This window comes from Parus major, chromosome 1 (genome assembly GCF_001522545.3).
Source record: "Parus major isolate Abel chromosome 1, Parus_major1.1, whole genome shotgun sequence".
Classification (NCBI taxonomy): domain Eukaryota; kingdom Metazoa; phylum Chordata; class Aves; order Passeriformes; family Paridae; genus Parus; species Parus major.
The window spans coordinates 92,905,257-92,974,767 of NC_031768.1; the positions used below are offsets into that span (position 1 = coordinate 92,905,257).

The 69,511-nt window shown below is 45.4% G+C and overlaps 4 protein-coding genes across 8 annotated transcripts; 1 reads left to right on the forward strand and 3 right to left on the reverse strand.

Moving 5' to 3' along the window:
• Nucleotides 1–23,428: 23,428 nt before the first annotated feature.
• LOC107208716 (protein spire homolog 1-like) lies at nt 23,429–41,420 on the reverse strand. Of its 4 annotated transcripts, none has more exons than XM_015637420.3 (16): nt 41,138–41,420; nt 39,220–39,251; nt 38,637–38,801; nt 37,760–37,885; nt 37,413–37,478; nt 34,386–34,547; nt 32,181–32,249; nt 31,581–31,707; nt 31,012–31,136; nt 29,733–29,808; nt 29,033–29,184; nt 27,809–27,940; nt 26,430–26,494; nt 25,556–25,583; nt 25,005–25,147; nt 23,429–23,841 (listed from the first exon to the last, which is right to left on the reverse strand). In XM_015637420.3, the coding sequence occupies exons 1-16, from the start codon at nt 41,403–41,405 to the stop codon at nt 23,670–23,672; spliced, it is 1,908 nt and encodes a 635-aa protein (XP_015492906.1). In that variant the 5' UTR covers nt 41,406–41,420; the 3' UTR covers nt 23,429–23,669. The 4 variants fall into 4 exon arrangements, with proteins under 4 accessions (XP_015492906.1, XP_015492890.1, XP_015492917.1 ...); XM_015637404.3 differs by having other exon boundaries at nt 29,733–29,838; XM_015637431.3 differs by lacking the exon at nt 41,138–41,420 and adding an exon at nt 40,085–40,399.
• Nucleotides 39,262–47,480, forward strand: NEPRO (nucleolus and neural progenitor protein). The gene is made up of 11 exons (XM_015637479.3): nt 39,262–39,363; nt 40,496–40,574; nt 41,432–41,692; nt 42,018–42,172; nt 42,961–43,037; nt 43,145–43,276; nt 43,620–43,697; nt 44,558–44,919; nt 45,577–45,638; nt 46,061–46,311; nt 46,773–47,480. Exons 2-11 carry the CDS (start codon nt 40,559–40,561, stop codon nt 47,167–47,169), a joined length of 1,791 nt encoding a protein of 596 aa, XP_015492965.1. The 5' UTR covers nt 39,262–39,363; nt 40,496–40,558; the 3' UTR covers nt 47,170–47,480.
• A 364-nt stretch (nt 47,481–47,844) lies between these two features.
• TAF13 (TATA-box binding protein associated factor 13) lies at nt 47,845–50,251 on the reverse strand. The gene is made up of 4 exons (XM_015637523.3): nt 50,144–50,251; nt 49,854–49,932; nt 49,303–49,400; nt 47,845–48,494 (listed from the first exon to the last, which is right to left on the reverse strand). Exons 1-4 carry the CDS (start codon nt 50,168–50,170, stop codon nt 48,324–48,326), a joined length of 375 nt encoding a protein of 124 aa, XP_015493009.1. The 5' UTR covers nt 50,171–50,251; the 3' UTR covers nt 47,845–48,323.
• Nucleotides 50,252–51,248: 997 nt separating this feature from the next.
• Nucleotides 51,249–56,480, reverse strand: GTPBP8 (GTP binding protein 8 (putative)). Of its 2 annotated transcripts, none has more exons than XM_015637504.2 (7): nt 56,165–56,480; nt 55,758–55,856; nt 55,147–55,277; nt 54,699–54,798; nt 54,166–54,284; nt 53,608–53,731; nt 51,249–53,029 (listed from the first exon to the last, which is right to left on the reverse strand). In XM_015637504.2, the coding sequence occupies exons 1-6, from the start codon at nt 56,456–56,458 to the stop codon at nt 53,647–53,649; spliced, it is 828 nt and encodes a 275-aa protein (XP_015492990.1). In that variant the 5' UTR covers nt 56,459–56,480; the 3' UTR covers nt 51,249–53,029; nt 53,608–53,646. The 2 variants fall into 2 exon arrangements, with proteins under 2 accessions (XP_015492990.1, XP_015492980.1); XM_015637494.2 differs by having other exon boundaries at nt 51,249–53,032.
• Nucleotides 56,481–69,511: the final 13,031 nt, after the last annotated feature.

Sequence of the window (69,511 nt, forward strand, 5' to 3'; positions counted from 1 at the left end):
CGGCAGTCTTGCACAAACAGCCCATCTCAAGAGATTTCTGCTTCCTGGAGAGATGAAATCTTTCAGAAACAGTGTAAGAAGAGATTTCAAATCCCTAGGAAAAAATCCTCCCCTCAGCTCCCACCCACATCTTGGCATTGATGTGGAACCATGGACCCTTGCCTAATTCAAAATCAGATTTATACAACAAGCTCTGGGCTCTTACAGTGGAAATCAGAAACCTTCACTTGCAGTGGGAATGGACATCCTTGAAGGCCAGCAGAAGATGTTGGGAGAGCTGTGCGTGGCTTAAAATGGGTGTGAGCTCTTCTTTTTGTGCTGTGGGGGCTGGAGAGGGAACAAGGCAGCAAAATAACTTGTTACAAAAGGCAGATGTGGTAAATAGTTCACAGGAGAGGCTGACAGCATTCCCAGGCCACTGGAGGAATAAGCTGTCCAAGGAATGGCTTCTAAATGAAACAGCCTCCGTGCAGTTTCTGCATCAGGACAAAGGATAGGTTTATTTTGGATGTGCTAGTAAAACTGCTGTCTGCGAGCCATAAGGTCATACAGCTAAGGTCTGGCTGCTGTCTGGTGAGGAAGCATTCCTCTGGGCCTCCTCTGTCAGCATGCAAGTGCAGGCCTTGTAAAAAAAGAATAATACATTCCCCATTCCCCTACAGAGCAGTATGGCAATGAGTGAACTCAGCACAAGGAGTTTGAGCCTACTTGTGCTGCTGCTGAAAGGGTTATTCACAGACAGAGCGCTCAGCATCAAAATGCTCTGTATCCTGAGCAAGGCATCGGTGATGGCCAAGGATCTGTCAGATGATGGCACATGAGAAATGCACTGATCATGTCTTATATGGTTTCCTTGTGCGCAGCAAGGCAGAAGAAACCCTGTAATGGTGATGGCATCCGATGGCTGCCCTGTTGATAAACCATCAAAACATGAGAGCATCCAAAAAAACGGAGTGCATCTGAAAAGGTGAATTCTCTTTTCCATCTTCTGACATGATTCTGGTATGGTATGACATGGTTACTGCTGATGGTATGTTACATATTTTACAGACAGCCTGAGAAGGCACTGGCTTCCATAGCCATTAAATCCACAACTCGTGACTTTTGCTTTGCTCCTACAACCATGTACAATGATCACACATAGCTCATTTAAAACAAACCGTGCTAGAAAGGAAAAGTTCAAGGGATTTATGTTTGGCAGATGAGTGTTGAGCCACATTGACTTCTGGGCCATGGATCTCAAGGTGCCAAGCAAAAAGCAGTAATAATGAGAAAGGCTGAGCTGGAAACACCAAGGGATGTCTCATAAATAATGGAAATGCATTAGCAGCACCGAGGTGGGAGGTGGGCTGGAGATGATGATGAAGGGGGGATGGTGAAGAGTGGCCAACGAGGAGAGTGGATCTCACACAGCGCTTCCTGGGAGGCCACTTGGGTCATGGGCGTTCTCATCAGGCTGACAAAGAATGTCAGGGCGTGAAAAAGTTAAAGTAGTCACTTTAATTAACACCTCTTCACTGGGTGTGACAAGAAGCTACCTCCCCTCTCCAGGCCTCCTTTGCCATGCGCCCTATCGAGCCCTCATACCTGAGGTGCCGAAAACAGCCTCTGGTGAGAGGTGCTTGTCACCAGGTCTAAGTGCATCACTGACAGAGTCAAGAGATTCAGCTCAGCACCTCGAGGTGTGAGCAGGTAACAAACCGGCAGGGTTTTCTGCTGCAGTCAGTGTTGGGGAAGCAGTCAGGAAAAGGTGAAAGCAATCTGGGATAAAATCCTCCCAGAAATGCTGGCTGTCTTCCATCTTGCATGCTAATGCTGAAACATGAGTTCCTCAGGCAGGGATGAAAAGAAAACCTCATATCACACAGGACCCTTGGGACTGGGACGGGGGGAGTAGGAGGACTTTAGGCAAGAAAAAAGATCTTTCTCCTCCTTTACATTCCCATTAGCACTGAGCACCACACCGGAAGAAAAAGGTTTGATGTCACAACACCAAAGTGCTCTCCCTAGTTCTCCTGAAGGAGATAGAGGCCTACAGGAAAGATCCCACCAGTCAGCACCCCAGTGAGATGGAGAATTCCACTGGTCCTGCTTGGGCAGGTAAAAGAGACTTTTACCATTTGCTTTAGTTTGCAGAATGGGAGAACCTGCACCAAGTAAACGAGTTAAATCTTCCTGAAAGGTGAATGTTAATCCAGGTTTTGATGAAAAGTTTTGTGGTCTGCATTGGACTAGTCTGTTGTGGTGCTCTCTCCTGAGACACCCTATGGATTTACTTCCCAGTTTCATCAGATGGGCAGTAGGGGCCTGATTTGCCCTCAGCTTAAGACTTGTAGCTCTGATTAAAATACACAGCTGTGAGAGATGAATCCTGTGTTTCAGAAATGCCCAGTTTAATGGGAAAGGCTGCCCAGACAGCTTCACCTGATCTAAAGCATTTGAGGAGTGTCCTCACCTGGGAGAGGGTTCTGGGATGATGAGCCAGAGTTAAAAGAGCAGAGTTCAGACCCTGCCAGATTCTCTTCTGGGTGACCTTTTGGAAATTCCTTGGCCAAGGACAGTGTTTCATATTCCCCAGCTGTTGTAGCCAGTGCTGGTTATACCCAACCGGCTGCAGTCTCAGCTGGTCATAACCCCAGGGAGTTGGGAGTGTGGTAGAATAGCAGTGTTTCAGCATCTCAGACACTACATGTTGCAGACTGGGGCACTCCAGCAACCGAGTGGAGATGCATGTAGGCGCTGGAAATGCCATCCTGCATGAGCTCTGGGCGTAGCTTACAAACAAACAAACAAAAGCTCTCCTTTCCGTTGCTGACACAAAGAACTTTTTATTGCAAAACTAGGCAGGAAGATAGCTTTTGCACTTTGTGAGCTCAAGGCTCCTTTCAAAACCTTTCCCACTTTTATGCTATCTACCACAAGAAGTTAAAATCTGAAAAATCAATGTTGCAAACTAACAATCTTTTCTTCTTTTTTTTTTTTTTTTTTTCTTTTTCTCTCCATATAGACTTCTGTGGCTTAACACCCTTTGATCCAAGAGATGAATCTGTTCCTCCAAGGCTGCTGGTACACAATGTGCTGGCCAGTTTGCAGTCTCTCTCCCACCCTCTGACTAGTGAGGGTCAGCCTCAATTGCTCTGACCCATTTGACGTGCCATGACTTTCTCTGCAGCAGACACAGCAGAAGATTTTCTTTCATTGGTCCTTTGGCACCTAAGGAGCAGCCCCTCCATGGGCACATGCATCTGTCAGGTCTCCCCCAAATCTCTGCTCCTGTCAGTCCATGCATGGCTGTGTCTGCATCTTGAAGGCATCAGGCATCCCGGGCTGGCAGGCAGCCCCTCCTGGTGCCGGTGAGGGTTGCAGGAACAGGTGTGGATGCCGAAGGATATTTAATGCCACATGGCTTAATCTGGAAAGGTTTGAAGTCTGGACAACCCACCCTACGGTGTGCAATTTAAAAAGGCACGATCTCCTGGGTTCTTCCAAGGAGTGATTTGATCTACAGGCACCTCAAGGGAGAGAGAGTCCTGATATCAAAGGGCTCTTTAATCTGGCAGAAAAGGGCATTTATGAGAACCAGCTGCCAGCAGTTGAGGCCAGACGAATTCAGACTGAAAATCAAGGTGCACGTTTTCAACTGTGAAAGTAATTAATCTGTAGGGCACATTGCCTAGAAGGCCAGCAGTGGCTCGGTCACTGGCAGGCCTGAAATCAGGAGCAGATGTTTTCCTGGAAGAGATGACATCACCTAGCCAGGGACGGCAGGCTCAGGGATGGAACCGTGCGGGGCCAAGCTGGAAAGTCACAGTTGCTGCCACTGCCACCAGCCTCACATCCCCTGCTCCATGAAGGAATGTGTTTTTATTATATACATATACACATGTATATGTGTAGCTTCACACGTACAGCCCCAGTTGGCATAGACCAGCCTGCCTCCAGCCAAAGGTCTGCTCTGTACACTCTATTTATTTACCCATTTCAATCTTATAGAGCTGCACAACCGCCTGGCCTGAGCTCAGGGGCCAAAGTCTCCACTGGGAGATTCAACTGGGCAATAGGACTGGGGGAAGGGGAGAGCAGCTGGGCTCCTGCTCACCTGGTGGGAGGGGTGCCTGCCATTGCCTGCCTTCCCCCCCAGCCCATGAAGGTTCTTTTCTTCAGGCCAGTGCTGCCTCACAGTGCCTTGAGTGTTGCTTAGAGCCTCCATTGAAAATCAGTGGATTGGGCAAAATCCCATATTCACCCTTCCTTCCCTGGCCCCAGCCCTCCTTGGCTGAACTGCAGCCCAGATGTCACAAGAAAACAAACAAACAAAAAAACAACCTAAAAACCACAGACACGCGTTAAAAAAAAAACCCACAAAAACCCAAATAAACAAACAAAAACAGGAGAAAAAGGAAAAAAGAAGAACATAAAAAAGCAAACCCCAAGTCTCCCTGCTGCCAACAATGACAACAAACAGGCCCTGGGCCCTATGGTTGATGGCATCAGCAGAGGGACCCTACTTGTCTGGCTGACTCCCTTGCTGCCAGCCCCCTTCCTGCCCAAGCTCCTGGTGTTGCTACATCTGTGCTCCTCTTTCTCCCCCTCCTCCTCCATTTTTTCCCAGGTTAACAAGTGTTCTCTGTTACAGCTGTGGTCTGACATTCCATTGTGCTTTTTGCCTTTTGTATGGCAGCAAGGGCTGTTTGCTTGGGGCAGAGGGAACATGGGTGCAATTTAGCCTTGCACAGGTTGGTGCCTCTCTGTGTTGGCAGTGGAACACAAGGAATGGCTGCAGCTTGTGCTCCAGGACTGAGCAACACAATGTTGATGGGCTGGGGAGAGGAGGAGGGGAGGGGGTGAGTCAAAAGGGCCTCCTGAATCGATGGGGAATAATATGAAAGGGAAGCTCTGGCAGGCATGGGACGACCCAGATGGACAAAGTGCAGTGAGGCAGCTTAGTTAATGGGCTGCATTAAAATTAAACAGAGACAGTGTTCATTTTCCAAGCAGCACAGTGACCGCAGAAGGGTTTCGTGGCCCCTGTGGGAAGGTGGTGTGAAACAAAACCAGGGAAAACCTTTCCCTCCCGCCCCATCCTCAGCAGGTGTAAACTGGGACAGCCCTGCCGTCCTCCCCCTGCCTGGGTTAACACAAGCCAGCTCCCACCATCCCTACCACCAGCCTGCATTTCCATAAAAGGGATGATGATCTTGTCAATGTTGCTGTAAATCTGGATTTTTTGTACGTGGTTGCAGCTCTCAGAGAGGTGACAGCCGCTTACCAGCTGGTCACCAGCACAAGGAAGGACCAGAGCAGTCTGCAAGACCAAGTCAGGCTTTAAAGAGGAGGATGATAATAAAATGCATCCCTCCCCACTCCCACCCCTGTCAGGAGGAGGATTTATACTCCTCCTTACAAAGGACTAAAAGTAGTAATTTAGGTTCTGCTTCAGCAAAGCACCTGCTTAATTGCTTGGTTACTCCATGGCGGCTGGAGCTACTGGAGCACATGGCTAAGAACATGCTTAGAGGTGCCGCTGGGTAGGAATAAACTTAATTATATGCTTAAACTTAAAGAGATGTTTAAACACCTTGCTAAATCATGGCCTTGCACCTGAGGAAAGTGAAAGGGAAGAGCTGACAAAGCAGAAGAGAAGAGCAACTTTTGGAACAATGAACCATTTTAGGTTCTCCATTCTGCAGTTAATGAAGATGAATGAAAATCCTTGTTACTTGCTGACTGAAAATTAAATGATCAGCCACTGAGAAAGAGACGTGTGGTGATGTATTACACAACTGAATACCTTTAACTGGCAAGAAATATGTACATTTTCCTGTATCTTTCTTCCTGTTTCTTCCTTATATTGACTAGGATATGAAGCATAAGTCTTTGTTCAGAAAGGCACAGTAATGTTTGATTTCCATTCGGCGTACCTCAAAACCATTAACCAAGATGTCAGTGCAGATCAGGGCCCCCTGAGCAAATTTACTACTCTTCATATAAAAAGCAACCAGGCCATTTAACCAAGTTAAATGGTTTGGGACTGGTAGCCCCAAACCCTCATGGGATGTACTGTAGGAAAACTCCCAAAACAGCCTGTCTTTGGCACTGCAAGCTGTAATTGCTCAGCCCCTTGTGGTGTTCCCACTTGAAAGAAGCCAAAGAAGGCAGCAGCAATGCCCATAACCTGTCCTGCAAGGTGTATCAGCACCAGGAAGGTGGGTCGAGCTCCCTCCTCTGTGCGTGGCTGAGCTGTTGTGACTGTCACCGAGAGGCACTAGTCAGGATGCAGCTCTTGTCATGGGAATATTTGCTCCCATAAGAGCAAAACTCTCTCCCAAAGAAAGTCTGGAAGACACAAATATGACTTTTCTGCACTCCTCTTGAATTGCCATTGTTTGGACATGATTTAGGAGACATGTTGATTGCCCACAATGATGGACTCACAGAAAATAACTATGCAAGGAACATAAATTACTGGGAATTTTTTTACCTTTAGGAAAAGTAACTCTCTCAGTTCAGTTTCACAGTTCTTTATTTCAGAGGCAAATAATTCTCTACAAATGAGCAGAAAGAGATCCCAAATTTGCATAGCATGCAGGCATCTGGGATGAAAGTGAAGGGCTTTCCTCAAGCTTCCCAGGGAGGACTGTCATGGCAGCCCTTTCTGAGGACATCCATTTCATAAACAATACATTTTTGAGAAATGTTAATTACTTTGGAAATGCAGTCCAGAAAAGAAGAAGGATGAGCTATAAACATTGTCCTCCCTCAGTTCATGGACCAAGGCTTCAGATGTGCCTTTTTCACTGACACATAAAGCCCCTGAGTGATCTGCTTTAACAGATGTCTTTAGATATCAAAGAAATGTCATATCTAAATCAAAAGTATTAACAGCCCCAAAGAATGTTTTTGCACATGAATTAACAAATATCTGTCTCTCCCTCCCTCTCTTAGGGTTGGATAGATCTGTGTTACCAAGATAACACCAAACTATACTCGTATACCTGCAGCAACATACAGGCATGATCCCAGCTGGACCAATACCATGTTGAGTCTCTGGAACAGCTGAGCTGCAGGAAATCTTCCATACATGCTTAGTGAGCCCACAAGCTGAGGATAAGTTATGGTTGGCTGAGTGGATGATTTGGTGGAAGAAATAACATGGGATATGCCAGAAGCTGGAGGGTCTCAAGAGGTGGCAGGAGACAATCAAAGCCAGATAGTGACAGCATGCTCATGGCTTTGGGACAAAAGGTTAACTCTGCACTTAACCAATTCCGCCTATAAAATACTGTGTAAATAAATAGTAGCTGCATGCAATGTCTTATATTTGCTGCTCTTCACAGAATTGTGGAATCACAGAATGGTTTGAGTTGGAAGGGATTTTAAAGCTCCTTCAGTTCCACCACCCTACCATGGGCCAGGATACCTTCCACTAGACCAAGCTGCTCCAAGCCTCATCCAACCTGGCTTTGAACACCTCCAAATGAAGGCCACGAGGATGGTGAAAGGTCTGGAGGGAAGCCTTTGAGGAGCAGCTGAGGTCACTTTGTTTTTTCGACCTGGAGGAGACTGAGGGGAGACTTCATAGCAGGTACAACCTCCTGGTGAGGGGAGGAGGGGCAGGCACTGATCTCTTCATTCCTGTGACCAGTGACAGGACTCAAGGAAACAAGATGCAGCTGAGTCAGGAGATGTTTCGGCTGGGTATCAGGAAAAGGTTTTTCATCCAGGGGGTAGCTGGATACTGGAACAGGCTCCCCAGGGAAGTGGTCACAGCACCAAGCTTGACAGAGTTCAAGAAGTGTTTGGACAATGCCCTCAGGCACAGGGTGTGATTCTTGGTGTGTCCTATGCAGGGCAGGAGTTGGACTTGATGGTCCTTGTGGGTCCCTTCTAACTCAGCACATTCTATGGTTTTATGTGGCAAGAGTTGCCTCACACCCTTGACTCCCTCAGGCTTAAACTTGGACACTCTTGGGAAGTTGGAAGTTAAAGCTAAGGGAAGAACGTTAAGGGTGTGGCAGTGCAAACAAACTCACTGACAGGGCTGAACACCTCTGCACAGCTCCCTGGCATGGCTCCTGCTAAAATGTCAGAGCAACAAGTACCTGCAGCTGGAAGGCAGCATGCCACCTGTTGCTCTCCTTTCATTTTAGTGCCTGTGGGCTTGCTGTCTCTTTGTCCCTCCAGATCATACCAAAACAAAGTCCTCCTCTTCAGTACTTCAGGGCCTTCAAGTCTGCCCATGTCCCAGGCCCTCACTAGCCCTGCATCTGTCCCCGTGCCCCCCAACACCCCCCCTCCCATCCGTCGCCCACATCCTGAGCATGAAAGCCAGCCGGATTAATCCGGCACAGAGCACATTGTGTGTGAGTCATGACAGGCTCACTAAGGCGTGCAGTGCTGATAAAAGGCAGCTCTGATGGGCTCTGTCAGGGATCCCGGAGAAACAGCGTGGAAAAAATCTGCTAACCCACATCCCAGCCTGGCAGCCGGGGCCTGGAGACAGCCAGGCACCGAAGGGAGCGCGGGGAAGGGGTCCTGATCCAGGCTCAGCCTCTGGGGAAGCCCCTGGTCCCAGACATGAGCTGGTGCTTCCTGAACCTCTTGGGTCATCCAAGAGTTTGTGGGACCAGAGGAGGTCTGGTGCAAGCCCTCAGGTCCTGAGGCTGGACCTTGGGATAACCTCCCTCTCACCAGTTGGCCAGGATATTTCAAGCATTTATGAAACTATATAAAGGGCAGTCTGCCTGATCCTTCTGTGGATCTTTCTGCCTGAAACTTCCCTCTGGATCATCTCAGTTCAGTTTCTCACAACTGTGGACCACAAGGTAGCTTTTTTTTCCTCAATCCTTTGCGCTTAGCAGTGCTGCTCCCAGAGGACCAGCAGGAGAGACCACGGCCCAGCAATTCCCAGTGGCCTCTGGTGTGCTGCAAAACTGCCTCATAAACCACCAGGAACCTGTGGTGTGTGAAATCCTGCTACAAGCAGGTGTGTAGCTCACTGTAACACTGTCCCAAAAGGTTAACGACTGTGTTTGCTGCAAAAAGGGTTCGTACCCAAGCCCCAGGCGATTCAACAGCTTGCCTGACCACAGAACTGGAGATAATAGGGACCACAGCGTCAGGGATATTGCAGAGAAATCAGGATAACATTTATGTGCACCACTGAGCTGGGAGGAGTTGCAGCCATGGGGTCTGTGTGGAGGGGAAGGCAGCAGCAGCAGATTTCAAAACAATCTAGATAAATTAGAGAATTGGTCTCAAATCAGCAGGATGGAAATCACACAAGAGCGAGTGCAAAATACCACAGTGAGGTGTTGGAACTCAAATGCAAAATGGGGACTAATTGGATAAAGAGCACTGCTGCAGGAAAGGCTCCCAGGATTGCAGACAAAAAATTAGTCAACACTGTCATGCTGTTTCAAAACAGGCAAGTCTCTTGATGGGACCTATTAATGAGAGATTCACAGGGCAGGCATAGGAGAAAATGACTGTGCTGCAGTTGGCCCTGAGGATGCTGGGCACAGCACTCTCCAAACTGGGTAAACAAACTGGGGAGCCCTCTGAGGTGCAGGAGCAAGCTCCACAAAAGCTTTGGAAAACATAATTTATGAGGGCAGGTTGAAAGAATTGGGTTTGTTTAGTCTGGAGAAGAGAAAACTAAGAGGGGAGAATTAAGAGCCCTTCAATGCATAAGGGCTTGTCCTAACGACTGCAAAGTCCAAGGAAGGAGCATGAGGAGAACTGGGGCTGGTTTGCAGCAAATTATTTAGTCCAACAAAACAATAATAGGGGAACTTTGGAGCAGATGAGGGACACTGCAGGTTCTCATTTATGGATGCAATGTAAGTGGAGCTGGAGATGCACTTGTCAGGAAGGGTTCAGGTATAACACATCTTGCTTCAGAAGATGAGGGCATCTACGACACCATAACCAAGCACTCGGTGCTGCACTCCTTCCCTGTCCTGCTCCCTAAGTGAACCTGCAGCTTTAATTACAGCCCCTTTCTGACCTCCAGCGAGACAAGGGAATAGGATTACTCCAAGGACAAAGCTGTAAAGTGATCATCCACATCCCTTGCCTCCCCACTCCATTTGCCATGCATGTACCAAATAAATTGTTATACCCATCCCAAGGACCTTACTGTCTAAATAGATGGGACAGAGGAAAATTACTGCTCAGTAAGAGATGTGGGGGTTACAGAGGAGTGTATCAGCAACAGCTGAGAGAAAGGGACCTGTTTAACCTGGGGGAAAAAAGGGAATCCTGGATCTGGGGGAATTTACTTGCAGTATTCAGTTAGCTAAAGGATATTAAAGAGAAGACAAAGCCAGGCTGCTCTTGGAGGGGGGCAGTGAAAGAACAAGAAAAAGCAGGCACAGGTTGCAATTAGAGAAATATTCATTGAAGCTAAGGAAAAAAAATCTTGTCTGGAAGGATATTTCATCATCAGAACAGGTTTCACAGTGAGATTGTGAAATCTCTATCCTTAGGGATCTTCAAAATTGAACTGGACAGAGTACTGGACAACACAACCTAAACAACACAAACTGTTGAAAACAGCCTTGCTGTGAGTGTGGGCTAAAGTTGGAGTTTGCCAAAGTCCTGTCTCACCTGAGGTGTTCTATGACAGGTATGCTGTACCACAGAAGCTACTATGCACCTGAGCCCTGCCACTGGTGCTTCATACAGCATCCTCTCTGCCACACTGGACCCTCTTCATACAGGCATTTCTGCCCCTTTCCTCCATGAGCCTTTCTTTGGTCTTTGTGTTCTGCAAAGCTGAATCCCCACGGTTCACATCAGGCCCTAAGACAACGTAAAGCCCGATGTAATAACAACATTTCTTGACAATGATTCACAACAATAGCTACCACCCAAGTTCTTGGCTTGTTGTGTAGCCCAATATCTAATGGCGTTCAGTTCAACCCAACATTATCTGCACCTCCACCCCCTCCCACTCCAGTTCCAGAGCCTGGCCAGCAGTGAGCCCATGCTGTTCCTATTTGCAAACCTTAAGCACTCTGGCTGCTGCTTGGAATGAGGAGGGAGCACTTGGAGATGAACTTTTAGCACTGAAAATTCTAGGGATGGCTGAAGTCCTTGCTTGTCTGTCACTGATTTATTGATGCTTCCCTAATTGTGGAATGCCAACCATACATGGAGATCTGCAGAAAGAAAGGACTTGGATTGAAGGAAAGAGAGGTCATTGCAGGCAAATCAGACGCAGGCACCAAGAAATTGTTTTGTTTTGTTTTGTTTTCTGTGCTGCTGCAATGAATGTAATAAATGTGCATCTGCTGAGCTGTTTCTACTGACAGAGTTTTTCCTTGTTTCAGATTTGGCCTTAACTCTTATTACTAATCCTGATTTGCAGCGATCTGCCCAGCAAGAGTATGCGTGCATACGTATCAGAGAGGGAGAGGCAGTGCTTATTCCCAAAACAGATATTTTGTTCAACCTCTGCCAGCCAGTTTTTGGATAGAAGAATTTTTTTCCTTCATTCTCACAGTGTAAGCATGAATTTGAAAATGATCCATAGAAATAAGATTTAATGAGCCTGCTGACATAGTAATACACCAAAATGACAAACAAATAGATAAAAAAATCACAGAGACTTTCTCTAGACTTTCTTCTCTACAAATGTGGGCTCTTTTTTTATTTGGAGTTCATCTATAGCAATCACTAGAGAACATTTGTTAATTTCATAGACTGCAATCTGTAACAGTTCTTTGTGTACCACTCTAGCACACATCTTTTGTGCCTTTTCCCTCTCTTGAGATGAAGCAGAGCTCAGGTTCAGCAGCCGGCATCTGTCACTGATTACAGCAGCTTAAGGTTTTACCTCTGAGGAGCAGAGGGGGAGCACACTGGGGTCCCCGTGTGTAACTGCACACTGCTCTGCTCTGGCACTTCACTCCATATGCTGTCACTCCTCCCTTCCAGATTTGCTCTTCCAGACCTCCTCAAATCAGCCTTCTCCCCCATTAGCCCTCTTCATACATCATGCCCACAAGACAGATCCTGTTGATCTGTCCCATCCCAGTACCAGAGCTGAACAGATCTGACTTGATGGCACACCAGAGAAAATGCAGTTTGCTTTATACTTTGGGTTAATCAGACTAACCCAGCACTTTGAATCTAGCCTGCTGTGGCATGGCCAAATGCAGAACCCATATTAGGCTCTACAGCAGACAGGCTGTCGTTGGATTGAGGTCTCTGAGTCACGCTATTGAAGCCACACTCGTGGCGAAGCATTTTATTAATAACTTTTGTTGCAGAACTTTATCCCAGCAGTCTAAAAATGGTACTACTCATAATTGCACTTAGATCTTGAGCATGGGGTTGTCATTTATTTATGTCAAGTGGGTTTGGGTTGCTTTTTTTTTTTTTTTCTTCCTATTTTAAACTTCCTTCACTGTAAACTGAAGGCTTGTTCCTGCCCTGCTTCAGTTGCTGTAATACAGCTCTGTTTACTGATGCAGGTTTTTCCCAGATGTGCAGACCTGAGAGTTAGTTCTAGTTCAGGTCTAGGACAAGCTGGCTAACAGAAGCCAGATAAGGTGGAGACAGCAGGTCACAGCACAGCTGACCAGAGCAGAGATTCGACAGAGCTCAAGACACATTGGTTTGAGTATGGCTGGAGCTGAGGAGGCTCTAAGAAAGAAACAGCTTCTTGCAGCACAGCAGCAGCAGGCTGTGGGTGGCAAAGTCTGTGTAGCACCTTCCTGCACTAAACTTGGACCTAGTCTCTGGAAATCTCTCACATTCCCCTGGCAACAGATTCACTTTCCAAAACAAAATGAACTCAAACAGAACCATTTCCTATGAATGAAGTCGGGATGGAACATAAAACCCAGGCAGGGAAATATAGATGTGTGACATATTTGCAGCAGCAGAGAGAATGATTTCATGCAGCATCCAGCTGACTGGTAAAGAGTCAGCCGCCCCGAGGAGAAAGCCATTAACACACAAACACATTTTATGCTGGCCAAGGTGAGAAAGGAAGGGCTGTAGGTACTGAGGTGACAGCTACTTCAGGATCAAAGGAGAAGGCTGAGAGGAAACTGTAAAACTAACTTCAGATCTGTGTGGGGGAGGCTGTGTGAACAGTGGGGGAAACTTAATTAAATGTGGCAAACAATGACTATATTTTCTGGGAAAGGAGCAGCAATGATTTCACTTCCAAGACACTACACCTGAGCAAACATTATCCAAAGCTGGCTTCAACTAGGACTTCAGTGCCAGTATGGTAATGCAGATGTAACCTTGACTTTGAAGGGTACGAAAAGTAACTGAGTGGGGAGACTTCAGTTTGCCAGTGGTCCTCAGTATTCCTTCTCTCTCCTATGGAGTAGCTGGAATGGATAATTGCTGGGCATGGCAGGAGTTGTGGCTGTCTCATTCATGCCAATAATTTCTGACAAGGCCTCTAAAAAGAGAAAGAAAGAAGATGGCACCAGTGCTGTGGTGTGTGGCCCAGAACTTCTGCCAGGTGAAATTCTTTAGCCAATACAGCTCAGGGAGAAAACAGGAGCATCAGCAGGAGAGGGAGGCCTACAGGTCACCAGGTGTGGGCCTTGTGACAAGTGTCTTGCAAACCATCGAGTCAGGAAGCAACTAGCAGACTTCAAGGGATTTTTTTGCACCCACCTACATGCTGAGCTAGGCAGGCAGCAAGACAGGTTGTGCCCAAGCAAGCTCTACATCAGTGCAGAGGAAGGAATATAAGCACAAGAAAAGAATAGATTGACTAGAATGCCACTGTTGACCTTAAGCATAAAGAAGACATGTATACAGAATGAAATCTAGGCTGATTTACTAAGAATTAATATAAAAGCATAGCAAAAGCCAGGGAAGTTAAAATCAAGAAGTCTTTTGGGAAAAAAAAAAAAAGAAAAAAAAAAAGAAAAAAAAAGAGGTAGATGTAGAATTATAGGCTAATTAATTCAATTTCAATTACAGGAAAAATATGGAATTAGAATGAAAAAAGCTATTTGTAAGAAACTGGAATGTAATGGGATGAGTAACAACCAATATTAGCTTCATAGTCTGGTCTTGGAAAACCCATCTAATTTCCTTTTAAAACAAGCAGACAGACCTCACAGGCCAGTAAGGAGAAGCAGATGTCAATATCTTGACTCGAGTGGGTCCTTTTACAGTGTCTTGCATGAAATTCTCATAAACCAGGAAGGAATGTGTGGTCTATCTACTGCAGAGCAGACACAGCACTGGTACTCAGGAGGCTGTGAGCAGGACTTCACTATCTACAGACAGGAATTGATTGAAGAGAGGTGTACAGGTCTCTGTCTCCAACTGCAGTCTTTTGGTGACTTGGATTGTGGACTAGAAGAAAGATGATTGAATTTGCAGAATGCCCAAAGCTGAAGGATTTGCAGGGACATCAAAGATAGGATTAGAATTTTTTTTAAAAAGCAAACAATGGCCTGACAAATTCAAGATACCATCAGGGGAAAAAAATGATAGGATGTAGTAGGAATACATGTGAGGGTCTAAACTGAGGAATAACTGACTGCACAAATATGGACACAGAACTACTGGAGCTAAGGTTTAGGGGCTAGGATTAGGGTAAAGGTTAGGGTTAAGGTTTAATGCAGGTTAAAACCCAAAGTGTTTGTCATCAGTGCCATACTCTTGGAAAAAGAAAATAAAAAGAGAGAAAAAAAAGCGGGCTAAATAAATACAATCCAGACGAAACCAAGAAGGACCATCAGAGTCTAGAGAATATGATCTGGGAGGAAAATCTGAAAGTCTTGGTAAAGCTTAGCCTTAAGAAAAGAGGAAGTATTATAAGCACAGTAAGTAGGTAAGCCTCCCTAAAGGGAGAGCTTCAAGAACATTGGGTAGGTGTCAGGAATTACAGCAGTGTCCTGCCTCAGGGGTTTGGAGAAGAACCAGAGATTTGGGTTCAGGCTGCATCTCTCCTGGGGGAGCTGAGAGGGAGGGGTGGAAAGGGCCCACTGTATGTGGAAGCTCTTGCCAGGAGTATTCACTAAGACAGGAAGGGGGGAATACTAGGCTGTTTCTCTTTCCTCCTTCTTCAGTCTGCCCCCCAAAACTTCCTTTTCCCTCTGCACAGGGCCTGTTTCCACTTGCTTCCCTTGCAGTCCCTCACCTGCAGCAGGTGTCACTGAGACTTCTGCACTTCTCCAGCTGTTGCTGAATGCCTCAGGATCAGGAGGCACCCATCCAGACCAACTTTGTCCTGGGTAAGTGGAGGATGCAAGGCTAGATGGGAGAGCACTGAAAACCCTGGAGATAGGGCTTGCTGCTCCCAGTGCCACTGGAGAGATGGGGTGAGGAAGCAGCTATTGCTGCTGCAGAAGGAAGCTGCCTGCAGCCAGCATCACCTGTGGTGACAGGAATGGAGGTGCAGGAGGTGAGACACCAGTGATTCGCCTTCATGGCCCATGTCACCACCAGTGCCTGTCTCCTCTGGACTAAGCAAAGAGAATTGATGGCAGATCTGGCACCCAAGCACTGTCCGTGCTGCCTGTGCCTTAGGGCATGTTACACATCCCAGCGTGAGAAGCTGTCTCCCAATAGTCAGGCAGACATCAAAGCCAAAGTGCACCTCTAGCCTGATCTCAGCAGGGTTCCTACCATGGCTACACGGCAGCAGTGTCAACAGAGGATGATGCTTTGGGACCTTTGAATTGTGTTTCTGTTATTTGGGATCAGAATTTAATTGTTCCCCATTGACACGATGGTACAGACTCAGCTTTTCAGCTGGTAAGTGCCAGCTGAATCACTTGAGACTGCATGTATATGCTATACACTAGGACCTACAGCACACTCTTAAAAACCCCAGCAGTGAATGGAAAGCTAGTCCCTTAAATATTCAGCTTTAATAAGGATTCTGATGATCAATAGAAAACTTGGAATAAGACTTTCAGCTAGTGCAAACTGGTTGATCTAGATTTTGAAAGTAACAGTGCCAACACATCAACAAAGCAACCTGGCCCTATGAGCTCATAAAATCCAATCTAAAATATTTACTTTCAAATAAAGATTTGTTGTGTTTTCCCAGCCTTCTGAGTGTTCACAGGTTATTTGTTCAATGGCAGTTTCATGTGCATTGCTAATTATTGCTAATAATCATTTGGCACTGCAGTAGCAATTCATCGGAAATGCACTTGTTAGTACATTAGCCTTCTCTTTCCTTGTGTATTTTTACTGGCAAAACCCATCTCTGAGTATTTATTTTCATTCAGCTCAACGTTGGTGGTATACACAGAAGGACCAGGAGCTGCCCTAAAAGCTGCTATGTGCAGCATACTATATTCCTATGGGTCAAGGACTCTCCTAATGTCAATCAGCATTAAAAACAGAGGGAGACACAATGTTATCACAAATGTAGGAGCCTCACCAAATATTCTTTGCCTCACACTCCTGCCTTCCAGGCCATGTCCAGAGCATGTGGCATAGCCCCTCCCACTTCACCCTTGGCACCAAGCACTGTACACTTTGCTACCATGTGGTTCGTGAGCCTTGACTCCTGTTGAGTCCCCATCCCCTCGGCGAGGATGCTCTCCCTGTGTGCCAGGGCCAACAAGCACCTTCAGCCAAACCCCAGTGCAGCCAGGGAGAAGTGACAAATGCTTTCTTGGTGGCAGAAGCAGCCCCATTGTCAGAAATCAGAAGAATAATTTCCTGGTTACAGTAGCCTTCAGATACATTGATCCAACTTCAACCCCCAAATAAAACAATGGGAGTGATATATTGGCTATTCTGTTTCGGTGACTGAGCACTCGAGAGCAGGAATGCAGCCCCCAGAGGCGTGACACAAGGACTTGAAGAGGTTGGCTGTATTTTCTTCCACTTAAAACTGGGAGAGGTGAATAGCTGGTGAAAGTGGGGAGGAGATTGATGGCTTTGGAAACTGCAAGGCTCTCTCGCTATGTGGGACAGCTTTGGTAGAGAGTCAGCTTTAAGCCTGACCTTGCCCTCCCTGACCTGTCAGTAACCTCAACCCTGACCTTGGAAGGACCATCCTTCTCCCTGGGGAAGAACAGTTTGGGGAATAGTGGGAAAATATGAGTGGTGATCATGTCAAGATTGTTTTATTTTTTGGGAGAAGACAGGCTGTGAAGCATGCAGAAGCCTAATGTCCTTCTCATGCTTTGGTATTCAAGGTGCAGGAAACCTTGTGGTGCTCACACAGCATTAGCTCCAAACGTGGTCTATCTCATTACACTTCTGCATGGAGTGCCTTCCTGTCTGCTCTGCTGAATCCTCCTCTTCATTGCATTTTAGATGCCATCACAGCAGTCAGACCACATCCCTGATGGAATTTATTGAGTCTCTCCTTCTTCAAAAGTCATCAAGATTCAAACCAGGCTCTTTCCAGACCCAGATATTTCAGCAGCATGAGCCCCAAACCCATCTTGTAGCTCTCTGCTTCCCCCTGCAAGGTCACCCCTTCCTTTGGAGCTGCCTCCCTGCTGCTTTCCCTTTCTCATAACCAGCCATCCTTCACTGTGCTGTGTCTATAAAACACTCAGTACACACGGCAGCCGAGGGGGAGGGACCGAGGGGCTGGTGGAAGCCACTCAGATTTCACATTTATTTAACAGCCGTGGCTGTGCTTGTTTGATTTATCTTCACACATACATTTGACAGATATGGTCTCATAAAAACTCCACAGAGTAAAAACAGCAGAAAGGCCTGCAGCCATACTGCGTCAGCATTCCGTCTGGCTCCAGCTCCAGAGCTAAGCACAGATCAAGCTCACTGCAGCTGGCAGCACCCCTCACTTGGGAAACTTTGGAGTTTGCAATACCTGAAATGCAGAGTACTTAAGTGTAGCTGGTCCTGAGGTTCCCAGGTGTCTGGGCAAAAAATGAAAAAGGTCATGATTTTCTCTTACCTTGAAAAATCCTGCTGAATTTCACATAAATTGCTTTGTGCAAATAAATTTACATTTAAGTGGCTAATCTCATCCTTTCCCCAAATCCTGCGGGATACAGCAGCGATCAGAATATCTTGAGAAAGTTATGATTTTTATAGCACTTCCAAAAACACCTTTCCCAAATTGTAGCAGTTCAGGAGTAAGCTTGCTTCATCCTTTCCTTGCTAGGGCCTTATAAGCTTGCTCTATCTCTATTAATCCCAACATTTGCTTTAAAAAATTAAGTTGTATTTAATGAGTCAGATTCATACTGTTGTGATTCTGACAATACATTTTCACTGGAGCAGAACTGTAAAATTTGTGCACAAAGCAGCTACTATATAGTTTGGGATATAGGCTCCACAAGAGCTCAACCCACTTCAACATATGCATATTTCACAGTGTTTTTTTAAAAGGGGAGCACACCTGAAACTCTCATTCCCAGCATCAAGAGAGGCAAAGTGAAATAGCTGTAAATAAAGTCCCTGGCGTGCTAGTGTTGCTCAAAGGTAGGACTCCAGCTGCATTCAGGTGGCGTTTTATTACGTGTATAAATAACAGCCCCGCCACGTCTGGGAGCTGGCAGCCTGGTCTGGAAGAAGGAGCTCAGAGCTGAGAGTGAAAGGCCCTGTGTTCCAACCTGCTGCTGTGGTGGCCACTCCGTTTCTTTATACGTTACTCACACGTATGAAATAAAGTTCTTAACGCTTGTCATGCGGTGATCTTGCTCAGTTAACAAAAGCAAACGTGAAGGCCTCTGTATCAGGCCCACAATTATCTTGGCTGGTTAAAACTACTGGATAAGATAAGTGGGAGAAATTGTGACTGCTTCTCTGTGGGCAGATATTTGCAGTATTTGAGATATTCTCTCATTGAGGATGATTTTTCTCAGCTATAGAAATGTCATCCTTTCTGGTTCAGGTAAATAACTGAGGAGTATGCAACAAAGGTTTGGAAACCTCATATTTTCCTGACCACAGATAACCTGTTTTGGTTTATGGCTATCACTTGTATGGCTGATCTCCTAGCTCTGATCCTCTTGGTGCCATTCTCACCCAGTTTTCATGGTCACACTGAGCAGGGTCACCCTCCCACACTCCATACATGCAGTTCAGTGCCTGGTAGAGAGTTATTTTTCAAAGGAGAGGACTTTCAGGCAGTGATTACCTCTCTCCTTTGGGACAGTTTTTCCCAGCTATGGAAATACCATCTTTTCTGTTTAAAGCAAAAGACTCAGAAATTGCAGACATGCTGCCTTCAGGACACACTCACCAGCTCTCCTGTTTTCCAACAGCATTGATCAAGGAGCAGATGCAGCTCATCACAGCCTGACATTTTCTCTCCCTCTTACTTTGTTGTTGGCAGATGAAAAATGTAATTCACCTTCATTAGTAACTTCAGGGAGCCCAGCCCCAGGGCCAAATTCAGACTTCTTTCAGGAGTCTGAGCCATTTGAAGAGAGATAATTTGTGGATAATGTGTAATTATAGTGCCTGTTGTTGTACACATTGCTACACAGAAGTGCCACACACCCTGGGCAGTGTCTGGGCTTGGACACTCGAACCTTATCATAGAACCATAGAATTGTTAAAGTTAGAAAAGACCTCTAAGATCATGGAATCCAACCATTAATCCAGCACCACCATCACTACTAAACCATGACACTAAGTGCCACATCCACAGGGCTTTTTGAACACTTTCAGGGATAGTGACTGCCACTTCCCTGGGCAGCCTATTCCAGGACTAGACAACCCTTTCAGTGAAAAACTTTTTCCTCATATCCAATCTAAACCTCTCCTTGTGATCTCCTCTTGTCCTATTACTTGTTACCTGTGAGAGGAGACTGGCCCCCACCTGGCTACAGCCTCCTTTCTGGTAGTTCTAAAGAGTGCTAAGGTCTTCCCTAAGCCTCCTTTTCTCCAGGCTAAATACCTCTGTGTCACTGAGCTGTTCCTCATAGGAATTGTGCTCCAGACCCGTTACAAACCAACTGTGAAGGCCCAAGGTCTGTCATGATGCCTTTCAAAAACAGGCCAGCCTTGGCCAGAGGCAGGGCAAGACAAAACTGCCTCAGAAGGCTGCAGGCAACATGGAAAGGAAAGTCCCTGGAGCTCACCAAATGAAATACCCACATATGAGACTTGGCTGTCTCAGGAAGGGGGACCATATAATTGCAGAAAATGAGGGCACCCTCACACTGATGGCATAGCCACCAATATGCAGCATTTCTATCCCTTCTTTTTTATCATGTGCAGCTACAGAGGCACAAGGAAGGTACTGACAGGCAGTCAAGGAATTCAGCTGCTGGTTCGCTATGCAGGACTTGGGAGCTGGAGGGCGAAAGTGATGCATGGAAATTAAGTTAATTTTAAACCGCAGGCAAGAGAAGAGACTTGCTAGCAGTTACTTAAGAGAAGCTGCTGACTGTTTAAATACCATTAAGAAGATTAATGTCAGCCCACAGAACCACTGAAAAATTAGGGCTGAAAGGGACCTTGAAAGGTCAGACCAGTCCATTCCACTAACCCAAGCAGGATCACCTAAACCTCGGACATCCCTGACAGATGTTGCTTAACTTGATCTTAAAGCTCTCCACTCCCTAGGCAGTCTATTCTTTATTATCCCTGTCATTAGAAAGTTTTTCCTAACATCTAAATTGAGCCTTTCCTGCTGTGACTTAAGCCTTCTTTTTTTCTCTCCTCTCCTCCATCACAGACAAGGAGCAATGATTATGCCTTTTTATGTGCTTAAGACCTTCAGCTCTATCCTCCTTTGGGTTAGAGAATTTCAGTTCTTTCAGGCTTCCCTGGTAGGTAATGGTTTCTCCATTTCCGCTTGTTCTCCTTGCTCTCTGCTGGGCTGGATCCAATTACACCACATCTCCCCTTAACTTATTTTCCATCACCTCGACACCATGACATAGCTGACTTGCATTCAGCTTTTGATCCTTTTCCTGAAGAATTGCTACTTAACCCATCACTCCCTCCTCTGTACTCTGGGAGTTCATATTGTTGCTCAAGTGTACGACTTTCCACTTCTCCTTATTCAACTGCCTCCTGTTTCTTCCAGACCATTTCCCCAATTTGCCCACAGAGTTTTAAACTCTAATCCTGCCCAACACTACATCTATGGTTTTATTTCATGTTTTAAATGGAAGTCTTTACGTTTATCCTTTATAACAAAACACAACAAAAAATTAAGCCAAACTGAATCAGATGTAGGGTAAAAACCCCACTCAAAGCAGCTTTAACCTGGACAAGAAGATGCTGGCAGCAGTGCCCTGGGTGAGGTTATTCAAGCAGGTTTGTACCAAGTGACCTCAGCCACTCCTCACTCATAAGGCTTTCCCTCCAGACACTTCACCATCCTTCTTTGGAAGTGCTCAAGGCCAGACTGGACAGGCTGGAGCAACCTGACCTAGCGGAAGGTGTCCCATGGCACGGGGTTGGAATGTTCTTTAAGGACCCTTCCAACCCAAGCCATTCTGTGATTCTACCAGATCACATTTCCCCAGCTGGTTTCAAACAGCAGATACAAAACTACTCTGACAGCCGCATGATGTTACTGCAGTCAGGCCTCTCCCCTCCACCTGAAACCTCCTTTTTGTGTTGCTGTGTCTCTGTCCCTTTGACCCTTGCGCTCTCACCTTCCCCCTCAGCCTCTCCACTGCTGTCACCCTGCGTGCCAGTGGACCTTCCCTGGCTTGGGGAAGTGCCATGGGGAGGAAAAAAATAAATAAAAATAAACGAGGGCGGTAAAATCTGTGTTGCTTTTGAGGTAAGTGCATGTTGTTTTTGAGGTAAGTCTCAGTTATTTTTGAGAGAGGCCCATTTTGCCGCCGCGGCTCGCTCTGGGCGGCGCGGCCCGCGGCTCTGGGCGGCGCGGCCCGCGGCTGGCCCCTGGCGGACAGGAGGTGTCCCGGCTCAGCCGGGATGAGGAAGGCGCAGATGTCCCTCAGGCACAGGGGACACGACAGGGGTTTCACCGCCACTGGCCCGTGGCCACTGCAACCGCTGGCGTTGAGAGGAACGCTGGGACCAGCAGCTATCCCACCAGCATTCTAGATCAGGGAAGGCTGCCCCTTAGCACAAACTCCACTTTGCCTGTCCGTTCTGCAAGTGAGGGCATTTCATCACCCCTGTCACGGTCACAAAGTAGGGAAAGGCAGTGAAACAAGCCCATGTGACCCCACAAGAGATGTGCAAGAGACAGAAGCAAGAACTACCTTTGGTCCACAGATGAACTCAAGTCTGTCTCAATGTCATACAGCCACCTCTCCCTGCTGCCGCACCCGGGCTCTGAGCAGCATTTTAACCTTACACATTACTCAAAGCAGGCTGATCTCAGCTCATTTCTGGCTCCATCTAAACTATCTCACTCAGCAAGTGTCCCAGAGCGCCTCATGCCCCTGGCCCTACACTGTACCCATCCTGCCAGCAAGCGCACCTGTGGCTTGGCTGCCATTCCCTGCAGCCTGCAAGGAGCCCACCTGCCTGATAAGGATGTGCCTTCCAGCAGCACCAGCGATTGGCACACACAGGAGGGGACCTGGGCAGGCAGGCTGCACCCCTCCTAATTGACTGAAGGACGAGGAACACTTGAACGTGCTCCAAAAGGAAGCTCAGGCTACAGCTTCCCCACATTCATTTACTTGCAGAGCTTGCCCAAACCTGAAAGTAGGCATCAGCTTGCAGACAGGCAGCTGGGAGGAAGCAGAGTCAGGCCAGTGCAAGTCAGCTGGAGGTATTGACCCTTCTGGCAGTTTGGATGCAGACCCTGGGCTCAGCTTAAACATGTCTTTCTTCCCTTCTCTATCTAGAACCGGCCCTTCCCAGTCATTATTTTCTTCAGCATGACTCATTCCAGCTACAAGTCCATTCAACATTGTCTATCCAGGCCCCGCAAAACTTACCAAGGCAAACTCCATCAGGCCCTACATCGCTTCCATACAGGCAAGTCCTGGGGACAAAAAAAAAAAATGTACTATCCACTATCTCATTTTTTGTTTTAAATACACAAAAAAACCCCTATGGAAGATTGAAATAGTCCAGTTTATTGCAGGGCAAAGGCTTAAGGCCAAGACAATGAGCAAGAATCTCTCAAGAACAACTCTCTGCCCTTCAGGTGATGACAGCATTGAGAGGTACTTCTTTGAGAACACTCTGGTACCAAAGCATGATAGTGCACAGAAAAAAAATCAAAACAAGCTCTCTAAATCAAATCTGCTTCCTAATGCAGGCAAAAAGAGCAGACAGAGCAGCTATCACTGCAGTTGTACATGCATCAAAGCTGTGAGCTTTAAGTGCTATGAGTAGTCAGGAAGGAGTGTTTGCAAAATGCAGGGTGATGTGATCACATAACTGAGAGCTCCACTTTCCAAGCCTCTTGCAAATGGGGGTTTTTGGTTAAAAGTTTCCCTGTGCTCAGTACATTGGATGAAGTCTGCTCAGCAATGAATGCAAAAAGTGCCACAGAACAATGACAGCTGCAGGTGCAAAGAAAGAAATGCTAGAGGCCTGATAGTGCTTCAACATTTATTTTCCCCAAGACACGTAAAAAGAATTAAAACAGTTCTAAAACCCACAAAGCCTTAGAATACTTCACAATACAGAAATGCTAACTGTGCTTCCTGCTTAGACTAACCAGCAGGGAGGTCTTCCATTCAGGCCTTTATGTCAGTAGGTGCATAAAACTGTTTCATTTATTTCAGGTACATAACAAGTGACAGGAGAAATGTATAGTAGAATCATTCCAGTTTGGCTCAAGCCCAGGAAATTCTCCTGAGAGGGATGCTGTGCTGTTGACTGGAAGCCACATTCAACAGGTATTGCTCACACCATGTACAGATGTCTGCAGTCTGCCAGTCTGCCATGGTTGCTGTGTAACAGCACTGGGGCTGTGCTAGGCCATGGGGCTCCAAAACAACGGGTACACTGGAGGGGCAGAGAGAAAAACAAAAGCAGGAAAGCTGACCCATGTTTCTGTTAGAGGGCATGGTACTCTTCCATCTTCTCCCAGGCTGCTAAGTGATTTAGCCAAATGCAGAGGTTCAAAAGAGCCATCAGCACCACTTAGGAAGGCTAAAAAGCACCAGAACAGCTTCATTTACTGATACCTTCTCTCTACTGACAGTCTATCAGCCAAAGGGCTAATGGATATCTGTGTCTGGTCCAAGGTTATGGCTGCATCCTCACGCAGTAGGACTTTTTTTGCCATCCTGCATTATGACAGTAATATAGTCACTCAGGCCTCTTCTGCAGCACTTGCATTACAACACAGACCAAACCATTGCCTGCCCCATGCAGTTAACTTCAGTAATGAACACTACTCCTAATTTTTGGCAACTGAAGTACCAGCCTTAGAACCAGAAACTACTGTGTCTTTATTCTGGCTACATTAAAGAATGGTTTCATGGGAAGAAAGAAAAGGTACCAGTTTGCCCAGTAGAAAATTTAACTGCTTTGGGAAAAAAAAAAGAAAACATAAAGAAGAGATAATGTATGTTGTCAGTCCTGTAATATTGCACTTATATGCACGTTGTCTTTTTCACCCAGATCTGTCAAAATCTCTTTTTGGAATAATTCATTTTCAGGGGACAAAAAGGAAAGTGTCTGTATGTTGTAGAGGGACCAAGAAATCATTTGTGGCTTCACTGTTCAGTCAGTTAAACCTGAGCCACAATTAGGATATTTCATGTCTAGGTAGAAAGGGGCTACTCCTCAGTTGCAGTGACAGACCTCCAGCTATGGGGGATAGAATGTGATGGGGTCTGGAAATTGTCATACTATGAAACTATTGCAAGGAACCTTCTATATCTGGGCTAATATGGACACTTCTAAATCCATGTCACAAACCTAACTGTTAAAACAGAAAATGTATTTCAGAGCATCTACACTTCCTCCCTTTGGGTCACCTAAAATCCACACTATTTCCAGAGAACTGTGGGCTAGTTAGACCAGTGGCTAAAAACCAGCCATTTGACAGAACATTCAGCTGACCAGCCCAATATTATACTACTGTCTGCATTTTGTAGCTTTGTGTAAGTAACTGGTGACATCTTTCAAGGTAAAAAAAGAACAACCCTCTCCCAGCTTACCCAAAATACTGTCGGTGCTGTATTTCACGTAGCAACTCAGAACTCTTCTGCTCTTGAATAGCTGGATCCTCCTCTCTGGATAGTCTCAAAAATTTTAGGAATTGAAGTGGGAGATGCAAACACATTCTGAACGGCATGGACATCTAGAATCACAACACAAGTCACCTGAGTTCTCAGGGAAACATATCTTCCTTCTTAGCAGGACACTTTGCATGCCATGCAATTGATTTATTAGTGCACTTAAAAGGTAGACATTAATGCAGTGAACTTTCTGACCCTTGTATAAATAGAGCCCAGTGTAATCCCAACCACTTTACACAGGATGAAAGAAAGAAGAACCAGAGCTGTTTTAGTTGACTATGACAAGAGATCCGTGTCACCATGGCTACTTTTACACCTCACACTATTCCCTCTTCTATTTTCTTACAAACAAGCTAGAGGGTAGTTTTGAGGTATCAGTGGGATGAGGGAAAGCTTCTTATGACTAAGTGAGGAGGAGGGAAAGCAGAAAATGTAAAAATCCCATATGCTGTTGTAAAGACTAGACTTGCCTTAACGCAGCAGTCACAGCAGACAACCCTGAAAGAAAAAAAACTCTCCAGCATTATCATTTGATTAAAGCTCAGTAGATACCAAGATTGCAGCTACAGGGGGCATTCCCAAGTAAGTCTGAATTCATAATTGTGGCAGAATCACTTGATGGCAAAGTGAGCAAGCTGAGAACTCCACTATTCAGTTTGCCAGCCTTCCTATTTCTGGCAGTTTAAACAATTTGAAATGTGTCAACATCCATAGCTTCAAGGCTTTATCTGCAAATGCTCATTACACTTCACCCAGCACTACCACCAGACAGTTGCTCAATTTCCAGTGGTTGTTTACTTGCTGCTTATAATCAATTCAGTGCTTCACAACTGCTTCAAATAGATGTAAAGTGAGCCTTAATGAGCCTGAAGTTCCTCTCTCACTCTCCCATGAACAGAAAGCCTCTGACAAATAAGTGGATACAAGTAGGCTCGACTCCTTTCCCAGTCACAAGGACTGGAGTTCTTTTTCACTCCTCAACAGAAGATTCTGGTGTAGACACTCTCCCAGAACCTGTTCAAGCCCTTGGCTGAAGCTAGAGTACACCATTAGAGCAAAATGCAGAGTGTGATCTCAGAGAAACTAATTTAATACTAGCACAGGAAATTTGGCTATTGGTGACTTAATATTAAGAGTTAAAACTGAGATACTACTTCAGAGACAAGATTTTCCACATCCTCCCCAGCTGTAGACACTTCAGCCCAGCTTGTGCAGCAAGGCAAAGCTGAAGGGCTCAGCAACCTGTTCCTATCCAGTAATACAAGTGATGAATACTGGAGAATTCCCAGCACTGTTCTTTCATTCTTTTCTCCCTCCTCATTCAGTCCTTTTGTACCAGCTCACCTGCTGCAGAGGTAACAGTTGTAAGGCCACTTAAGAAACATCTGCTTATGGCAGCTGAAACAGATCTGTGGAAAGGAAAGATATTTGTGAATGCAAATGGGAAACATCTTTGTACCAAGAGTACCCACTGCCTACCAAAAAGCAAGCACGTAAACAAACCTTCTAAAGGCTTTAGATTCATATACAACAACAGAGGTCCAATAAAGAATAGCAAAGACACAGGAATTAAAAGCTAAAAAGGCAAAAATATTCTTACTTGTAGGCCACTGTTTTTATAATGCAGAGGTTTGGGGCAGCTGCCAGACAACAGGAGTTTAAAAAAAGGCTCTTGAACAAACAATAGCTGTATTGTGCAAGAGTGTAACAGTAGCTAGTTAAGAGAGAGGGAAGAAGAGAGACATTCTTTGAGGTAGACTGCAGCAATCCCAAAGAGATTAAATCAGGGCAAATTTGAATTCAATCCTGAAGCAAAAAATGAGTCATACGGAAGCTGATGAGTCGCTTGAACTTTATAAAAAAAGAGCACATTCATACACAGCTGGCAGTCAGAAGTGATATTATCTTGAGAAGCAGAACTTGAGAAAGCTAAAAAAACAGCAGTGGGTAAGAAAGCCATTTTAGAATAGTCATAGAACAGGCAAGTTAAAGCAGGGTCAGTAAGGTGAGAAGAAAACAAGGATTCAGTCTCAGGAGCATCAGATAGCTTGTGGAAGTAGCATGGCTCTGCTAGTAGAACCTTTGACTCTGTCCATACTGCTAAATAAATGAGGGCAAAAAAAATGACCCAAAAGCCAAGAAGCACAGACTTCCTCACATCTGTGTTGCAAAGGGCCTGTACTCAGGACATCTGCTCTGGAGGGGTGGTTGCCACACCCCCTCTAAAAGAGACTTGGAGATAAACCAGAAGTCGAGAAACACGACCAACAGCCCTGAGCTATACAGTTCCTTCCCTGTCCTCCCATCTCCCCCACCTTCATGTCCACTTGGCAAGGTGGGACATCACAACTCGGATGTGGGAGCCTGAGTCAAGCACCTTTGTTTCACTGTTTAGGAGTACCAAATCCTTTTTATTTACTTTGGGATTTCAGAGCTGACCAGTGGTCATGACAGTCAGCTCCCCTTGCACGGAAATCAGACAAGAAGCAACAAGCAAAGGCTGAGCTACCTTCTAGGCAATTTACACAGCTTAAACTAGATTAGAAGCCATCACCACACAAATACTAAAAAAATTTTCCAGCCTAGGGCCAAACTCAGATCAGCTGTTATGAATAGGATAAGTTGAGGCAGAGGGTGCCTCTGAAGTTCAGCACTGAGGGCCATGAAACCAACCAGCTTTTGAAAAGGCAAGGGCAGCATGAAGACAAGGAGGAGAAACATACCTTTGCTCTTGGAAAGACACCATGACTACCTCCTTGGAATAGGCCTTGCCCTTCCAGCACCATCATTGCATATCTGGTTCCAATCAGCTCAGCAATGGTTGGCGATGGCCACTTGGTAGGAATGGGACAGTCCTATTGAAGGACAGAAGTTAAACATCAGATAAAGATGAAGAAAGGAGCTATTTGGGGAGGTCATCTCAAAACTGGGTCCCAAAGGATCAGGAGCATTTTTCTCCAAAACCCCATTTTGCTTGTGATGGGGAGTTATCAGGTGACTCTTTGACAATACTAGCAGAGAAACTACTACAGGCAGGTGAGTGGTTGCTACAGTTTTCAAGATTACTTGGAGACATTTTATCCTTTGGAGCAGGCCACAGAATAGATGCCACCCTGGCCTCTCCTGGATACAAAATCCCTTTCTACAGCACAACACTCTCTTGCCTTTCTCTTTCCCCCAGACCTGCTGGCCCCATACAAATGGAAGCTGTGGTCTCATGGTCAGCCAGGAGAGACAGCTGTGCTTTAATCCCCAACACACCTGCATCCCCCACCACACTGCTGATCAAAGATGCATCAAAGAGGTCAGTCAGAGACTTGCCAAGGTGGGGCAAGGAGGGATGCAGAAGGAAAGAGAGACATGGGCACAATACACCTTGACAGGGCAGAAGAAGGTGAGGCTATAATTCAGAGGGTTGCACAGAAGCACAGAGACCCCATTATTTCTCCCACAACCATAATTCAGAGCCTGATAACTTCAGTTCTATATATATTATATGTTTAAAAGTCACTGAAAATGCTGTGCTATCCACATTTTGTTAGCTACTTATTGCCCTTTACTGCAGCTTAAAAGATACTTGTGAGCACATCAGAATCTAGAGAGAAGGAAGGGACATGAAGAAAGCAGGATATTCCCACTCTCAATTACAGTCTGCTTGAGGAAGCCTTGATGGACACTTTCAAGTCATGTCATGGTATTTTTCTCTTCTAGTATGAGAAATAACTTTATTTCATATCATTCAAAGGGGAAAGCCACAAGGACATTACAGCATCCAGTCTTCTCTTAAGATGTCTCCAAGGAGAGAATAATATACCAGCTTCAGATGGGTATACCTTATGTCCCAAGACAAAAACCACAGAGCATGCCTACTGCTTTCATGAGGATCAAGGCACAAGTCATTACCAGATATATCAGACCAAGGTTGCTTGCTGACATGTTGGACTTACAAGCTGCTTGCTCTGAAGGCCTCTCTCTAAAGATCTGGACCTTCCTCTGTAAGGAGGCAGCTGCTGTTGGCCAGTGCTCAGGAAACATTTAGGCTTAATGTCTCCTGGTGTGGGTGCACTCATGGGAGGAGACATGCAATTTGCAGTGAGACCTGGATAGGAGGAGAGAGTTTTAGGTTGCAGAAAATCCACTGTCAGGTTCTGAGCATTCACCCTGAAAGCTGGACACTCAAGAGCACTACACTGCCTTCTGAAGGTAGCAAGGCTTACATCTCTCCCCCTCCAACCCATCTGCTCAGATCACAGAAAACACAGAGGTTACAGAAATTATGCTTGTCAGTAGGCACTGATGAGGCTTCATTAGCACCATTTAGTTTAATAAAATGAAATGCTGCACTTTCCACTTGAATATTCAAACCACTCATTTAGCTTTTACTGCAAATTCCAGTCAGGCCTTTGGGAACATTCAATCATTGTTTTGAAGCTGCAGGAGCTGTACAAGCTTCAGTCAACTGCAGAGAAATGATTTTCTAAGGGCACCTCCTCAGACTCTTGATTTAGCATTGGAACTTCTCCTGCAAAGTATCTTCAGGTGATTAAAGAACTGTACACTGAGCCCAGCACAAGGGTTTGGGAACCTACCAGGCCACTGGCTGTACTTTGTCACCTGGTTTAGATGTGCAGCCAGAAGTGCACTGACCTGTGCTGATGCAGGATACTCCTGATAGCCTGGTAGAAGGAAGGCAGGTGCTGGCAGGCAGCTTTGGAATGGTTTCCTGTAGACCAGAGGACAGGATGTTCATAATCTGCATGTAAGAGACACCAAGGCCACTTCATTAGAAGTACTGCTGCCTAACAAAACCCAGGACACCCATGACTGATCAGAAATGTTCAAGGCTCAGCTAGAAGAGGAGCAGAGAGAAAAATCAATGGAGCACACTTAGAAACTTTCTATTTCTTCTTGGAATATAAATGTAATTCCCCCTGCACTCCACAGCCAGGAAATTCCAGCCAAGTTAGTGAAGTTTCCAATTCACCTGTTCTCTCTCTTGCCCAAGTCCAACAATAAATACTAGTACTAAAGTTTCATCTGTTCAGGAACCAATCTTGGTAAATCCTCCCCACACAACCCATGGAATGCATTGGAACCATTTTCTTGGCTCCAGCTCGCATGTAGCAACACTGCAGAGCAGTTCAAGAGACTGTGACTAACCCAACTCATTACCTCAACTCAAACCCAATGCTTTATCTCAACAGTATTGTTTCTACCTTTGATAGGAAATCAGAAAACAAATTTGATTATACTAGTATTCATATAAAGGTCCTTCTAGTTTAGCAGTAATACATCAACCACAGGGCTCTCAAATGCTGAACATTCCTACAAGTAGCTCAGACTGAGGCAAATATAGCTAAGATTTTCTGCTTTTATAATTCATATTTGTCTTCCTCAGTTAGGCAACTGCATTTCACACAGAAATATTTACAGAAAACAGATTCCTGTTTGTATGCCAGAGCATCTGTGCTAGACATGATGTGTTAGGGCTTAAGTTCTGTTCCACAGAATTTCAGAATATGCTCAGACTGAATCCCAGAACCAAGCAGTCAAGCTTTTCATGACAGAGCCAGGAGTTAAAGAACCCAAAGACTGTATTGTGGCTTACTGAAGAACAGTGCTCCCAAAATAACTCCACAGACAGACAAATGGGAATTCACCCATCAAGTTCCTTCCTCAAAATACATCATTAAGTTTTCCTTCCATGAGCTCATATACCACATGAAATCAAAATACATCAATACATGAAATGAGCTTCTGTAGAGGAAAGGACTTCAGTGAACCCACTAGTACCACATTTGTTCACTTTTCAGACAAGACTTCCTACACCAAAATTTGTTCCCTTCCAGGCCATGTATATGCTTTGCAGCTCTAATTCCTGAAGTATGCATGCCTCTCCATAGTCCTTTCACCTAAAGCTCCTCACCTGAGCTCCTGCTCCCAGCTGCTGTGTTTTAGTGTTGGTAATTTTAAACTCAGTACTGGCATCTTGGAGATGTAAGAAATTGTTGTTTGGAGAGTTCAAGGCAGTATTTGATGCCTCAAGCATTTCTGCAGGAGAGAGAGAGAACAAAAAACCACATACTCACAGACTAAATGAAATAGAGCTGGGACAAGAAAACTACAAATTTGATACCCACACATTGGAATTTGAGATTTAGCCTGGCTTTGTCCCAGTAGTTACATAATCTTTTAATCTTAAGTGATGGTCAAAATCCTGTAATTTCACTTAGTGGACAGACAAATTTGAACATCCATAAAAAGAAGGGCAAGTTGAAATATCATTGAGTCTTAATAAGCCACAAACAGATTTTTTAGAAATAACTATTCTTATGCCATACCACCTCTATCACACAAAATTTGTATTCCTCCCCACCCTTTACATTACAAATGTTATTGAAAAGGTAAATGGGCTTTCATTTCCAAGGACATCTATTATTTTTAGCTAATGCTGACTTCAGTTGCTAGCTTGCTAGGTCACTCTCTAGCAGATACCTTTGGGCCTGCTCCTCTTTTCCTGTGCTGCTGCCCGAAGCTTTGGTGGTTGTTTTATTTCTGCCATGAGCTGTTCGTGCCACCTGGGCTCCAGTGGCCCATGCTGTTTCAGCTTCACCTTCAACATCTGCAGGCAAAGCATAGCACCACAAAGAGCCATTGGACAGAGCAAGGAGACCAGTGGTGACAGGAAAACTGCATCAGCAATGGCACTGTTTTACAGGTGCTTGTCACCCAAGAAGGCACTGGGCCCTGCACATGAGACAGGCTTCAGCACTATGCTTAGTATAATACTTTAGCAACTCTCAAATTTGAAATCAAGAACTCCAGGAGCTCTTTCAAGACCATAAAATGTTGCAAATTAAAGAAGCAGTGGAGGAAGTAGGAAGATCATCTTTCTTCTACAAAGATGTCAACTCCCATTTTTCTAATACCATGTTTGGCAGGAGGGTCTATTCAAAAGTTAGGTATGGTTAATATAACCCCCTCCCAAATACAAACCAGTAGCTAAGGTATTAGCTTTATATTCCTTCAAAGTGTCTTATTACCTCCAGAATTACCTTGTTTTGCTATCATCAGATGCAGCACCAGGTCACCTACCGGCTTTAGATGAGGCTTGAGAGCAGCTACATCTACTGTGGAGGCCCTGTGCTTTTGTTTGACAGTCACCTGAAAGAGCAGAAATGATGCTTAAGAAATAGCTCTTACTCTGCTCCTTGTACACTTTGCCATCAGTGGCACAGTGGAGGATACAAGTCAGGATTTGGGAACAGGGGAGGTGGGGAAAGCATTAATAAATGAAACAAAAGAACAAACAAAACCACACCTCAAAAAAAACCCCAGAAACAAACACCCCCCCTGCCCCCAAAACAAAACAAGGAGTTGGGAAGTGCAGAATAATGACATTTCCTTATATGGGGTTTTGGTAGGGAAAGATTTGCCCGTGGCAAACCAGAGGCAATCAGAAGTACTGCACAGCCCTTAGAGGCTTGCACAAGGAGCACAAAGCCTTCTAGCCCCAACAGCTCATGAACTGCTCTGAGAAGCAGCGAGAAAACGCTGTACTCAGTGTCAGGAGTGATCCCAACAAGCACCATGGTCACATCATATTCATCAGTAAGAGCTCGGCTCCAGGGAGAAGAGCAATTGAATGGGTTAACAAGACTGTAACAAGAACTTTAGCAGCAGGCAGCTGTATGTGTAAGCCAGAGTCCCAGAGACTGGCTTACAGCCCGACATAAACTAGGAACAATAGCAAGATAGAATTGCAGAGATATTCATGTGAAGCACCAAGCTCTGAGCTTGCTGCGTAGGGAAGAACTGACAAAAAAGTCAATTGCACATGCACGCCTTTAGCTGCCTTGTTCACTTACTCGCATTTCGAGGCTATGCCATTTCCTTTCACTTGTGTATACAACTTCAGAACACGTGGGAGTGCAGGTAGAACAACACTACAGCTCCCCACAGTAGCTGTGCTTTCATTCATTTGCAAATTAGACCACTGTTTGCTAGAGAAGCTTTAAAACAGCTTTGCAGATGGGGAAATCCTAGTTTAAGAGCCCTCACAAAGACCTGAGCAGTAGCACTCTGCTTTCTTTCAGCATTTCTGACTACTACTTTTCAAACATGTTTGTGCTTCTCGCGGACCAAAGAAAAAGTTACCAAAAAGGAAAAAGGGAAAGATTAAAAAAAAAAAAATAAATAAAAATCAAGACCCAGATCATCCTGCCACCTTGTGCTACAGTTCTGTACTGCACAGTGCATTGACACACAGTGCATTGCATGTAAAAACTAGTTATGATGCACTGTCTCCTTACCAATACTATTAATTTACATAACCATCAAGATAACATCTCCAAACACATGACATAGCATTACCTGGAGGCTGGAGCCACAGTCAAGCCAAGCAAGAGCTGGGATTTTGTAGAGGTGCATGGTTTAGCTGAAGCTTTCAAATCTGCTGAACTCTAGCAGCACCAACAAAGAGGAAAAAAGGCTGATGTCTAGTGCAGTATGCAAAATTTTCACTTTTTGTAACACCGCTCTTTATTACAAGAGGAGTTGTGTCTCATCTTCTGCCAAGGCGTCTTTTGCAAAGCACGCCAATGCCACAAGGCCTTGTGCCAATGTTTTAGATCTGCTCATCATTCCCAGTTCAAGCTGCAGCAAGCAAAGAGCATCACAAGCCTTTAGAGACACCCCAGACGTTTTTGTATCTGGTCATCTTCACCAACCAAGTGGTGAAGGTGGAAGTCTCTGACCCTCCCTGTGAGGGGCTCAACATTTTTTACCCTGACTAAATTCCTGCAGTAGCTGAGTGCACTGCCCAAAGGCCTCTGCCTGAGGCAGAGAGCAGAGAACCGTCTCAAAAGTGCCTCTGCACTTGCATACACACCACAGCATCTGGGAAGGGAAAGCAAGAAGATGCCAGGCACAGCTGAAGGAAGGCCACAAGTGTCCAAGGTGGAAAGCACAAGGAAACAAGAGTGTGTTCCATGAAACTGTTGTGCACAGAGCAGAATAACTGCTGCAGGGAAGTCAGTGGTTGACCCTGGAGGGAGAAGAGGTTTACTATGCTGATTCACAAAACTGTGGCTACTCCTGACTTAAAAAATTACTACAAACTAAGTATTTGGGTGAACAAACAGGGTAATCTAACACTGAGCTGCAGCTGAGAACGCCAGACTTCTGGACTTCAATGTACCTTTGAAAAAATGCCTTTGGAGAAGAGGTCTCAACACATACTGCTCAGAAACAAAGCAGAGTGGATGTTTCCAAAGTTGTCTGTTGACTCCAGTCACTCACCTTGCGCAGAGTGTACCTCTTCTGCTGAATGTCATCCAAAAGCATCTCATAGGGAGAGCGAATACGTTCTTTTGGAGACACACAACGCTGTGGTCGCTCGGCGGCCTTGCGCAGCCTCACACCAGTCTGCAGCTCACAGATGACACTGGGCCACAGGGATGCCTTGGAAAAACCAGCAAGGGCCAAGTCAGTAGCTGGATAGAACTCATGGAGCAGCATCCCCTCCTCCCTCCATGTGACAGGGCACACTTAGCAGCTGAAGTCATTCAGAAACACAGAACTGTGTCCTTAACATGCCCTTCTACTCTCTTCCAGATCAGAGTGCAGTACCTAAGCAGAGAATTACTTTTCTTTGCAGAAGTTAATTTACAACAAGGAAACTCATAGCTGGCTCACCAGGTTCATTCCCAAAATTTGTCATTAACTTTATGGATGTACTTCAGCAAAATAAAGCTTTTGCTACCAGGTAAATAAATAGACCTATTCTCTTTCTGCAAGTGCTCCAGGTGCCAGAGTGCTTTCATATTACTGGATCGTAGGAAACACTGGGAATGAAATCCCAAATCTCACCATTAAAATCCTCCAAATTTTCAGAAAACCAGGGGCTGAGGTGTCCAGAAACAAAAGAGGAAGACAAGTAGACAGGGGATCTTAACAGCAGCATAGGTTAGCCATCTCAGCCTAGAGACAAGCTAAAAACCCTGACATCTGCTCATCCTGTTTCTAGATACTAGTACTAGTATCTGAGGATGTTCAGGCATGCAGTATAACCCAACACAAGTTAAAGACGGGGAAAAAAGTAATCAACTCAATAGCATGTTTAGACAACATTGTAATGGAAGTGCTAAATCAACAGCTTATCTGGATCCCAGTGGCAAATTGAGCAAGAACAAGTCATTGTATTATAAACAGTGAAAGGGAAGCAAAACATTTTAGAAAACTGCCTCAGAACAAAGTATCTGACTTAGGCTTCTCTCTCTTTTCTACTTACAGCATGAAGCATCTTCTCTCTACTTATCCCTTCAGATATCTTGGTATAATACCAGAAGAGTCTTATGCAAGCTCTGACTGATGGCTGCCTTCAAGAAGACAGATATTTTTGCTGGATTGTTTTAGCCTGGATTTGGTAGTCATACCTCAACTCCAGAAAACTAGAACTCTCAAAGAATGACCAAACACTTGCCATATCTCCTAGACTACATTTAATACTGTGTGGGAGAACACACAGAAATCTCTGGGCAAACTCATCAGTACTAGAGACTTTTGAAACAGCTTATACTGAGACATTTGCACTTCAGAGAGTTGTGTTTCACATGGTGACGGAACCTGATGGAGAGACATGACCTGAAGGGAGATGTCTGTACTGTAATATTGCCACATAAGTTTGGGGACAAGAATTGCCTTCAGCTGGCCATTTTTCAGATGTTCCATTATCACTCATGCTTTTATTTCCTTACTGATTGGATCACTGCAATTATTCTATTTTTGCCATCCCATGTGTTGTCAAAAGCCACCTAAATTTTCCACAACCTATGCAGTACAACGTAAAATGCTACAACACTCTAAACCCATTACCTTGAGTTCAACAGGTGAGCACTAAGACAGCTGTGTTTCTTATAGGTCTCACTGCTTAGATTTCAACGTGGAGATCAACTTGGGACATGTACAGATAAGCTCTGCTGAAATTGTACAGCACTTCACACTATCTGTGATCTGACCACAGGCTGTGGTCTGCATTTCAGAAGTTCTGTTTTGCATGAAAAAGTGTGGTACATGGAGCACATTAGCTCCATGGACCACACTCCATGGAGACATCAGCTCTAACCTGTGGGATCCTAGAGAAACTGGCATCCTGGTTATTTTAAACTCAAGAGATTGTCAGAGCAGTGCAATCAACTGGTGCTTAGGGACTTGGAAACCAGAGGCAGAGGATTCGCAACAGACATCCAGCTTTTGGAATTCATGCCTCCTGAAGGAGCAGAGGCCAAATACACTGGCCTTCAGGCCACACAGCAAAGCCCATGTATTTATTCATGTATTCCCTGCAGAAAAGAGCTATAGCAGTTGATGAGTTTGTGGTTTGAGATAGCTTGCCAGTTTATTTTAATAGATCACAAAATTGAGAATATGCCCAAACACACATTTCACAAGCATTTTCATACAAATAGTTTGAGCACGCTTCAAAGCAAGTGCTATTTAGACAAAGGGAGCAAGTCCACAAGTCTCTTGGGGCTTGCTGTTTGTCTCCACAGACTCCAGACTACAGAGCGTTTGTTTATGCTGGGCAGAGCTCCAGCCTGAAGAGCTATTTGTTTCTGATTGAGCCCTGACTGTGTAGGGCCTTGAAAAAAAGCACAGTAAGTTGCCTTCCCTGACCCAAACACAGTGCAACATCTATGAAGCACAGAAGGCAAAGACAAGAAAGGCAGTGCACAGAAGGTAGGTGTGAAATCTCACCCTCCTTCACTCACAAAGATGGACAGTGCTACTGACCTTCAGTCCCTGCCAGTCCTGACCAACAGAGACACCACATAATAAAGGTGAACTAGTCCACCCCAGGATTACCAACAACAGAAGAGTTTTCTGGGAGCTTTCATTCCAGCTATGAGAAAAGAAAAGATTGCTTTTGGCAGGTGTCAGTTCCTGCCAAGAGCTGGAATTTGGGGCTCATGTGTGGGAAGAAACAGCCTGCGTAACTACTTGTGGCCATTCATTCCAAAGACTGCCTCCAACTTCATTTTTAGAAGTGGTTTAAGTTGGCCCACAAAGACAATCTTTGGGTAGAACAGAAGTCCACGTGAGGTTGACATATGAAATAGTTTAACTTCAAGTTCACTCCCCAGCTTGTTTTGCAAACAAGTCTTTAACTACTCAGGCTCCTGAAGTTTAGGAGTTTAACAGCCTAAGAAGTTTAATTTTTGTACAAGCTCTATTTTTCATAGAAGAATCAATGCAAAGCCTCAGAAAGCTAACCCTGACCAAAAAAACCAAAACAGTCCCCCATAATGAAGAAAATAAATCTCTTACACCACGGGTTTTCTTCTTTTGAATGGGATTTTCCAACCAATCTTCCACATCCATTTTTCTCAGTCTCTGAGAAAAGCAAGCACATGAGGTCATCACTTTACACTCTTCAGTGATCTCCTATCTATCCAGCATAAATTACTAATGTTTATCTGAAAAGCCTAGAAGCTCCAAACACCTAAACTTTCAAATGCTACAATAACTAAAAATGGTCCAGAGACAGCAGCTATTCACATTGTGAAAACAGAACTTAATCCAGGTGCTCCATTTCTAGTGCAATGAGAATGTTACTTTAGAACTTGGTGAGTGAAGGTAGAGGGAATAGCAGCTGATAGGTAATCTAAACATACCTCTTTGGAGGTCTGGATGATGGTCACAAGCTTTTGAAGTTCTACATATTCAGTAAACAGACTCCTACAGGTCATTTCATAATGGCTGGTAGCCTCAGAAGGCCTGGACAAGTGCTCCTCACAGGCCTGAAAGAAGTGCAGTGATTAAAAAAAGATGAAATTAAAAAAAAACAAAAACAAACATGGTGGGATGGAATAAAGCAAGATTCTGTTTCCCCAATCCATGGTCAAAAATCATCTTCTTCACTGCCCCTTTATATATTTTTTTTTCTATTGCAGATACAGAGGAACAAAAAGGAAGATGTTCAATATTTTATGTACAATAATGGAAGTAGCTGTGTAATTTGTGTATCTTGTTTTCACTAAGGCGTACTTTGAAGCAAGCACCTGAAAAGGGAAGCCTCCAGTTCAAAGAACAACAATCCACAGCAAATGGAATCACTTGCTCTGATCAAGGGGTCCCATCCAAAGGGATGGGAAGTTTCTCATACCTCTATATTATGGCTGAGAGAAAAATATCTGTTTGAGACATTCAAATCCCAGACTTTGCAGAAGCCAAATACTATGGAAAATTTTTTTTTTTTCAGTATCCATACTGTTGTAGGTATTGATTTTGGAGACTGTGTACAGAAGGAATTTGTAGACACAGCTGTGGGAGAGCCATGCTCAGTCTTCCTTCTTAATTATTTTCCATGGGCACTTACAAACATCTCAAATGATTCTGCCTTTTCCCTCTAATGGGAAAGCCAATGTTCCCTCTCTGTCCTCCAACAGCACACCCAGCTTTTTCCCCGAAATGGTCTTGCCTCTTGGTCAACAGTACTGTTCCATCAACTCCTCTAAAGCTGCAATGTTTACTAAGGGGAAAGAAAGAAACCTTGATAACATCCTGCAGGGTGACTGGTGGTTCTGTTGCCTCGTCATTCAGTTTCAACATGAGGCACAGCAGTTTCTCCAAAGGCTCGCTCAGTTCTCGCTCCACTTGGCTGTCAATTCCCCAGTCCAGGGCTTCATAGATCACCACTCCCAAGTACTCCAACAGCTGCAGACAGAGACCAAGGAAGCAGTGCAGCACAAAGCATTATGGAGAACATCACAGCTTACTTTCCAGCCATTACCTCCTCTGCTACTGAAGACTGAGCACATCTCTCAGGATGGGAAATACCCCCACTTTAAGCTGATTTAAAGTTTTTAAATGGCCTTAACTGGAATCCCTAAGATATCTGTTATTAGGGCAAAAAGACAACATCTGTGCACATTGTTTCCCAGTCCCACTGACTTACTTAAGCTCAGTCAAGCATTTTGTTTCCTTTTCCAGGTTGCAGGGGAGTCATTCTCACAGGGCACAGAAAATTCAAGCACCTTGATAGTTTCCCAAGACATCTGCATCTCCTGAGCAGGCCTTCTACTACAACAGGATTATATCTGCACACACAATGAAGGAAAAGACACAGACTTACCTTGTCCTCTGATTGCTGAATGCTGCCAACATCTGAAAGGGGAAAAAACGAGGGTCAGGGAAAAAGACAGCTGTATGGGCATTGATAAACAGCTTCCAGAACCCTTTTCAAGACAGAGGAACAGGAAGCATTGTTTTTAATAAGGTAACTAACTCCTCTGACAAAAGTCAGTCCCACCTGGGGAAAGTAGGTGGGCCTGTATTTGGGCAGTCCTGGAAAACAACATAGGAGACTCATGTTATTGTGAGCTTTAGCCCAAAGTAACTGCTGCTGCATTTTGTTGTTTGCTAATTGATATCCAACCTCCAGGGAAGGCACAGAATCTTCTTTACTACCCACTCTAGTCTCTGAATAATTAGCCTAGCACTAACCTCTGCTTCAGCCCAACCCAGCCCTGTGTAATACAGAGTTACTACCACTTGGTGGTTACACATAGTGACCAAAAAAGGGGAAAGTATCAATCATAAATCTGCTGTGACAATTACCATAACAAAGGAACCTTACACTGGAAGATGAACAGAGCAGCATACATAACAAAGCCTCAGACTATTTATTTCAAATAACATAAATGTAGAAGGCTTTCATCACAGCTATTCCCTAGAACCAAATGACTCCGTATAGCACTACTAGAGCAATTAGTAGGTCATACATCTGTATTACCACTCATCTACAGTCCTCTGAAATGAAATACAGGCAGAAGAGCTTCAGGACAACATACATAGGAAAGAGAGGGGAAAAAGGAAAAACAAAACAAAACAAAAAACCCCCAAAAAAACAGAGGAAAATAAATTTCCCCTTCTCTGTCCTCACATTTCAGCCTGTTATGGAAACAACTCTTAGCATCTGCAGATACCTATGCTCTTACCAGACTTGTGGTAGACCTTGAAGGAAGCAGTACCATCAGCATGGATAAAGATGCTTCCAGAACCTTTTATGAACACAGAATGGAGAGTTGTGCACAGCCCCTGAGCCACCTGCTCTATTTTTCTGCAACACTGAAAGCAGATAGCCCAGGCTTGCTCCTCGCTTACAGGATGTTCAAAACACCTCAGAAGGTCAGCTAGAGAGACCTTTGTTATCCTCTGCTCACACCCTGGAGGTTCCATTTTTCCCTTCACCTATAAACTCCACTCTTAGCCTAGGGAGCTTGAAACTCCCTTTATCCAGGCTGGGCAAGTGCTCACAGCAGCTTTTTATCAGTTCTACCTCTGGGTTTGCTCTTATCTCTCTTCCCTACAGGTGCAACCATTAATGCAAATTTTGGCTCTTTTTAAAGGGACATGACTGTATCTGTATTTGTATGAGATTTCTTAAAAGCATAGAGTAAGTGTACAACAAAATGGAATCAAGAGAAGGTAAGAGTGTACAAAATTGTGCTTAATTTAACTCCCTTGTTTCTAACAAATCTATTAATTGCACCAATGTTTGCAACTAGGGGAAGAGTACATTTAGCTTCAGGCAGGGAGGGAAAGAGGCAGGAAATGTCTTGTTCTTGAGGGAAGAGAACTCAGAATGCAACCAAAATAATTTTGATAGGAAACTATTCCAATAACACTAATAAATTACAGCAATCAACTCCATGGGGCACCTGCAGCGGCTCCCTGCCATAACAAATTCCAACAGCAGGGGCTGTGACATGGAGCGATGGGGATAGCCAGGCGGGTGCCTGGGCGTGGGTCCTTTCTTGCTTAGAACGCCGATATCCCAGAACCACAGGATCAATTTGGTGGGAAAAGACCTCTGAGATCATTGAGTCCAACCTGTGCCCGAACACCAGCGTCAGCTACACCTGGCACCGAGTGCCACGTCCGCTCTTTCCTTAAACACCCTCAAGGACGGTGACTCCATCACCTCCCTGGACAGTCCGTTCCAATGTCTGAGCACCCCTTCTGTGAAGAAATGCTTCATAATGTCCAACCTGAACCTTCCCTGGTGCATCTTAAGATTATATCCTCTAGTCCGGATGTGAATTGCTTCTGGTTTGAAGCCAATCCCGCAGCTTTTCCAGCCCTTTGAGGGTTGTGTGTGACACGGGAAGGCACAGCTGCGGGGCTGGGGACTGGGGTCACCCCCGGAGCACCCCGGCACCGCCTCACGGAGCAGCTCGGCTGCTGCTGCGCTGCCTCCCAAGGGCCTCCCGAGGCACACAATGGGGAATCGCCAGGTTTAGAAAGTGTGAATAACATTTATTTACATTTACATTTATTTACAGTGATTTCCCTTCCTGCTTATGGCATTTGGGAACACAGTGCGTCAGCCCCGAGCCACGACGCACCCCCTCGGGGTGACTTGGTCTGGTCCGCGACTCTCCCCTCCCGGATGGTGCCGCCCACGCCGGGGCTCGCCGTGCGCAGCGGGAAGATGGCGGCGCCCAGGGCGGCATGGCCCGGGCGGGACGAGCCCTGGAACCGGCTGGACGTGCCCTGGCCCGCCAACAGCGCCACGGTGCCGCTGGCGGCCCAGCACCCCGCAGGTCCCGGCGCGGTGCCGAGGGGGGGTGGGGGGTGTTTGAAGCCGCTCCCGGGTGTTTGCGGTGTGTGGTCTGTCGGTGGGAGCCGGAGGAGCGGCCGGAGCGGCGGCGGGCGCTCAGGCGGTGCCCGGTGCTGATGCCCGATGCTCAGGCGGTGCCCGGTGCTGATGCCCGGCGCTGCGGCGGTGCCCGGCGCTGCCCGGCGCTGCCCGGTGCTCAGGCGGTGCCCGGTGCTCAGGCGGTGCCCGGTGCTCAGGCGGTGCCCGGCGCTCAGGCGGTGCCCGGTGCTGGTGCCCGGCGCTCAGGCGGTCCCTGGTCTCGCCCGCAGTGAGGTTGCTGACGGCGCTGCGGCGGCGCTGCGATATCGCTGGGAAGCGGCTGTCGGGGCCGGGCCTGGCCGCCGAGGGACGCGTCCTGCGCTCCGTGCTCTACGCGTACCACAGCAGGCTGCTCCGGCACCGGCCATACCTGGCCCTGCAGCAGGTGAGCACCAACCCCACCTGGGCGCCGGGGACCCAGCACCTGGGTACTCCTGGCCCCCAGTCACCGCTCCCCCAAAAGCCTTTGGAGTTGCAGTTTGCGCCCAGAGCATCGTGCAAAAAAAATTTGGGAACAGGTGTGTTTTTGTTTTCTCAGAGTTGAGCCTAGTGGGTTTCTTAGCTCTGTGCAGCAAGTGCAATTTCCATTTTCCAGCCCTGGTCTCTGATACTCATACTGAGACCTGAAGTAGGTACCGTTCCATACCTTTGAATATATGAATAATACACGGACATAATTCTCAACTAAATGTAATAATGGGAGGGAAGAATAATAATAATTCTGTCCTACTTATTTGATGCTTTCTGTTCTAAGAAGAAAAGTGAACACCTTGCCAGTTTTCCTGGAAAGGGGTTGTCAGCATCTTCAAATAACTGTTTTGAAATGGAGCAGGAATGGTGCTTACCTTCTAGATTTGTTTATGTGTTTTCCTTCTTGACATCCAGTAATAAAGGCCCTTGTATACAGCAGGGAAATCGTGCAGCACCAATTAAACATGGCCAACTCCAGTTCTTCACTTAATTCTGTATTAAGTGGAGTACAGTAGAGTGATGAAGGGATGTTTTTCATCATAGTGCAGATACAGAAATGTCCCCGAATGTCCCATCACACAAACCTGCAGTGTGGACTGTTAAACTGATAAGGAGAAGGTGTCATTTAATCTAGTGACAGTTCTTAGACCAGGGGACTGAGTCTTTCAAAATACCACTCAAAGAAGTTTTCTTTTCTCCTAGGTAGAGCAATGTTTGAAGCGCCTATGGAAAATGAATTTGGTGGGCTGCCTGGAAACTCTGGTAGGACTGATTCCCAAGTAAGTGTCATGATGCCATATCTTGTACTATCCATTAACCGAATCTGCAGAGGTAAAGGAAGAGGATGCTAGATCATAACCAACTCTTCATCCCTTTATCAACACAGGAAAAATGCATCTGAAGCCCATGCAGAGTGCTTGGTTCCCAGCCAACCTGTGCTGGAAACAGTGGCTTTGAAGGTGTTGGGAGGCTGCAAGCTCATACTACGTCTACTGGATTGTTGCTGTAAAGCTTTTCTGTATCCTTTTTTCACCACAAAAACATTCTTAAAGTTCATCAGTAGCACCTCATGAGACCAAAACCAGGTCTCGTGGTGGCCCTGTACTGCTGATGAACTGAACTGTGCAATTCATACGTGCAACTGGAAGCTTCTTTGATAGCCAAGGCCTTTTCCAGTTATTATGTAGGAACCTCAGGCTGTTTGGCTGGCAGCTGTTCTGGCCTTGAGCAATCCAGAGTTTGGATACTCATCTCCCAGATTATTCCAGGATATCGCCTTGTGAATTGCCTCTAGTTGGTGTGTTCAGCAAGTCTCATTACATGCTGTTTATTTTTTTAACCTTAACTGCTGTAATCTTCAGCTTGTCCATTAAACACCTCTGCTCAGAGGAATTCATACTCCTGAATACTGTGGCTTCGGGGCTACTGAGCCGGCTCTGGTTTGTGTGTTCAAAAGTCTGTCTTGTTTGTGTCTGTCTGTTTGATGTGCCTGTCAGGGAGAAGGGCTTGTAATTAGGCCTTGCTGCTAAGGGAGTTTCATTCAGCTGGGAGATGGAGAAGGGAGGGTCCCTCCATGCCTTTGGACCTGATTCTAGCACCTGCAGAGTTGTACAAGAGAGACTTCTTACACGCTCTTATGGACAGCTTTGTTCCTGGATCTTAGCAAACTGTATGTAGCTCTAATGAAACCACAGTGTTAGTGTCAGCCTGCCACAAACACCTGGTACTTCCTGCAGCGAGGAGTAAGTCCTGCCTCATAAATAGTTGAAATTTCATGCTGAAATGGAAAGGTCTGGATAAACATGTTCTATTACACTGCTGAGTTTTCCATGGAAAATGGGTGTTCTGGTCTGGGAGAATAACTGCTGTCTATAGCTGAAGGAGTAAAAACATTGTTAGAACACCTTTCTTTGGCACAAGAAATCCTGTGTCTCCAGAAAACTTAGAGCAGGCAATTGTGTGGTATCAGGCCTGAGTTGGTGCAGGGTGATTTTGTGGGAAGATCTCACGGCTCCTTGGATGTGACCCAAGAACCTGATAGGTCCCAAGTGTGACACTCAGCAAAACTCTACAGAAGCACAGGGGCTCCTGATCAGGAATTTACTAGTTAAGTCACTCCTGCATTTTGATCTGGAACAGTTCCTTAAAGCTCACACTTAAGAAAAGCAGGGTGATGGAGTTAAAAAAAGTGAATTTGTACTGAGGGGAAACAGGATAAGGGCAGCTGAGCTGAAAGTAGTTCTGTGAGCATCATGTTTTGCTAGAGGAGACTCCATTCCTTTTTGTCCTCTGTTTTCAGGATTCAGTACAGGTGTGTATTGCAGACCCTCGCATCCTTGTACGATGCTTTGTCGACAATGCTTCATCTGGTATCTGAGACCCAACAGACCCCTTATATCAAGGGGTTTACCTTCCCTTCTGATATCTGTGACTTCCTTGGAGTTAACATATCTTCTGAGGCAAAGAACCAACAGGCTAAAATGTTTACAACAAAAAAATCTACCAGCTGGATGAAGAAGCTCTGCCCAGCAATGCCAGAGGCAGTATCAAAGGTTGGGAAAAAGAGAAAATCTGAGACCTGTATAAGTGCCATGAAACACTGTAACACCCCATGTGCTGTGGACATTGGAGAGAGAGTGGTGGCGCCCACAGCCAGGAGAGGTAAAGCCTTGTGCCAATGTAATGGTTTCTGACATCTCAGAGATTGACTGCAACTTCTATCCAACAGGGCCAAGCACTTCTACCCACAGTGTGGTTCTAGTACAAACTCCCTGTCCTTGGAAGAAGTGAATGCTGCGTGTGCCCTTGCCTTTGTAAAGCTGTGGATAATGTCAGTATCATGATTTTTGGGGGGGTTTCTTTTAAACAGAGTCTGGAGAGAAGCAGGTAATGAATGCAGTACACAGATCCTGAAAATAGTTATTTGTACTATCCTGCTTTTGCATAGCTAAGAAGTTATGGGCAGTGTCTGCAGTCCATACAAGAGTAGGTAAGGCTGTAGGTACAGGATGCAAGTGTCCTGTTCTTGCTGGTTCTGAATTGTGCTCAAATCTTCCTGTGCAGTCAGGGCTATGGCCAGTTACTCTAGCCATCCACATGTTTATGTGAAGCTTTTACCCATTAGATTCTCCTTTGCAGACATCTGTAAAGCTCTATATGCTCTTCATTCCCTGTCAGCTGCAGTGCACAATGAGTGTAGTCCCCTTGAGTTTGCCTGGAAATGTTGAGTACAGATGTGAGCCTGCTGAGAGCTCTATGGCATCTCTGTGCACAGAAATATCTTAGTGTTGTAATGGGAACTCTCCTCTCTCTCTGTAGGGAAGCACCCAGGGTTTGATGTGAAGAGTTTGCTTAGGCCAGCCAGACATCCAGCACAAGAGGTTTGTATGGTATTGTTTTACATGCTGGGTTGGTGGTTTGTATTTTAAAGATTCTAACACTTGAAACACAATATCCGTGATTGAAAATGTCCTCTTACCTTATTTTTGCTTGTCTAACAACTCAGGTTAGTGTGGAAGCTTTGCACAGAAAATCAGTCACTACTTATTTCTGCTTAGAAATTTGGGCATTTGTTGGTTTTTCAAGTGAAAGGACCAGAGAGCAAATCAGTAGTAGACAGGAATACAAATCGTAAACACCTGCCTCTTCTTTTTGTATTCCACTAAACAAGACTGCTCTTCCCTTTTCTCCTTAGAAAATGAGGGATATTCTCACAAAAATCCCTGTGTCTTGCTCCCTTCCAGCAGAAAGGATCAGACAAGTCACCTTTTTAAAACACTATTTCTGTTCCTGTTTGTTTCAGGCTCTAAGCATTGCATCAACACTTTTTAAAGCAAAGTCATCACCACTTTCATCTCGGATAGCAAAATCACAGCACACTGGATCTCTTGTACAGATGATTCAAACAGCTGCATCATTTGGGGAGTTGTCAGAAGCACTCAGAAAAGCTATTCTCTGGTGCAAAAACAACAAATTCAAATCAGAAGCTTATTTTCTGCGTAACAAGTTGTTGAAAAGCAACCGGCTGCACCATGTGGAGGCTCAAGGATGCAGGTAGTTTTGCATGAGTGTGGGATTTCTGAGTCTAACACTTTATATTTCAGTATTATGTATTATGCTATAGTATAGTGAAATAAAGTGGTCTATGCCATGCTTTTAAAAGTCAGGATCACTAGTTCAGGTTACTCTGTGCTCTGACCATGAGCGTTCTGTTTAGCTTCAGTGACTTGTGATTTAAAAATAACTTAAAAGGCTAAAAAATGTACAATACTTGGGAGGGAAGATGAAGATGCAGCTTAAATCATCTGCATGTTTTATGGTAACAACTGTATGAGGCAAGGGTTGTCTTCATTCAGACTGTCTTGGCTACTATTGTACAAGGTGCTGTTCTGTTTCCTTGGTATTACAAGGAAAATTGTAGGAGACGGGTAATAACAAAATCTCTCCAAACTCCAAATGAAGTAACTCTTTAGTAGCTGATAAAGTTCTGTTTTGTGCACTTTGCTCCCCTTAAGCCTGAAGAAGAAGCTGCACTGTGTCAAAACGTCTGTCCGTAAATATCTCCTGTACGGGTCACAACACACGCGCTGGCCAAGGCAGCACCTCAGGGCACAGCTCTGCCGAAGGAGGATCAGATCATCTGCACTCTTGAAGACAGCTCTAAAGACTGGTGGGCAAAAGCCTCCTGAGTGTTTCAGGGTCTGTGAGAACAGTGCATCACTCATCCTCCCAGCTTACCAGGATGGGTCTCTGAATCAGGAAGAACATTCCAGCATTGATACAGGACCTGTCAGACTAAGCACAACAGGGACCTCTAAGCAGCTGCTGCTGGAAGGAAGCCCTGGCCCTGTGTGGAAAGACCTTGCTGAGAACACAGATATTGATTCTATTTTTGCAACAATAGGTGTCTGACCCTGGACTTGAAGGAGGAAAGAGGTCAAGTCATTCTGGTTTTTTTGTTTGTTTTGTTTTTAAGTAAACCTGAACCCTAATGGTGTCTCAGTAACTGACATCCTGGATTCTGTTAAGAAAGTAACTACCATTTTATTATGTTTTTGTAAAACAGCTTTTTTTTAATGGCTGATTTTTATATTTTTAAGGGTGTTCCAAATAATCAAAGTGTTAAGATGTTAGAAGTGTGAAAGTGTTCAAGGGTGTTCCAAATAAGAATAGTCTGTCCTTTTACCTACCCTTGTCCAGAAACAGTGACTTTCTTACCCTTACTCAGTGTCCCCTCTCTATTGCCTGACCACACTTTAAATACTGCTGTCAAATCCACAGTGCATATAGTTCCCATCCATGGCAGAAAGGCTGCACCTGATCACTCACTGCTGCTTTGGACAAAAGACTTACCAACACCTTTCCAAAGGTTCTTTAAACCTTCCCTTCTGTGCTGCTTGTAGAGGGGGACAGCCCTGATGTGCAGTCCTGTTGCTGTTTCAGCATTTGTTATGCTTGTCCTGAAATGAGGAGTTAACTGAACCTACTTCCCCTGAGCTGTTCCAGAAGTAGGGAAAAGCACATCTGTGGCCTGTAACAATAACCCTGTATTACCCACCTTCTGTGAATTAATCAATGTACATTTAGTTATGAAACGTGGGCACAAATTTATGTTTTATTCAAAAAGCATATACAGAGCACAGAGCACAACTTTGATACTAGTTTGGGCCTAAGGTCTTTATACGGATAACGAAGATCCATTTTCAGGGTTTCCTGTCACAAGAATACCCAGTCACAGCTGAAACAATTTTAGAGAGTCATGAACCATCAGACCTCGAGCCATCTGATTCAACATAGGCCTACTTCAAACAGACTCCTGCTACTGCAGGAATTTTTAGAGCTCTTTTTTTCATTTCATCAAATGGTATAAAAAGACCTAAGTATACCACATACGATCAGGTAACAGTTCAGCTGCTTGAATACTTCTCAGCAAAGCCTGGGAGTGAGGGCAAACATCCCAGCAGTGATCTCCATCCTGAAAAACCCTTCCAAACTACATGCACAATCTTCCTTCTTACTAGGCAGCAGGTGCCCAAATAATGCCCCAGTGCAGCTTGTGTACAGAATCAAGACCCATAGTTTGCTTCATCAAAAGCCTTTCTGGCTCGTTTCAGTTCTTCATTCATAGTTAGGAGGTCTTTAACTCTGGCAAACTTCCGGGGGTCCTTGCGTATTAGAAAGACAATGTCCTCGACCTGTACCCGACCCTGCCGCCCGATGGACATGGCCTTGTGTGTCTGTTAGAGAGGAAAAAAATAGTCAGCAGCATTCCTTTGCCATGTTTTTAAACTCCCAGTTCCACTTTATTTCCTGTCATTCTATAATAAAAAAGCAAGCACTTGCAGGTTCTGGGCACCATCATCCTAGTCACAAGAGAGCTTCCCAGTAACCATGGACTTACTCTGCTGTCCCCAGCTGTCTCACACCCCAAACATAATCACTATATATATATCACATAATGGTATCAAAACTAAGGCCAGATTACACATAGGACACTTAGCCTGCAGAATGGCTGAAGTTTAGGCACAACTTGGAAGCAATATGAGGTAACCATATCAGAGGACAGTGTAGGGTATTTTGGTAAGGATAGGAAATACCAGCCTTTCAAAAGAAAGGGGAATGTTCAGGTACTTAGAAAGGGTGTCCAGGTCTGGAAGAGAAATGGCCTCTGGCCCAAGAATGCATTTCTTTAGTAGGACAGAACTAAGTTCCCATCCATGTACAGACACTGGGCAAACACAAAAAGTTGACAGACTTTCAAATCTGAGCCTTCTGTCAGCAGTTATGCCGCAGTGAACCCCAAAGGTGGGTATTTCCCCTCCTACAATAGTTAACTGCTACTTAAAGACTTTAGCATTCTAAATCCACATGGAGCATGATGCATAAATTTTGCTTTAATCTTGGAAAAACAAAATCCAAGTTTATCCTACTAATGCCATGAGTTGGGGCCTGGGATAATGCAGTATTTGAGTCAGAGATATTTAGCTTCAGAAAGCTAAAGTTCTGGTGAGGATGTTTTGACCGTGCCATCTAGAGCTGACTTACCATTTCAGTGATAAATTCTATTACCAGGTCCTCAAGAATGTCCACTGATTCTGTGTAAGGGTTCTGGTCGTCCCCAAATCCATACATCATGCACCTTACTGCACAAAGAAACACTCAGCATGAGGCTTCTTTCATCCAGTCAGTGCTGCACACATCTCGTTAGAGCTCACCAGCCTGCACATTCCTGCACCAGGACGGCACTCGTCTGTCAGGCACGGCAACTCTTGAGGAAATATAAAGGAAATAAACAGAAGCCAACAAAAGGCCTGTAGGGATAGGCGCTGTACATACAGAAAAGCGTGTCGGAGGACAGGCTCTCTGAATATTCATTCAGGCTGCAAAGCACTGCACAGTGACAGTGCAGGTGCCTTTGGGCACAGCTAGGTTCAGAGGATGCACTAGCAATATTTTCGAGGGGGTCTACATGGCAGATTTCTGCAATTGCAGCCAAGGAACATTACGAAAGCCGCTATTTTGCTAAGGAGAATTGAGTTTTGGGACCCTACGGCTGTCAGCTCGGGGTTTCAGCTGAGTGGCCCGGCCCGACTCACGCTCTTTGGAGAACAGCCTCTTCCTCCTGCCCTGCCCGCCGTCCAGGCTCCCGCCGGCGTCCTCCGCATCCTCCTCGAACTACACGGGCACAGCGAGGGGAGGCCGCGGTCAGCGCCCGTCTGGCCCCGGCCCCTTCGCGCCGCGCCCCCGCCCGCGGCCGGGCTGTGGATGCCCGGGAAGGGCGGCCGGGCTGTGGATGCCCGGGAAGGCCGGCCGGGCTGTGGATGCCCGGGAAGGCCGGCCGGGCTGTGGATGCCCGGGAAGGAAGGGCAGCCCCTCCGGCACTCACCGGCGCGTCCTCCTCCTCATCCGCCATGGCTGCCCGGCGGCCCGGAACAGCTTGCGCAGCCCGGCCCCGCCCCGCGGCCCCGCCGAGCTGCGCCGGGAGGGAGGGGCCGTGCTGCGGGGCCTGCCCGGGCCCAGGGCAGAGCGGGGCCGCTGTGGGCAGCCTCTGGACACCCTCCCCAATCCTGGATGTGACAGTCGCTATTGGATGGTCAGATCGGGATAGCGTGCTTTGAATGGAGCTCGGGTGGTGTCTGTTAACCCCTCTGCTCCAAAGAGGGTCAGCCACGAGGTCAGAAAGGGTGTCGGTGGTGTCTTTTCACCCTTTCAAAGGGTGAAACGTCGGTTTGCTCGGTTGGCAGGGGCTTTTCCTTCCCTTCATCAAGGCACACTTGCCCATGGTCACAGAATGTAAAGGAGTTGGAATAATGGCCCTTAAAGATCATCTAATCCCAACACCCCCCCACCATGGACACCTCCCACTAGACTAGGTTGCCCAAAGTAAGTCCCCTTTAGGTTTGTACCCATTCCCCCTTACCCTATCACTACAGTTCCTGATGAGGCCCTCTCTGGCTGCTCTCTAGTCCCCTTTCACATACTGGAAGGTTGTTAGGGAGGTTTCCGCTTTCTGGACAGCCCCAACTCTCTCAGCCTGTCTTTGTAGGGAAGGTGCTCCAATCCTCTCATTTCATACAGTTGCTGTCAGCCCTTTTCCTCCAGCCCTACCCTTGCATATGCCCACTGTTTCCACCCAGCTTGGTGCCCTAGGCACGTTTGATAGCAATGCACCTCCTCCAGATTACACATAAAGATGTTAAACTGGACACATTCCAGAATGGATCCTTGCTGAGTTCCCCCTGTAACTGCCATGCAGCTGGAGTATGACCCACTGGCTTCTATGCTCTGAGCTCAATTATTCCACCAGTTTTTACTGACATACCAGGGCACCTGCCCAGACTGCAATGTTCTAATTTGGGACACAGTTGCAAAAATACTGCCTTTGTAGTGTCAGGGTTATAGTGACAGACCAGACCAAACACAAGACACAACAGAGGAAGAAAATGGATAAAGTAACTGCTGAAAGACCAGGGAAGACGCACAAGGTGAAATCTTTTCCATGGAAGCTCATACTGAACATAATTTCTGTAAATAACAGCTGTAGAAGAGGCAAAGATTTACCAGGTAATGACAGAAGCCTTAAGTGAAGCTTATGCACTGCAAACAACTAAAGACATTTTAATGTAAAACTGAATTTAAAACTGAAATGAGCTCTACTGTATTAGAATGCTGCCAAGCCCACTCACCACCCATCAATTATGGGGGGAAAGGGAGATAGTTTGTGTCCCTGGCCTGAGAAAGTGCAGCTCTGCAGTGCAGAATATCTGCAACTCAGCTGGTTCCTTAAGAACATGGCAAAAACAAAGTTCATTAGTGTGTCAAGACACCTGCTTACCCAAAGCTTGTTTGCACAAAGGCATTTAAATATAAGTTTTACTGTTTAGGGAGAGGACTTGATTTTATTTAGTTTTGTCCCAGGGGCACTGTCACATTCAAATCAAACTGCAGTGTTCTCTCCTGCAAACGGCTGAGCAAAATGCAATAGTTATTCCAGTATTTGAAACACTTCTGAACAGAACCAAGATGTGTCCAGAGGTAAAGCTGGAGAAGATGGTACCTAAATAGATGAAACCTTCTCTTCTGGAGAAGATGGTTCCTAATGTTTCATGCACACATATCCAGTTTGTTTATACAAATGGATTAACTGGATGTGTTTAATGTATTTCAGTGGTTAATAAAAGACTTCCCAGCACTGTAAGGGGTAGTAATGTAATGTAAGGGGTTTTCATCTGAAGTGGGACTAAAAGCAGAACTGCACATTTTTACATATTCAGGGTTATTTTCAGAGGCTCTTCAGTCAAGGCTGAGGCCCTGAAACTTATAGCCTTGATGAGACTGATGTTTTTAGAAGATCCTGATTTTAAGATACTACGAAAAGACCCTTCATAAAGTCTTCACTCTCACCTGTTACATCTGTATAGCTACTACTGCATTTCTAGGATCATGCATCCCTTGAGCTCATTTGCTCTGCACCATTTTGGGATTAGATATAAAATATTAACAGAATTACAAGTTTGATCACTAAGACGCAGAAGCTAGAGAGCCACATTTACTGCAGTTCTCACATTCTCCTCTTCTTACATGTATGCTGAAAACAGATCTTGTCTCATGTCTAGTGTGTTACAAGAAATTGCATAGTGAGAGAAAGTGGTATTTCTAGTCCTTTTGCACTGCTGGAGTGGTTTAGAAAAGAACTTTCCTTTCTTGAGGTTTAAACACCTAATGCAAGTAAGTTTGACAACTGCACAACCACATTTGGCCACATTAAGACATTAAAAAACTGAGTGCCAGGGTTTGACACAAGCACTTCATAGCTTCAGACTAAGTTCCCCTGCATGAGTGCTGCTATTGATGGCTGTCCTTTTGTCCAGTTCTGCCTTGTAACTGGACAGTTTCAGTTTCTAGGTGCTTCTAGACAGACACAGCTGCTGTGGGACACAGTTCCCCTAAAGAGTACAGGACACATCAGCGTTGTGCTTCAGCTGCCAGGATAGAGCCAACACAGGTCATGGATGGTGTGCCTCACATCTGGCAATTCATCCAGCTGGAGCTGCAGAGATTCATGCTGGATCTCAAAACAGAAGGTGGATGCAGCACTGACTTATGACAGTGTGCAAGACAGGGCTCCTCTAGATGTCAGTCTTTTATTCCACTCTGTTTCAAGCCCACACTCATGGAAAAGCAGTTCCTATTAAAGATGTGTTCTTTCCTTCATCCTTGTGGAACAGGGGCAGCTCAATGTCTGCAAGCAAGGCGTGCTATCCTGCTGCACCTACTGAACACAGGATACAGAAGAGTTACAAAAGGAAAATATACAAGACATCAAACACCTTCACAGACAACAGGTAGGCTGCTTCCACTCTGCATGGCCTTAGAGCAGGTAGGTTGCACAGGAGGTAGTTTTTGGCCCCTGCTATCCTAACCCTAACCTAACCCAGCTGAGAGAAGTAAACCTCTGTGTATCATTCAGTTCAACTGCGCAATACAGTTTGCTAAATGTTAGAGCTATAGTTCTTCTTTCCTAGATTAAATGCCTCTTTATATTACTAGACTATCTCCAGTATCCTAAATGTAGCAGAGGTTAGGCATGGAGTAGTCGATTTTTGAGGAAATGCTGTATTAAAACTTCCCTTCTCTATGGAGGTTCCCTACATTTTTCTCCTTAGCACAATCATGTGGGTTTTATGAAACAGTTTTATAGTAACTTGGATTAACTCACACTGCAAACTTCCTTAACTGATGAACTTAATAAAGCAAAAAATTAGTTTTATAAATACTAAATTATTCAAAACTACCAGACAGTAACTTGTGCTATTTACAACAAAAATCCCAGACCTCTGATTTTGGTACCTTTTCTTCTTGATGAGCCAAGCAGATCACCAGGTCTTTTCAGCTGGCCTCTACAGTGGGCAGGTTTCCAGTAACATGGGCTACGAAACACCTGAGCAAGTGAACCCCTGAGAACTCCACAGAACTGTGGAAACAGAGGCATAGATGTTCAGTGCCAGATATTGCTGTGTCTTGGACTAATAAAGGCAAACAGCCATTGGCTATGTTCAATTACACATCCCGCAGTACACCTTGGGAAGAGCCTGCACTTTGGCTTTGTAACCCAACAATTACAGCTGTCACTGTTACCAGAACTCCAAACAAAATGTCAAAGCCTGCTACCATGCAGCACAAGGACTGCTGCCCCACTCTGAGAAAGGCCAAAGGAAGAAGCACCCTTGGATATAAACTTCACTCACTTGAAGAGGGGAGAAGGGACATTTCCCCATCAGCAGCCCACCCTTTATTCTTGGGGCACAGAGAGGTGCTGCCTCTAGAGCAGACAGACTTGTTTTAGGTATCTTGCCCTACTGAACTCATCACCAGAAAGGAAACAGCAGCGGTGGAGATGAGCTTTACCTGACCAGGAACAGCTGAGGAAAGCATCCCTGAGTGCTCTCCTTTACAAACTCCTGGATCTCCAGTACATTCTTTAACAATACTCCTCTGGAAGCTCGGTCAATTTTTGTTAACACCATCTGCATGTGGAAAGGGAGGATTAAAAGAAGAAAGATTATTTTGCTGTTAACCTGGCACATCTGTAAGAGTCCTAGACCATCTTACAAAGCAGTCTGAAAGCTCTGGTCATATGTAGGGGGAAAAACAGTCTAGCACAGTTCACCAAAACACTTCTATGGCCTGTATAAGGAGTGGGCTTTTTCAAGCTGCTCAAGCTGAGTATTGAAAAAAAAAAAGAATCTATTTTTAAACCACACAAAAACCCCTTAAATCCCACTTGTCTCCCTCAACACACTATAAACCTATTTTATAAACAATAAAGGGTGTAGGGTTACTGTTTAGGTAGGTCAACTTGCATAAGCTCTGGTGAAGGGTACACACCTTTCTAGATTACCTGTACCTTACAACCAACCCAAGAATGGAGCATTGCCTACCACATAAGGAATCCCAAACTCTTCCAGCATCTCTACTGCAATGTGATCTGTTTTCTGGAGTCCAACTACACCATCAACTAATAGGAAAGTCCTCTTCAAGCTGCCAGAAATACAAGCAACAGTAATTGTCACCATTATTTCGTGCCTGCTCTGCTACTTCCAAATTCATAAGCAAAACCAAGTAACATGGAATCTGGGGATAGGATGAGCCAAGAAGAGCCATGCATAGAAACTGAGGGTCAGCATGGAGCAGTACCTCAATCTTTCCTGCTGTTTTGTTATGTCTGAGCATGAATGGGTGACGCTGTAGAAGCTTCCAGGGAAATGATGTCAGAACTAACAGATGGAAGCAGCTACCCCTCTACATTTTCTCCCCTCATTACATGACACTTTATAAGGGTGTCTGTCTGGCTCTCCCTGTGCTGTGAGGTACAGGTAGGTCCCTTACTTGTGCCGTTCCTGCAGATAGGCCTCCACCATCTCAACAAAGTCCTGCGGGGCGCGATAGCCGTATCCTGGCATATCCACCAGAGTAAAGTACTTCCCTACTTTGAAGAAATTCATCTTCTTGGTGTGGCCCTGAAGAGAGGATTTAGACAAGATGAAGTAGAGGGGTGGTTTTGAAAAAAGCTGCTTTAAGCAATGTACTAGGAGATGCTCTGCAAAATACCAGACACATGCTCCCACAGAACGCTTTAAACTGCCCAGTCTCCTACTTGTGTAGCAATCCTACATGGCTGTATCCATAAAACAGACTAAAAGTACTTTAATGGGTCTCTAAGCTTGGTTCTCCTCAAAAGGCTTTACAGCATACCTGCTCAGGTTGTGCAGCTCCTTTGTCTGCCTGAAGAGCTAGGCTGGGCTCCTTCTGTCTCTTCCTGGGCTAGAGCAAGGCCAGTGCTAGCCATGAGGATGGCTACCAGAGCTGGCACTTACTTTTTGTCATTTCAGGCTAGTCAAGAGCTTCTCAGCCCTACCCTCTGGACTGATACCAGCTTATGACCCTGTCGTGATTTAAAAGACAGACACAAAGGGAGGGAAGCTAAAAACGTCACTCACGGGGGTTTTTGACACTCTAACTTCCACTTCTGGAGCCAGTGAAAACAAGGCCCGGATTAAAGATGACTTCCCCACATTGCTCCGGCCGATGAAGCACACCTGCAGGGGGAGAGGCAGAGAGGGCACATTTACACCTACTCACCTCTCGCTGCCGCCAGGCCTGGTCATTTCCCAGCCCGTGCTGCCAGTAGTGTCCTGTGCCACGGGCACGTCAGGCTGCCTAGCTGCACAACGGGGAGCAACAACAAACAAGCGATTTTTGACAAGGCAGCAGGAAGTGCCCGGCATATGGCGCGGCGCAGACACAGCTGCACAACCACCCCTTTACCCGCGCAGCTCAGCCCAGCCCGGGGTGGCCCGGCCGGGGGAAGCCGCTGTGCCGGCCGAGCGGGCAGCGCTCGCCTGACCTCGGGTAGGGCGGGCGGCGGGGCATGGTCCATGCGCACGGCGGAGCTCACGTAGTCGATGGGGTGCCCGCGGTCGGACCTGAAGAGCGCCTCGGCGCGCTGCAGGGCGGCCAGCCCGGGCTGGAAGAGGCGGAACCGCGTCGTGTCGGTGCCGGGCGCCAGGTGCCGCTCCAGCTTCTGCAGCGGGAACACGATGGCGCTGCGGCGGCTCCGCTCCAGCCGCAGCACCTGGGACAGGGCGGCCAGCGGCGGCGAGACCCGGCCCGCCGCACCGCCCGCCCGCGGCAGCAGCATCCCGGCGGCTGCAAGCGGCACCCGGCCGGCCCCGGAAGGCGGCGGGCGGGACGGCGGGGCGGGCCCGGCTGCCCCCACCAAGGCCGGAGTGCTCAGGGCCCGTTACGGCGTGTGTGCCCGCAGGCCGCGTGGAGCACCGAGAGCTGCGGGCGCTGCCTGGGCCCGGCTCTTCATAGAATCACAGAATGGGCTGAGTTGGAAGGGACACACAAGGATCATCAAATCCAGCTCCTGACCCTGCACAGCACCATCCCCAAATCAAACCATATGCCTGAGAGTGTTGTCCTGACCTTGCCAGGCTTGGTGGTGTGACCACTTCGCTTCTTCCAGTGCCCAGCCACCCTCTGGGTGCTGTTCCTAATATCAAACCTAAACCTCCCCGACACAATTTCAGGCCGTTCCCTCGGGTCCTGTCACTGATCAGTACCTGTGCTTCCTCTCACCCTCACAAGGAAGTTCCAGACTGCAGTGAGGTCTATCCTCACTCTTCTCCAGGCTGAACAGACCAAGTGACCTCAGTTCCTCCTCATATGGCTTCCCCTCAAGGCACTTCTCCATCCTCATTACCCTACTTTGGACGGTCTTTAATAGCTTTATATCCTTCTTATGTTGTGACCAAACTATACACAATATTCAAGGTGAGGCCGACAATCCCCTCCCCTGCCTGCCTGTGATGCTGTGTCTGATGCCCCCAGGACAGGGTTGCCCCTCCTGGCTCCAGGGCACTGCTGGCTCAGATTCAACTTCCCACAGACCAGGGACCCCCAGGTCCCTTTCCATGGCACTGCTTTCCAGCATCTCATTCCCCAGTCTGTCCATACATCCAGGGTTGCCCCATCCAAGGTACAGAATCTGGTACTTTCCCTTGTTCAACTTCATATGGCTGGTGATTGCCCAGTCCTTTTATTTATCAAGGTCTCTCTGCAAGGCCTCTGCTCCCAATTCTGTATCATCTCTTCAGCTCTGTCTTATGTGTGTTCTCAGGCCAAGCCCAGTCACACTCTGGAGCTGCTGAGGGCTCCTTGTGCTGACACTGTTTGGCCAGGGAGTGTGGCAAAGCAGCCCTGTCCCATAACACCATCCATCTCCTGGCTGCAGCCACCAGCTTTCCAAGTGGTCCTATGACAAGTAAAATATTAAGTAATTTCAGAAAAAAGAGAAAATCCATTTCTTCAAGGAGAACTATGTAGAGGGCAGCTCTATTTTGAATAAAATAAACCCAAACCAACCACAAAACTGTTGGGACCTGTATTCACACTATAGTAAGAAGACCCCTGAAGTTTTGCTACTTAGTTGATATGTACCAGAGTGCTGTTTTCCTATCAAAAAAACACATAACACTTTTTACATTGTTCTCCTTCATGACTACAATTCACAGGGCTGTAATGCCGCAGAAATAAATGTATGTCCTTGAAAAATTTCAGCTTGAAAGTACTGCAATTTTAACACCATCAAATGAAAGTAAACATCAGTTTCTTTATATAAGTAATACATGTAAATATCCTTATGTTCAACCTTGTATCAGGCCAGCCTGGACATCCTGTGGAGCACTGCCTTTCCTTTGAGACAAGACCCCTTTTTCTTCCCTAGTCTCAGCCCTCTGTTTAAAGCCCTGTAAGTCTGGATGGTTTAATTACTACAATGAATAGATTCAAGGCCAGGAAGAACCGTTAGAAAATAACAGAGGCTATATCCCACTTTCTTTGTATTAATCTCAGTTACAAAGCTATAGGCAGAGAACTTTGATCCCTTAAGAAAAGGGCAGGCAACAACATAGATGTTTCTCAGAGATAGCTTTGAATATTTTTTAGTGTGACAAACTTCTGTTGAAACCCATAAGCTGCTTCTCAAATTTATGATCAGTGAAAGTGGTTAACAGTGAGAGGTAAATGGTGTAAACCTAGAGAAAACCCCCTGTATTTTACCTCTGTCCTGTAAATTAAGTCCTCTTAAAACCTGCTTTGTTTCACAGCAAGACAGAGCTCAAATGTGCGTAGCTCAGGACAGACCACAATCACTGGCTGCTACATGCATACTTAGCACTCTTCTGTGCTTCCATATAAATCTATAGATGATTTTATTTGTCTCCAAACCAGTTTGGAACCTACAGCCTCTCTCCTGCCACTGCCTATGGTACAAATACTTATAAATGCAGAAAAAAAAAAAAAAAGGCAAAACCTTTCAAGAATTACTTCAGGAACACCACTAATCTTTTTTTTTTTTTTTTTGGTGGGGGGGAGCATTAAAGCAGCAACCTAATTGAATTGAAATCTATGGTGAATCTATTAACAGAAAAAACACACTGGCCAGAAAGAGAGGCTTGTTCCTAACCACACCAGCAGGCAGATTTCCCCATTTCTATGCCAGATTGTGACGCATGTAGCAGAACAAGTGCTTTTAGCTACTTTTGCCCGAGTCTCACACAGCTCACAGCTGCAGGCAGCAGACTTGCCTGCTTCAAATTACCCTGCAGTTGTTACCCCTGCCAGGCACACTTTCTGTAGCACATTACACCCAGAACAGCCAGCCAGCCACAGGAGGAAAGGCCGCAGAGAAACCAGTTGGCCCATTTAACACCACATCTGCAGGTGTGATGATGGGAGCAGAAGTGCCCAGTTCACAGGCCAGGGACCTGCCACTAATTAAGTCTCTCTTTTTAATGTGACTGCATAGGTGGCAGGAACAAATTAAGGTGGTATAGGAACTTTTGAATACTTCTAATTATAGCAGGGGGTGGGATAGACATGAGCATCCAGTAAACCCACATCTAAAACCTGGAGACTGGAACTGTACATTTTAGTGGAAGGTGGTTTTTTTTTTAATCTCTGGACCAAACTGCAGTCTAGGTTCTTTGGGGGCAGACCATATGAAGATGGAAAATGGCATGTTACTGTGGATAGAGCTGGTAAATTACCAATATTTAAGCCTGCTTTGTATCTCCCCTGAAAGATTTTACTTTCTATTGTGCATGTTATTGCTAAACATCAGGAATTCACACTGACATTGCCTATGGCTCATAACTGTGGCAGCAGATGTCTCTTTTCGGTTGCTGGTTATGTAGTTCAAATGTTAGGGAATTACTACAAAAGTAATTTAGTCCACATTAAAAACTCTGACAATCATTCCTCTGGAGTTTGAAAGAGGGATCTATAACCATTGACACTGACCTAAATCCCACACAATAGTCAAGAGAATGGAGCTGGAAGGAAGTGGCAACACCAGTTGTCTTATCTGGTCTGATCTTGTCTGTCTAGCATTGTGAGACAGGTCAAAGCATCATTCATTTCAGATATCTGTCGGAGAAGAGTAGCTGCGAGACCAGCTGGAGATGGAGTTCTGGGAGAGCAGTGAGGTGCATTTGGGATGGTTGGTTCAGGTCCTGTGAACCAAACACAGCTGAGGTCTTGAGTTTCATTTCCACCAAGAGAAGCGTGGACCAAATATTGTCACCAGGAAGCATGCTGGAAAGGACAGGGTGAACACACCAGCCTGCCTGCTTTCTTTTGTGACATCAACAGCAGGAGTGACTGTGTCTGAATCTGTGCTTCCACTTAAAGTACATCTTATCTTCTTCTCACTTGAAAGGTGGTTTAGAAACTAGAGTTACTAGGATATGGAATTTTAAAGGCTAAATTATTTGTATAAAATGCTAAGAAGCTTTGCATTTTCCTCTATGCAAACTACGCGATTTGGGGCAGGGAGAAATGTCTCTAGGCACAAGAAGGAATTCAAGGCCACAGATGTCTCAAGGGCTGGATATTCTGAGATATTAACAAAAAATAGTTGAAATTTTTAGAATACTCATACACATTAGTGGAAAATATTTTTTTAAAGGTTCTATAGTAAAGTAATGAAAGAGAGACTCATCATTGTTCATGTGGCAGGTAACACTGCTAGTCCCAGCTGAAGAGACCAGTGGTTTTACAGAACTGAAATTCTCTTTTTAATATCCATGTTAAATTTGACGTGTTTTTTTTTCCCCTGGACCCAAACTGACAACGTCAATACTAGGAAATAAACAGCGAACATGTCAGACAGTTAAATGTTTTGGGGTTTTTGACTGTTAAGTAAAAAGAAAAAGAGCTTTTTAAGGTGAGTGCTGTTGTTTGCTTTGAGCAGGAGAAGAAGAAAGCACAGCCATCACATGGGTCCTGACAAAAACCCTCATAGCAGCAGAAACATCAGCAGCAGCAGCGTGAAGCCCATCTTTGCAAAACACTGCTTTCTCGGGGGCTGAACCACTAATGACCATTAGCAGCTTGCTCTGAAATATCCAGGAGGGCAGCTGGAGTGGTTTAGATTTGCCAATTTGAGTTTCCTGGCCAATGCACCAAATAATGTAGTGGGTTTTAGCACTGGCTAAAATCATCAGGGTACTTACTCATTTTTTGCTGTGAGACATGGATTAGGAGAAGGGCAAAACAGGCTTAAAACTTAAAAGGAATAACAAAACTTTATTAACAGGACTACAAGAATAAGAAACCAGAATAAAACCTTCAGAAACCTTTCCTCCCCCTACCCAACTTTTTCCTTTCCCAACTGGTGTAGAGACAAAATTTGGAATTTTAGAACAGTACCAACTATACAATAGTCTTTTCATCAGTCTTTGTAGGGAGAGGAATTTTCTCTTGTCATGCCATGGAAAGTTCTCCACAAGAAATAGTTCTTTCATGGCTTTTCATTTTTATGAATAGCAGCCGCTCGGGCAAAAATTCTGCCATCCTGCCATCTCCTCCCATTTTCACAGCCCTCCTAGAGGTGTGTCTATGAGCCTAAATGCAGCTAAAACCAGAATTTGTTATGTCTGTTATGGGGGGTGCAGGGGGAGGCTAAGTCACTCTTCCAGAGGTGAGATGTACATCCAGAGTCATAACCAACATAAAGGAAACAGGATGTCATGCAGTTGTTCATGGTGGTTGTGAGCTATGAATTCAATTAAAAGGGTCTTAGAGCACAGAAGCCTTCTGAGTTAAGACAGAAACAGTCTAACAGCGAAGGACACTGGAAACCAGCTCCAGGGCTGTGCTGGAGGTGGTTGGAGAACAACCAGGTCCAGCAGCACAGCTGCTTGGATCTGCTGCCTGGGGCATGGCAGTGGTCATCTTGACATAATACTGTTACTGGCTCCAGTTTTAATGTTGGACTGAGAGTATGGGCTTCCAAAACCAAAAAACTCCCACCAATCCTCCCCCTGCCAAATCACCTAAACAACCTTTCCACTGTCCACAGTCATGCAGTAAGTTGTTGTGTTATGGCCAGACTGTAATCCAGAGACTCAGATCCCAAAAGGCTAATTAAAGAAATACCAAATAATTTCCCAGCCATCACTTTGAATATCAGAGATGAGGTAGAATCTTTGGCAAAAAGCCCCAGTCCCAAAACCATTAGGCCATTCCCCAAAGTAACTGGACTAGGTTGCATCCCATACAGTAGGGAATTCTCCCCATTTATCCAGAGTTTTCCTGCCTTAGTTTCTAAAATGACCCTACATTCTCCATGTGCCTGGGTCTGTTACTCGTGATTAAACCCCCAGTGATTAGAACCCCAAAATCTTCTGATTTTCATGACTTAAACCATTATTTCATGCTGCTTCTGCCAGCTGGTTCTGAACTACCTTACCCACAGACTGTGTGGTTGAAACTATGGTATATCTCACAGCACAGGGATCTACATGTGATCTTTGCATCTTGGACTTGCCTTGAAACATGAGCAATGGTTGTTGCACTTCACTGCTAAACCACACAGCACTGAAGCAGAAGCTGTGTTGACCAAGGTGCAGGTTGCTATCTGAGATTGACAGAGTGACTTTTTGGAAAGTATAACTGAAGCAACAAGACATCAGAGATGAGAATTTCATTATATTGCTGCTGTTGTCTTTTCATAAGAAGCGTAAACAGAGATTGCCTAACTTTCTCTTTGGACTTACACAGCTTTTTCTTGGAATCATGCATGGATGCTATGTCTCCTCTCAGTTAAATAGCACCCACTATTTGGGTGAAGGGTGGGGTGAAGGAAGTCGTGGTTGTCTGCCTTCCAGTAGTCCCTCCAGTCATGGGTGTCTTGCATCTGTTTGACCACAAAATGGAAGCCCTTGCAACCACATTTCACACAGCCACGTAAATACATAAATCTGCTCTGACCATAGTCGTAGGGGAAGAGTTCTGTTCTTAGAACAGTCAAGCAATCATCAACTCATTTCAGCTTGGTCTCTTCAGAGTGTGGGGAGGCAAATATTTTACTGACAAAATTAAATTCAGTACATTAATTTCCAGGGAGGTTCATCTTACATCTAGGAAAGCTGTCTTTGCTGGTATAAGGCAGGAGTCTTAATTTATGCAAGATCCCTAAAAGTTTTTCCCTAAACTACTACTGTCCGTCTTCCCATGAGATTAAGGCACTCTTCTGTCTCTACACAAAATCCCACAGTTCAATGCTCACTTGTATCTATATATGAATATACTGAGAAACAAAACAGTGGTGCAAAAAAAACCAGCCTTGGCCTAACTGTAGGTGTACTATTATCAGAGGAAAAGAGCTGTAATATAAAAGTACATCATACCTAGCTACCCTCTCTCCCTGTAGGGGAGAAATGATTGCCAGTGCCTTTTAGAGAAATGTCTTTGTCTATTACATATGTGGGGAAGAACAGAGTGGGCAGAACAAGGAATTTTTTTGAGAGATTTTGCTTTTAATATGTTGAGCATCCTTTAAGTGGTTAACTAAAAATATCCTTCCCCTAGTTCCCAATGATAAAATTCTTACTGTGAGTGTTATTGTGTTATTGTGTTTATGTTGTTTGAAATAGGTGTTTGCTTGAAATAAACAGAGTTGTTAGGCTGCAAACTGAGCTGTATCTGAACTATACAAATATGTTGTGTAAATCAAAGATAGATTGTAGTGAAACTTGGAGATAATAATCTGAATATTCATGATAGTTACAACAGTAAACCTAGGAACTTAAATATTGTTTTAATATTAATGGCAAGAGTGACCAGCCCATAGACTGGGTGCTGGAGTGTGTCCAGAGCAAGACTGGTGGAGGGTTTGGAGAGCAAGTCCTGTGAGGAATGGCTGAGGGAGATGGGGTTGTTCAGTCTGGAGAAGAAAACATTTGGGGGTGATCTTATCACACTCTTCAACTATGTGAAAGGATGTTGCAGCCAGGTGAGGATTGGGCTTTTCTCCCAGGCAGCAAGCCACAGGACAAGAGGACATAGCCTCAAGCTGTGCCACAGGAGGTTCAGGTTGGACATCACAAAGAATTTCTTCATGGAAAGAGTGATTAAACATTGAATTGCATTGTCCAGGGAGGTGGTGGAGTCACTGTCCCTGGAGGTGTTGAAGAAATGGCTGGACATGGCAGTCAGTGCCATGGTGTAGCTGACAAGGTGGTGATCTGTCACAGGTTGGACTCAATGATATTGGAGCTCTTTTCCAACCTAATTGGTTTCATGATTCTGTGCTATGAACTGTAACAGCCATATTACAGTAAGGACTATGGGGCTGACCCAAATCCCCACCGACACCCACCTAGGAGGATGTGAAGATGACCATGTAGCAACCACTTGGTAATGGAACAGAGAGCCAGTGAAGAGAGAGAAGATCCCAGACCCTGGTATTGCTGTGGGTCCAGACTGTCATGTGAGGAATGGGGGATCAGATTGTAAGGGTATAATTGCCCAGGGGTGTCTTTATTCCTGGTCTGTCTTTTAAGGTCCCTAGCTTGAGCTGCCAGATGTCATAAGTGATCTGTGCCAATAGTCCTGCCAAATTTAGATGAGAGCATTCTGTTAAACATTTTATTAACACCAAGATCTAAGCCAAACACGAAAAATCACACTGGTTAGGTCTTGTTCAAGTTCTGCTGTAGACTTGGTCTTCCCACACTAACACTGGGTACAGTGGGCCAGAAGGCTCCTGGGCAGTGAGCAAATACAAATACCACTTCCTCTCTGCTCACCAATTCTCATCAGAGAAAGCCTCATGCCAGGAAGAAGAACCAGCTCTTCGTAATTGCACTGTGGGGCTCTTAGGAGCAGAAGAAGAGCAATGACTCTGGCTTCAGGATCATGGGCAGGGAATGATGGGGAGCTCACAGCAAGATGGAGGGTGCAAGAAATCCTTCTCACCCACAAAAACAAGAACTACTTTGAAAGTTGTCAGGATGAGCATTTGCACCATTGTCCTTCTCACCGTCACAGGAGTTACAGCTACTTCTGATGGTACTTTGGCACCACCTCTCTGTTAAGGGCAGGGGAGGAAAAGGCAGAATATCAGAGTGATATGTACTCAACTGTTTTTTGAGAAAGAAAAGTCTGGTAGAAGGGATCTTTACAAATTGCTGAAGGGACTTTTGGATGGAAAACCAGTAACCTGAAAATCAGACAGAGGCACAAGGAAAACAGGATTTTGAGATGTACCTAAAAGAGCATCTGTTTCTCTTTAGAGAAGAGTGGATGCTTTCTTCACTGTGTCATCACCCTCACCAGCCTTATTTCTCTTCTTTCTCTTCTTCCTGGCTGCTCTTTAGCTCTACACCTTCTTTAATAAGTATGCATGAGACACAATACACACAACTCCCTTTGGCCAGTCCAGAGAAGCTAAGAAGGACTTTTTTGCACTACTTCAGATTGTGCATGATCACTTCAGTCTGTCACAAGCCCATCAGTCCTGCACATGTTCATGGAGGTATGTCCGAGGAATGGAACGGCTCTGCTGGGGCAGAGGGGGAGGGAGAGGAGTCTACACCTGACTCTTCCTGCTGCCATAAATCATTCAGAAGAAAAAATACAAAGGGAATGGTTAGGGGTTTTCCACCTGATGGAGGGATCTGAATAAAGATTGCCAGGATATGAAGATTAAAGGAGCAGCAAAATAACCATCTGAGCTCAGAGCCAGACTTTTGGTCTGTTTTGTGCTAGGTAAAGAAAGCCAGCTAAGGCAGGGTCGGTATAGAAAGGCAGGAAATATTGCATGAGAACTGAACAGGTCTGCTGTTCTGGCAGCTTGGCTGTTAGTCTGTCTAAGCTAGCCTCTCTGGCACAAGGTGCAGTTGCTGCCCTGAATTCCTCTGCAAACACCACAGAGGCAGAACTAACTACTGTTTTTGAGTCACACTTTAGCTCCACTCTGTGCCAGGGCTCTTGGCAGCTCTCCTTTGGGTGCTGGCTGGAGCATGGCCAGCTCTGTCACGCTCATCTTAGACCACAGATGTAAAGCCTTATGGTATTGTGTTTCTCTAAAAATAAAAGGGAGGAATTCTGGTTTTACACTCCTAGAAACCAAAATTGCATTCCCACAATAGCCTTGTCCTTACACTTACAGTGTTGGTGCCTTGTTTCCTAGGACAACGTGAAACTGGTGCAAACCAAGGCAGCTTCCATCTGCAGAGGTGTCTGGGCTTGAGCAGAGTTGAAAGTCCTGTTATGTGTCAGTGATGTGGCCTGCAGCAAGAACTCAGCTGTACCACAGCTCTCAGAAGGAAGCAAAACATCTACAGTGCAGTCAGTGTATTTGTGCAGAAGCACAGCATGCAGGCTGGATCCTCCCTAAGCCTTCAGCTCTGTCTTCCACCCTCTCTCTAGTGCAATTGCGGGTGCTGTTATCACACATGCAAGTATCAATCTTTTTCTATAAGGTCAAATCTAACACACATGCAATTGGAAATTAACTCACGTTGTATAAAATGATGTCATTCCATTTCAGGTACATTGTATCCTAGCATTTAAGTAGCATATCTTCTAGGATAAAATAAATCAAGAAAAAAATGTTTGCATGTAATAATTAAGCAGCAACCTTCCCAGGACAACCACACATGACTGAAGGTAAATTTGAGCAACTCTCATTTTTGCTGTAAAAATTTTGAAGTGTTTTACCATCAGCTACAAAAACAACAAGAAAAGAGAGAATATTTTTGAGCATGAGCAGTTATTTCTGCACTACATGAAGCACAGAAATTATTCCAGTCCTGTGATCTAAGGCTCACACTAACTTATCTCTTTGCATAATCCAGGGAGCTGCAGCCTGCAGAACACAGCTCTTGAATGTTAATTTCTTTAAACACATCTCACTGGTCCTGTCACAGGGGAACCCTTGAGTTTAATTGTTCATCTGATGACATACTGCCATTGCTAAGCATCTGAACCAAGGAAGAATATTTGTCTAAGGCTGAGTTAGTTTGCATGACAAGTGCAAGGAGGATGAGAGGGCAGAGACCAGAGAAGTCCAAACTGGAAAACACTAGATCTTTGTTGTTCCTTCACTGCTTCTACCCAGGCCTGACCCCACCTCTCAAGCTTTGTGAGCCTCATTTCACATCTGAATCAGCTACTGAAGGAGTCAGGGCCAAAACCCTCATCTAAACATCGGTGATCAAAAAATCCTACTTTTCAGTCTCAGCACAGTAGCCTGTGCAGTAGTATCCAGCTTTATACCTCAGAGGAAATGCTGTGCCACTGCCCTCCCTCTCCTGTGCAGCTTTTCTACCGCTGCCTTGCAGCCTCTCACCCTTTCCTGGTACAGCCAATAAACTGGTGTAAATCCCTGCCTGAGGAGGTTTCTGCAGGACACCAGCAGGATGCAGACAATGATTCTGCACAGCACCATGAAACTGCTTCTTTCACATTTACAGACCCAGCTCCATTCTGTCCATCTGATGACACATGGAGCTGTTTGGTCACAGCAGAGTCTGAATTCTGCAGAGCTGACACACAATGTGAATGCACCCAGAGGTAAGAGCTAGAAGAATAAACAATTCAGAAGCTAAAAAAAAGATACTGCTACCTGGAGGCCAGCAAGCGGAAAACCACATGGACTTTAGCTGATACTTGTAGCTGTCCTGGTGTCTGAGTTTCCACAGTTCTCATCAGCTTTGTGCCTGCAATTCATGCTCAGCTCCATCTCTCTCTGCAGCAGCTGAGCAGCTCTGAGCACCTGCCCCTGCAAACCTTCATGCTCAGAGCTTCTTCACTCACAGGCTCGCTCTGGGGTTGGACTGTCCGCAAAGCCGCAGCTCTGCTTGGCTCTCACGGGGTGTGTTGCCTACAAAGGGACCACACAGAGAGGATCATCTCCCTTCCCTCTCTTCACACACTCCAGAGCAAGTCACAGTTCCAGAGATACCAACAAAGATGTGACCTAGGTCACAGCCACCAGTGTCCACGGCGTTCAGGACACAGTCTTTGTGAGCTCCACTTACTGTGTTTCTTCAGCTTTTCTCCAGGCTGGTCAGGTCTCCAGCCAGAAGGAAAAATACTTCACAGCTTTTGTTACAGTTTCCACTCAAAAAAGTCATATCTCTCTTTCCTCCATGAGGGTAAAAGAGATCAGATTCACATACCAGAGTCCACAGGGTTCTGTAACCAGCCTTACCCCTACTCTTTGTTCTATTTACTCCCATAGCCATCCCAAACCCTTCTGCAGGAGGGAGCATGCAACATCCTGAACATTCTGGAGTCAGAGTTTCAGCACAGGCACCTGGGAAACTCCCAGAGCAGATAAGAGCATCTCTCCTTCCTCTCACTGAACACTGGCCTTCTTGCTGGTGTGTTCAGTCCATGATGATGACAAATTTGGTTGGAATGTGCTAGATTGAGTTCATAGCCATGACTGCTGTTCAGCTGTTAGTCAGCACACCCTGGGACACATTTGGCATTATGGCATTTGTCTTCCCAAGCCACTGTTATCCCTGATGGATCCCTGCTTTCCTGTGCATGGCTGAACACCTGCCCACCAATATAAGGTACTGAATAAATTCCTTGTTTTGCTTCTCTGCACATGCAATATTGTTTTACTATTAAACTGTCTTCTTCTCAACCCTCAAGTTTTCTCATTTTTACCCTTCCAGTTCTCTCCTCAATCCCACCTTGGGAAGTAATTAATAAACAAGTGGCTGTCAGGGGGCTTAGTTGCTGGCCAGGGTTAAATCACCAGAACAGAAAAAAAAGTGCATGCATTTTTTGGTGGTACTTGTCTTTTTGGTTTGTTTTTTTTTTGGTTTGTTTTTTTTTTACTCATACCAGTATTAAACTAGTGTCTTCCTCAAAAAAAAAAACCAAAAACAAAAACCAAACAACAAACAAACAAAATCCCAAAAGAAAATAAAAAAACTAAACCTAAATCAAAAAACTAGCCAAAACTAACTAAAGGAAAAAGGTTCTAACAAATTTAATGTTGTTGGCAAGAGTGATGCCCCTTGCTATTTCATCCATGGCCCAGTGGATTGACCTGTTTAGGAGCAAAGAGCTATCAGAGCTGGAGGTCAGGGCATTGCACACCAATTGCTTCTTAGTGTTGTCCCCACTGCTGTTGGACACTTGCATCAGGAACAGGCTGCTAATCAGAAGTTCGATGGAAAAACAAAAGAAGAAAATTCATGGCAGGAGCAACAATGTAATGATATTGGCCTGTGTTATCCAAGAGTTGGAAGTCTTCCAGAAGGACAGAGCCAGTCAGAGGATTGATCTTCAGATTTCCATGTCATGAGGTGACACTGCAAACTCACAGCAGAGAAAGTATCACAATGACCTTTCTTCATCCACTCTTGGAAGAAAATGAGGGGAAAGGAGTGAATGTCATAGGGGTTTGGTTTTGGGGCAACAAGTGGCAGGGAGCAGCTTAGGAAAATGTTCATCTTTTATTAGGAAAACAAGAAGCCCCAAATCTATAGGTTTCCAATTATATATCCACACATGCCAGTTGCTCTTGTGTGACTCTTTGGCATGATGTAAACTGATGATTTCTCTGAGTTTTTCCTCTAAAAAATAGGTAGGCAAAGATTCTTATTATGAAAATCTCATAACTGAAACTGCTCAGAGCAATGTGCATCAAACTGTGCTTTTTGCTGACAAGGAAAGTTGAGGACAGGAGGTTGTTCTAGAGCAGACTGCATATCCAAGTGGCTGCTTGGGGCTTCTGGCCAGTGAGATGCAGGCCAAGTCACGTGCCTTCAACAAGGCATTCCAGATTTGGATATCATCCAGATTAACAAAGGCATTGGGGAAGACAAAGAGCACCTTTGAAGTGAGAGAAATTGTGCACTTCAGAAAATTAACT

What these genes read in the sequence shown, in the direction of transcription:
- GTPBP8 (XM_015637504.2), bottom strand. Translation starts at nt 56,458, where the DNA reads ATGCTGCTGCCGCGGGCGGGCGGTGCGGCGGGCCGGGTCTCGCCGCCG. An exon ending in TATCTGCAGGAACGGCACAA is followed by an intron (nt 54,799 to 55,146) that starts GTAAGGGACCTA and finishes TATTTCTGGCAG; the next exon opens with CTTGAAGAGGACTTTCCTAT. An exon ending in CCTCAGCTGTTCCTGGTCAG is followed by an intron (nt 53,732 to 54,165) that starts GTAAAGCTCATC and finishes CTGTTTCCACAG; the next exon opens with TTCTGTGGAGTTCTCAGGGG.
- LOC107208716 (XM_015637404.3), bottom strand. Translation starts at nt 41,405, where the DNA reads ATGTTATTCACACTTTCTAAACCTGGCGATTCCCCATTGTGTGCCTCG. An exon ending in TTCAGCAATCAGAGGACAAG is followed by an intron (nt 38,802 to 39,219) that starts GTAAGTCTGTGT and finishes CTCTGTCTGCAG; the next exon opens with CTGTTGGAGTACTTGGGAGT. An exon ending in GCTGTGACTGCTGCGTTAAG is followed by an intron (nt 25,148 to 25,555) that starts GCAAGTCTAGTC and finishes TTGTGATTCTAG; the next exon opens with ATGTCCATGCCGTTCAGAAT.
- TAF13 (XM_015637523.3), bottom strand. Translation starts at nt 50,170, where the DNA reads ATGGCGGATGAGGAGGAGGACGCGCCG. An exon ending in GAGGCTGTTCTCCAAAGAGC is followed by an intron (nt 49,401 to 49,853) that starts GTGAGTCGGGCC and finishes TTCTTTGTGCAG; the next exon opens with TAAGGTGCATGATGTATGGA. An exon ending in TAGAATTTATCACTGAAATG is followed by an intron (nt 48,495 to 49,302) that starts GTAAGTCAGCTC and finishes CCTCTCTAACAG; the next exon opens with ACACACAAGGCCATGTCCAT.
- NEPRO (XM_015637479.3), top strand. An exon ending in TGTTGCTGTAAAGCTTTTCT is followed by an intron (nt 43,277 to 43,619) that starts GTATCCTTTTTT and finishes TGTAATCTTCAG; the next exon opens with CTTGTCCATTAAACACCTCT. An exon ending in GTGGAGGCTCAAGGATGCAG is followed by an intron (nt 46,312 to 46,772) that starts GTAGTTTTGCAT and finishes GCTCCCCTTAAG; the next exon opens with CCTGAAGAAGAAGCTGCACT.